Raw genomic sequence first — 72,089 nt, forward strand, 5'->3', positions numbered from 1 at the left:
TTAAGGCCGCCTTCGCCTCCGCCCCAGTCTTGACTAGGCCCGATCTCTGAAACCGTTCCTCCTTGAGGTAGACGCCTCTTCGGTAGGAGCCGGGGCGGTCCTCCTTCAAAAAAACGCTAAAGGAAAAAACGTCACTTGCGGTTTTTTCTCTAAAACTTTTTCTCCTCCTGAAAGGAACTACGCTATTGGTGACCGTGAATTGTTGGCCATTAAGTTGGCAATAGAGGAGTGGAGGCATCTCCTGGAAGGATCCCTTCACCCTATCACCATCTACACTGACCACAAAAATCTGTCCTACCTACAGTCCGCTCAGCGCTTAAATCCTCGCCAGGCCAAGTGGTCGTTGTTCTTTGCCCACTTAAATTTCCATATCCATTTTCGTCCTGCAGACAAGAATGTCAGGGCGGATGCCCTATCACACTCCACCGATGCCACAGAAGCTGAAGCCTCTCCTCAACACATCATCCCTCCTGAGTGTCTGATCTCTGCTGCTCCTGCTTCTCTGGTGACAGTTCCTCCAGGAAAAACTTATGTCCCTCCACGAGTTCACCTCTGGACTCTCAAATGGGGTCATTCCTCCCACCTGGCGGGTCACGCTGGAATCAAAAAATCCATTCAGTTTTTTGCCAGACACTATTGGAAGCCTTCCTTTGAAAAAGATGTGACTGAGTTCGTACGGTCCTGTACTGTCTGTGCACTTGACAAAACTCCTCGCCAGAGGCCTGTGGGTCTTCTCCTTCCTCTGCCGGTGCACGAACAGCCTTGGTCACACATAGCGATGGACTTCGTCACTGACCTCCAGAATCCCATGGCATCATTTGGGTGGTCGTTGATCGATTCTCCAAAATGGCTCATTTTGTCCCGCTTCTTGGTCTCCCTTCTGCGCCACAGTTGGCAAAGCAATTCTTTTTGCACATTTTTCGTCTCCACGGACGTCCCACGCATATCGTCTCTGATAGAGGCGTTCAATTCATCTCAAAATTCTGGAGAGCACTCTGCACCCAATTGAAGATTAAATTGAATTTTTCTTCCGCCTACCACCCGCAGTCCAATGGACAAGTGGAGAGAGTGAACCAGATCCTTGGCGACTACCTGCGACATTTTGTCTCCTCCCGCCAAGACGATTGGGTTAACCTGTTACCCTGGGCTGAATTCTCGTACAATTTCAAAAACTCTGTCATCCGCCAAGTCTCCATTCTTTGTGGTGTACGGCAGTCACCCGCTTCCCCCCCTCCCCATTCCCAATTCATCTGGAGTTCCTGCCGTAGATGAATTGACCCTGGACTTCTCCTCTATCTGGAAAGAGACTCAAAAGTCGCTCTCACTGGCCTCTTCTTGCATGAAGAAACATGCGGAAAAGAAGAAAAGAATTCCTCCTGTCTTTGTCCCTGGAGACAAAGTGTGGCTCTCTGCCAAATATAGGTTGCGTGTCCCTAGCTACAAGCTGGGTCCTCGTTACCTCGGGCCATTTATAGTCAAAAGTCAAATCAGCTCCATCTTCCTCCTCTTCATATTCCTAACTCCTTTCATGTATCCCTTCTCAAACCTCTCATTCTTAACCGTTTTTCCCCCAAGGTCACCGTTCCTGCTCCTGTCACTGGGTCCTCTGAAGTCTTCTCGGTAAAAGAAATCCTCGCCTCCAAGGTCATCAGAGGTAAAAAAAATGTTCTTGTTGACTGGGAGAATTGTGGCCCCGAAGAGAGGTCTTGGGAGCCCGAGGACAATATCCTCGACAAGGAGCTCATCCATAGGTTCCTGGGCTTCAAAAAGAGGGGGAGACCTAATGGGGGTACTGTAACGCCAAGCGCTCCGGGTCCCACGGCTTCCCCGGAGCGTTCGTGGCGTTCGGCTTGTAGCAGCGCTCCGGTCACTGTCCCTGACCGGGAGCGCTGTCCCGCTGCCTGCGGCGGGTATGCAATCCGCGCGGCGGGACGATCCCGCCCGCGGGTTGCATCCCAAGTCACTTACCAGTCGGGTCCTGCTGTGTCTTCCTCCCGGCATGCGCGGCCCCGCTTCCTAGGGCACGCCAGCTCACTGAAATTTAAAGGACCAGTGCACCACCAATTGGTGCCTGGCCCAACCTAGTTAAAATGCATAAATACTCACTTCCTCTTCCTCCCCTTGCCGGATCTTGTCGCCTTGTGCCCTGAGAAAGCGTTTTGTGTATTTGCCTAGCCTGTGTATCTGACCTTCTGTCGTTGCCCCTGACTACGAACCATTGCCACCTGCCCCGACCTTCTGCTACGTCTGACCTTGTCTTTGCCTTGTCTTTTGAACTACGCCTGTCTCAGCGGCCAGAGAGGTCGAGTCGCTGCCGGGGAACACGGCCTGGTAGTTACCGCCGCAGCAAATCCATCCCGCTCTGCGGCGGGCTCTGGTGAAGACCAGTAACTACTTAGAACCCATTCCCCAGTACGACCCACGCCCAGTGTCCTCACCAGCCGCTAGTCCGGATCCTGACACACATACTGTGTTTTACTGGTGTTCCTGCTGCTGCCCCTGGTTTTCCAAAGTACCCCAAAATCGTGGGTGGCACCAAATGTGTAAGTGGAATCGATGTATATGTTTACAGTCTGGCTTTCTGCCAGTTTGCATGCCATGATGCCTGAAGTTCAGCTTCTTGTGCCGACATAGTAGGAGGTAGAATCTCCGCCTTTAGGACTGTATCTTCTGTTGTGACAGCATATCCTGTATGGTATCTCCCATGTTCATCTGCAAATCTCGAGCCATCCACAAAAATGGTGAGGTCTGGGTTGGGCAGTGGAGTTTCACTTACAGATGGCAAGTGTGTGGTTTCTATCTTCATCAGCTCAAAGCAATCATGGGAGTAGTTACCCTGATCTTCTTCTCTTTGATCTTCTTCATCACCTTCATTTCCCCCCTCAGGAAGTGGAAGCAGGGTGGAGGGGTTGAGAACATTACATCTTAGAAGAGTGACATTGTCAGGCATCAAGAATGAGTACTGTAATCTAAGATGCCTTGCTGTGGAGAGATGTTTTGGCCGAGTCTGGTTAAGAATTGTAGAGATGTCATGAGGAGCCAGAAGAATGAGATCATGACCAAGAACTAGGTCAGATGTTTTGTCCAGGAGTGCTTGTGCAGCAAAGACAGCTCTGAGGCAGGAAGGGCCTCTTCTGGCTACGGCATCCAGTCTGCAAGAGTAATATCTTATCCTGCTGCCAGGGGCGTAGCTAGAAACGCCAGGGCCCCGGTGCGAAAAATTGCCTTGGGCCCCCCTACCACCTGACGACCCGCTTCCACAATCCCGGACGACCCCTTACTCAGCCGCACAAAGATATCAGTGACTACAGCACTGATGGGACACAGTCAGGAGAATACACAACTATATCAGGCAGGGCCAGACAGACAAAACAGACATTGAACAACAAGCAGCCCATTTTTCTGCAGGGGATCCAACTACTGGGACCCCCCACCAATCACCTTGGTTCCAGTTGCTCTCTAGCTGTTATAAAGCTATAACTCCCATCATGTCTGGAGAACCTCAGGCATAATAAGAGTTGTAGTTTTGCAACAGCTGGAGAGCCACAGATTAGGGTATAGCATCACCCATCATCACTGCAGAACAAACAAGTGACTACAGCTCTGATTGGACAGTCTGGAGAATACACAATGATATCAGTGACCTTAGTGATGTCTTCTCTGTTGTCTTTTCTTTTCTTCTTCATCTGGTTCAGGCGTCAGGACGTCTTCCAGCTCAGTCTGACACCCGGACTTCTCAGCAGTCTGACACCCGGACATCATAGGTTCTCACTTTGTCAGTAGATCCTCATCCTCTGTATGAAGACAATAATCATTATTATTCTGCTAAATACTGTACCCCCTGAATATAATACCACCACTCACTGTATCCCCTGAATATAAAACTATCATCCACTGTACCTACTGCATATGATACTGCCACCTACTGTACCCCCTGAATATAATACTGCCACACACTGTACCCCTTAATATAATACTGCCACACACTGTATCCCCTGAATATAAAACTATCATCCACTGTACCTCCTGCATATAATACTGCCATCTACTGTACCCCCTGAATATAATACTGCCACACACTGTATCCCTAAATATAATACTTCCACACACTGTACCCTCTGAATATAATACTGCCACACACTGTATTCCCTGAATATAATACTGCCACCTACTGTACACCCTGAATATAAAATTGCCACACACTGTAACCCCTGAATATAATTGTACCCCTGAATATAATACTTCCACACACTGTATCCCCTGCATATAATACTGCCACACACTGTACCCCTGAATATAATACTGCCTCCTACTGTACCCCCTGAATATTATATTGCCACCTACTGTACCCTGAATATAATACTTCCACACACTGTATCCCCTGCATATAATACTGCCACACACTGTACCCCTGAATATAATACTGCCTCCTACTGTACCCCCTGAATATTACATTGCCACCTACTGTACCCTCAATATAATACTTCCACACACTGTATCCCCTGCATAAAATACTGCCACCTACTGTACCCCCTGAATATAATACTTCCACCTACTGTACCCCCTGAATATAATACTGCCACCTACTGTACCACCTGAATATAATACTTCCACCTACTGTACCCCCTGAATATAATACTGCCACCTACTGAACCCCGTGAATATAATACTTCCACCTACTGTACCCCCTGAATATAATACTGCCTCCTACTGTACCCCCTCAATATAATACTGCCACCCACTGTACCCCCTGAATATAATACTGCCAACTACTGTACCCCCAAATATAATACTGCATACACACATACACACACATCATTCATACATACATTACATACACACATATATACACGCACATCGTACACACATATCATACATACACCCGCCGCCTCCAGATCCCCCCCCCACAGAATACATCTCCACACATCATAAATACATCTTGTTTACACACATCTATCATTCATACACACACATCATTCATACATCATACATACAGTACATACACACACATCAGGGGAGATTTATCAAAACATGTCCAGAGGAAAAGTTGCTGAGTTGCCCATAGCAACCAATCAGATCACTTATTTCTTTTCTAACAAGGTCTCTGCAAAATGAAAGAAGCGATTGGATTGGTTGCTATGGGCAACTGGGCAACTTTTTCTCTGGACAGGTTTTGAAAAATCTCCCCCATCATTCATACATCATACATGAAGTACATACACACACATCATTCATACATCATACATACAGTACATACACACATCATACATGCACACACATCAGCACCAAACATATGCACACGTGAACGCACCCTTAGGGTAGGGTCACATATAACAGATCAGTAGTGTATGTCACTCTGCTGATCCGTCAATGACTTGACCATATAGTGTGCCTCCAGCTGTTTTCCCCCGTGTCCTGCTTGCAGCAGCAATCTGCCGCTACAGAGTGTCTCAGAGTACACTGCATGTGCCCGCGGTGACTCGCAGGTCCCTGTGTGGCTGCTTGTTAGTGGCAGATTGCTGTTGTGAGCAGCACATAGGGGGGAAAACAGCAGGAGGCACTCTATAGAGCCAAGTCATGGGCGGATCCGCAGCGTAAAATACGCTGCGGATCTGTTACATGTGACCCTAACCTAATGTTAATCTGTACAGGATGATTTATGATAAGAGAGGTTTCCACAATATATAATTTTTTTCTGTAACTTAAAGGAGTACTCCAGGATGCAAAAATTTTCATTCAGACTGCCGGCAGTAAAATAATAAATATATATATACGCACCAGGGGAGCGGCCTCCGCCGTGATCCTTTTCCTGGTTGTCAGTGGTCGTGAGTCGCACTGCCGCTCAGCCTATCGCCGGCCGAGGCAGGACTTCGCTGCTGCTGGTGATTGTCAGTATGCCTCACCAACCACAGGCAACCAGGAAAAGGATCGCGGCGGAGGCACCAGGGGAGAGACAGCAGGTATGTATATTTATTATTTTACTGCCGGCAGTCTGAATGATAATTTTTGCATCCTGGAGTACTCCTTTAAGATATTTACTGTAAGCCAGTGTTTTCCAACCATGGCACCTCCAGCTGTTGCAAAACTACAACTCCCAGCATGCCCAGACAGCCTTTGGCTGTCCAGGCATGCAGAGAGTTGTAGTTTTACAACAGCTGGAGGCACCATGGTTGGAAAACACTGGCTTCTAAGGGCCGGGGGACCGGACTAAATGAGGCCCCCCTTCAGCACCACCAGAGAAGGGAGTCTCCAGGGGAGCAGAACTGCCAGGGAGGTTTTTATTTTTTGTAAATATAGCAAGGGGGGCCCGCATGGCGTAGGGGCCCGGTCGCCATGGCGACCGTTGCGACCTCTATAGCTACGCCACTGCCTGCTGCCATGAGACTGAGCTAGGACACCAGGGGCATGTCCCTGTCATTTTGAGACAAAGAGCTTAAAGGGTTTGTCATAGTCTAGTAAACCAAGTGCAGGTGCTGAGGAGATGGCACCCTTGAGTTTTATGAAGTTGGATATAGCCTTCTTAGAGAGGTCAAAGGGGTCCGTCTTCAAAGCATTGTAGAAAGGATGCATCAATAGAGAGGCTTCTGGGATCCATGACCTGTGTAAGTCCAAGAAAGGCATGTAGAGCCTTGGCTCTTGTTGGTACAGGGATTTCCTGTATTAACCCTGTCATGAGTAAGGTGACTGGTACCTTGTGAGATGCAGTGGCCAAGGAACACAACTGAGGTGGAACACCACTAAAGTTTCTGTTTTGTTTCTGTTCAGTCTAAGTGTACTGCTGTCCTTCATGGGTGAAGCTGAATAAAGGTGCATGGTGTGAGTGCCCCATTATTGACCAGTGTCTGGACTTGTTTAGAGATAGCCTCAGATTGAGAGTGACCATGACAGGTGGGACCTTAAGTTTGCCAATGTCTTCTGGATCAATTGACCAGAGACTTGCTGGTATGCGGGCAAGTACATCTGATGGGATTGTGGAGGTGAAAGTTTTGTGAAGAGCCAACATGATCAGGATGGCGCACAAGGCAGAGACATCCTTAATCTCCAGAGGGGAAGAGATGGATATGAGAAGAGATGGGGGAAGAGATGAGAGGGGAAGAGATGGATAAGTTCCATCCTTGATGAATTTAATGTAGGCTTGGAGTCTGGAGAGAACATCTGCTCCTTACAGGTTGAGTGGACAAGTATCTGAAACTACAAATCTGGCCAGTAGTTGGGGGATGTTGGCTATCCGGAGAGGCTTTGTAAGGGGATTAGTTTGGGGGACACTATCAACCCCTACACATGACACGTCTATATTTGAGAGGAAAGACTCAGTTGGCAGGTCTTGGGCCCTAATTACACTTCTGGCTGCACCTGTGCCTATAAGAAAGGTTTTAGGGTGCCCTTCAATGGGTAGTGTCCCTTTAGTCAGAGGGCCATCCATGTTGGTTGAGGATACTGCCATAGAAGGTGAGTGAGACACAGGCTTGCCCAAAGCCTATGGTAGCAGAACCTGGGTAGGTCTTTGCCCTTGGTTTTGGAAGTATTCATTCTTGAGTGCCTTGTGGGCTATTGACCTTGTGGGGGTCCAGATCTTCTTGAGTAGTGTTGAGCGGCATAGGCCATATTCAAATTCGCTATATTTTGCGAATATATGGACGAATATTCGTCATATATATTTGCTAAATTTGCATATTCGTAATATTTGTGTTTTATTTTCGCATATGCGAAAATTAGCATATGTGAAAATTAACTTATACAATATTTGCATATGCGAAAATTTGTATATGCGAAAATTTTCATATGCAAATTTTCACATATGCGAAAATTTGCACGCCAGTCTCACACAGTAGTATTAGAGCCTTCTTTAGACCACAGAAACTGGAAGCAGAGAGGGATGATCACTGTGATGTGTACAGTGAAAAAAACAAAACAAAAAAAATTAAATTAAATAAAAAAAGCAAATATTCGTAATTGCGAATATATAGTGCTATATTTGCAAATATTTGTGAATTCGCGAATATGCGATATTCGTGAATAAAATTTGCATTGCGAGTATTCATGAGCAACACTATTCTTGAGGATCTGCAGTCACGTTTATAGTGGCCGGGCTTGTGGCAGTTATAGCAGACTAAGGGTTGATACCGTCCTGGTGGCAGGCGGTTGGTGGGGAGATCCCTAGTCATCATAAGAGGAGCAGGTTTCTTGGTGAGAGCTTGGCTGGACCCTAGGCCTTTTGCCACTAGGAGTAGGGTGTCAAGTGGCTGCACTCTGTATTCTGGGCGTGATAGAACAAGGCCCTTCTTTACTGGGTCCTTTAGACAATTGACAAAGGCAGAGGACAACATCTGTGTATGAGATTTGTTGGATGAGTCAAATCCAGGATCATAAAAGAGTTGTTTGAGTCGACCCTAATATTTTTCAACAGATTCACCTTTATCTTGGCTAATATCATGTACACCAGTTGCTTGATTTGCTAATCTGTCTTGGGTCCATTTTAATAGGTGCTCACAGAAGTAGGTGCCTGACTGGTAGGTAGTTTCCTCAGGGTAAATTCCTTTCTGGAGATGCGGTTCCATAATTGACCAATAAGCATCACCAGCTTTAATCTGGCACAAACTCTGTAGATCCTTAAATGAAGCAGAGTAGGATTGTTGGATTTCCCTGATCCAATGGTAAAAGGGCATTGGTTGTTTCTCTGGGTCTGGGAGTTGAGAGACAAAGGTGGCTGCTTGAGATGGGTTAAAAGTAACATACATAGTAGTGGCATCAAGAGGGGCATTGCCCAGTGCATGTCCATCAAGCCGCCTCGGGGTATGATAGGCATTTCCAATAGGGGTCTCGGAAAGGCTGGCTGGATTAAAGGGTGACATGCAGAAGTGAGGTGTAATTAGGTTTACCTGCTGCTTGGGACAGCTCACGGGTGCTTGAGCATCTGCTATGAGGGCAACCCCCGGAGTGGAAGGGTAGCCGCCCACTAGGGGTGACTGCATTTGGGCTGGTTCTATCCCTCCGGTAGCTACATTGGTCTTGTTATCCTCTGAGAATTGCTCCCCCTCCTCCCCATGAACAGAGTGATGGAGGATGGGTGTAGGAGGAACATGGTAGGAGCCATCAGGATTAAGCACAGGATACATTGGAGTAGGCCTTATGGGTGTAGTAAGATGGCCACTAGGGGCAGAGCTTGAAGTAGGGATATTGGGTGTCCCAAGATGGCTGACAGGGGCAGAAGGGAGAGTACCTATACTTCTGGGTACCCTAAGATGGCCGCCAGTTGCAGGTGTGGAAGGGGCAGAATCTGAGGTAGTTTTGGGAGTAGCAGCATGGCCGCAACCAGAAGGGGTTGACACCATGGGTGGAACTGGGTTTGGTAGCATGGGACACATGGGGGCAGGTATTTTCATGTCATTACTGGGGGCAGAGACTGGGTGTGGCCTATGGGCACCACAACTATAACACGTATCTCGCCAGGGGGTGTTCTGGGCACCACAATTAAAACACACCCACCCTGGTTCGCCAATATATAGCATTGACTGGCTAAAAACATTGATGGGAGATGGAGGCATTTTATCAACATCAAGACATTTATGGTACACATATATCTTCTTATCTCCATATTCTATTTCTTGTTCTAACCAATTTTTCTTGTGCACAAATTTAGCTGTATTATACCATGCTTCTTCCACCTTGAGCAGTTTATTATCAACTAATAATCATTTCTTCTCTCTGAGAACTTTCCGCCACTCTTCTAACTGCAACCTTCCACCCATCCCATATTTTCCTCAATTTTCCCAAACTTTTTACATTTTCTTCACCCTCTCTTCCTGTCACCAAGTCACATGCTAAAATTCCCCTCTCTGGCTTCACCTGTTTCCGTCCCATCCTTACTTGGGACCTCCCAGTGGGAGCCCAAACAGATCTACTGCTCTATTCTGCTCTTCTGTCTCATAGTCCTTTGTCTGCTCTTGGTGACAGTGGCACCTAACTGTCTCAATCCCCCTCACTCTTGCTTTACTTTCTATTACCTTCAAAGACAGTCCCTGCTTCCAATCTTTTATTGGAAAATGCACATTCAATCTGAAAGTCACAAAATCTTCCCACCCTGGTCTAACTGGGTGACATCCCAACAATTCAATCGGATAACCAGGGCTAATAACTTTAAGCAACCTCCAACACCTCATCTGAAACTTCTAACATTAATCTACAAACACAATTATGACATGACATGACATACAGTACAGACCAAAAGTTTGGACACACCTTCTCATTCAAAGAGTTCTCTTTATTTTCATGACTATGAAAATTGTAGATTCACACTGAAGGCATCAAAACTTAACACATGTGGAATTATATACATAACAAAAAAGTGTGAAACAACTGCAAATATGTCATATTCTAGGTTCTTCAAAGTAGCCACCTTTTGCTTTGATTACTGCTTTGCACACTTGGCATTCTCTTGATGAGCTTCAAGAGGTAGTCACCTGAAATGGTCTTCAAACAGTCTTGAAGGAGTTCCCAGAGATGCTTAGCACTTGTTGGCCCTTTTGCCTTCATTGGGTTCAGGTCCGGTGACTGTGGAAGCCAGGTCATCTGGCGCAGCACCCCATCACTCTCCTTTTTGGTCAAATAGCTCTTACACAGCCTGGAGGTGTGTTTGGGGTCATTGTCCTGTTGAAAAATAAATGATGGTCCAACTAAACACAAACCGGATGGAATAGCATGCCGCTGCAAGATGCTGTGGTAGCCATGCTGGTTCAGTATGCCTTCATTTTTGAATAAATCCCCAACAGTGTCACCAGCAAAGCCCCCCCACACCATCACACCAGGCATGTAGAGTCCATCCGTTCACCTTTTCTGCGTCGCACAAAGACACGGTGGTTGGAACCAAAGATCTTAAATTTGGACTCATCAGACCAACAACAGATTTCCACTGGTCTAATGTCCAGTCCTTGTGTTCTTTAGCCCAAACAAGTCTCTTCTGCTTGTTGCCTGTCCTTAGCAGTGGTTTCCTAGCAGATATTCTACCATGAAGGCCTCACACAGTCTCCTCTTAACAGTTGTTCTAGAGATGTGTCTGCTGCTAGAACTCTGTGCGGCATTGACCTGGTCTCTAATCTGAGCTGCTGTTAACCTGCGATTTCTGAGGCTGGTGAACTTATCCTCCGCAGCAGAGGTGACTCTTGGTCTTCCTTTCCTGGGGCGGTCTACATGTGAGCCAGTTTCTTTGTAGCTTTTGATGGTTTTTGTGACTGCACTTGGGGACACTTTCCACCTAGCATATGACATATTTTCAGTTCTCTCACACTTTTTTGTTATGTCTATAATTCCACATGTGTTAATTCATAGTTTTGATGCCTTCAGTGTAAATCTACAATTTTCATAGTCATGAAAATAAAGAAAACTCTTTGAATGATAAGGTTCAAACTTTTTGTCTGTACTGTATATACAGAAAACATACAGTACACACTCTAAGACAGATCATAGAGATATCTTATTACCAGAGAAATCCCCATGCGCATGCACATATATGAGAAATCATTCACTGTGTCTCTATTAAACTCCTGGCATCTCGCCAAATTCACTAATCTTTCTCTCACAGACTTTCTGGAGGAATGGTTATTAGCTTTCCCTGGAATTCAACCTCTCAGAGACCCTGTCCATTCATACACATAGACAGTTATGAGGGAGGGTCACAGAAATGTCTTATAGGCAGAGGGACTCCCGTGTTATACTTCCTTGTATACACGTATGTTCAAGACGCGCCTTTACTGCAGTGGCTGTTTTGAACTACTGGCGTCCAGCACCTTTCCACTAATACCCTGACTAACAGAAATGTCTGTAGCAGTAGTTATTGGTGCCCTCGGCTATTCAGTCTCCCTGAGACCCAGCCCTCTATGTATTCCCGAGAGCACACACACTCAACACATATACCCGGGCAACAGATTTCACTTAATGACAGGTTCAGCTAATAGACTCCGAGCAAGAACTATAGCTGTCCCTTTGTGGCCCGTGAGGCAGTCGACTAAGTCATAAAGGCAAACCAAGCGGGGGATTACCTATGTTGATAGTCCTACCTTTTAGCCTTTTACTCTCATTGGTCAAACGCTGCCAGGCCCGACTTCTGCCTGTTAAAGAAGGTCTGTGGCCAACCCAAAAACATTGATTACATTATCATTAAATAACCTGATCACACGGCCTTTTACAGTTTCTTGATACACCCTTCCATTCCTGAGACTTTAGGGTTTATAGCTTGTCTGACAATTCAGGGAATTATTCAAATAGGCATGAACTTTTAATAATAGGAGTGAATATTAGGTGATAGGCAGGATTATACAGTCAGGGGTTGTGTACTAGGCAGACGGGGAAGGACTTTTTAAAGTTATTTTTTTTTCGGACAAACTGATGGAGTACTTGGTGGAGCAGACTTACACCTATGACCACTAATTCATTTGGAAACATCCCAACTCTGTCTATCTCAACTTTGTCTCTGCTCAGCTCAACAGGTGGACCCCTGTAAAATTGTCAAGAATGGCAAAATTCTGGAGCATTGTAAGCAAGGAGCTTATGAAAAAAACAACCATTAGGGCTTAGGGGAGTATAGATATATTGTACCACACCCCAACATTCCACATGGCCATGAGTAGGACCCGTTTTCTGAATAGAACCTCTCTCCTGAATTTTCCAAAGACAACAATAATAAATCACCCCCAAAATCTTTAGAATACCCCTCGATGTTTGAATATCTAGGCAAGATTGAGGACTTTTTAAAGATGAATCTTGGCCCTGCTTTAGAAAGACTTAAAAAGAAGATTGCAATCTAGTTAAGCATCCCGCAGTCAATGGCTGACTGGCTTGCATTAGTTAAAATGGTGGTGTTTGTTACCCCAATTAGTACAGTTTTTTGTATGCATCTCCAATTTATGTATATTATAGATGGTTTAAAGGGGTACTCCTCTGGAAAACATTTTTTTTTTAATCAACTGGTGCCAGAAAGTTAAACAGATTTGTAAATTACCGTATTTTTCGCCCTATAGGACGCACCGGCGTATAAGACGCACCCAATTTATAGGTGCAAAATCTTAAAAAAATAAAGATTTTGAACCCAATAGTGGTCCTCAACCTGCGGACCTCCAGATGTTGCAAAACAGGTCCTTAATCATGACCCCCGCAGCCCGCACCTAGCGTTTGAGACAACATTTTCCGAATGCTGTGGCAGGGCAGTACCCCTTTAAGAATGTTGTTGGAGTACAGGGTAGCACAAGTGTTACGCCGAGCGCTCCGGGTCCCTGCTCCTCCCCGGAGCGCTCGCGGCGTTCTCCTCTCTGCAGCGCCCCGGTCAGACCCGCTGACCGGGAGCGCTGCACTGACATTGACGACGGGGATGCGATTCGCATAGCAGGACGCGCCCGCTTGCGAATCGCATCCCAAGCCACTTACCCGTCCCGGTCCCCGGCTGTCACGTTCTGGCGCGCGGCTCCGCTCTCTAGGGCACGCACGCGCCAGCTCTCTTTAAAGGGAGATTTAAAGGGCCAGTGCACCAATGATTGAATGAACTAGCTTCCACCTGCTCCCTGTCTATATAACCTCACTTCCCCTTCCCTTCCTTGCCGGATCTTGTTGCCTTGTGCCAGAGAAAGCGTTTAGTGTTGTCCAAAGCCTGTGTTCCAGACCTTCTGCCATCTCCATTGACTACGAACCTTGCCGCCTGCCCCGACCTTCTGCTACGTCTGACCTTGCCTCTGCCTAGTCCTTCTGTCCCACGCCTTCTCAGCAGTCAGCGAGGTTAAGCCGTTGCCGGTGGATACGACCTGGTTGCTACCGCCGTAGCAAGGCCATCCCGCTTTGCGGCGGGCTCTGGTGAATACCAGTAGCAACCTAGAACCGGTCCACCGGCACTGTCCACGCCAATCCCTCGCTGACACAGAGGATCCACCTGAATGTTAATTTAGAAGAGTTTAATAAATCATTTTTTGGCACATAAAAGGGTTAGTGTATGTGAGGCACTTTTTTATAACACGATGAACTAATTGATTTTGAGTCCCTCCAAGTAAGATATAGGATTGAGTCAGATCACTTATTTAGGTATAGTGAGATTGTTCATGCCTAGAGATCCACAAAGAATAAGGAGGTTTCTGATATTTGTTTAGATCACATATTTGAGGGTTTTTTTTATACAGAAAAGTAAAAGTGTTTGTTATTTATATAAAAATTGGATTAGGGTGATAGAACCTAGGGCAAAGTTTTAGAGAAGGGGAAAGAAGGAGAAAGAAGTTGGAAACTTTACCCATAGATTGCACTATTCTCCTATGGACTTGAGTGGGTTTGGGAAATGTCAGGTTGTAAAATGTTCAAAGTGCCAGGAGGCAAATGTAAACCTATTTCATTTGTTTTGGTTATGTAATATAATAAAAGGTTTCTGGAATGAGGTGTGAGAAGAAACTGAGATCAGGATAGGGGTTACCCTCAAGTGGGAGGCCAAAACGATCTTATTGTGTATTCTTCAACAAATGAGAAAATTGTTAGTTAAAGAAGAGTTAAAAGAGTGAAAAAATGTAGATGCAGATATACACTTTTTATGAAAAATGGGGAAAAATGTAGACATTGATTGGATTGGTAGAGTCTTTTTTTTCTCTTACCACGTGCTACATTATGTTGTGTTTTTTTTTGTGCTATATTTTGTACATGTTGTTGTGTGGTCTTTGCTATTGTAATGTATAAAATAAATAAATAACTATAAAGAGAACTATAAGGGTATGTTCACACTACAGAGTGCAGACTGGCAGCTGGCGGGGTTGCTGTGCTCGCGGACTTCCGCGCATAGAATGAACATGTTCTTTCTTTCCGCTGAAATTCCGCAGTGTGAACGGGTCTCGCGAAGACCCATTCACACTAATGTAAAAGGCCCAGGAGGGTAACGTAGGGGCCACATGGGGTGGGCCCCCTCTCCCCTGCCCCCACCCCCTCTTTTCCATAAGGTTATCTAGAGCACATTAAGGTTTTACAGATTAACCGGTCAGTATACTAAGGGTTAATGATTATTTACCCATTTACGTTGGTGCTGAGCTTCTTTTGCAGGGCTGTTGCTGGGCAGATGTTAGCTGGCTGCGGATTGGCTGCGAGTCTAGAAGCGGGAATCTTGGAAGGTATATATGACCAGGCATCGCTGTTGCTCGGGTCAGTCCGGCGAACCTGCGAAGAAAGAAGATTCGAGCTCCGTGCCTGCCGTGGCCAAGTCATGTCCCAGCCCGAGGATCCAGCCCCTGCCGGCGCTGTCAGCTCCGCTGTAAAAGAGCTCTATTTGCGGTTGTTGGAGCGTGCGGCGGGGGCCGGAGGAGAAGAATGGCTTACCCGATGTCTTGAAGATGCGCCCGGACCTTCGGTGGAAGTAGATCCCCGTCCTACCCGAGACGCCTTCGCACCCGAGAACCAAGACCGGAGGATTCGTCGACCGGATATGGAGGAAGAGGAGGAGACACGTCACTTCGCCGCGCCGCAGACATCATCGGGGCCGGAAGTTCCGTTACCCAGAAGATCCTCCAGGAACTCAAGCCGCTCCAAAAGAAGAAGACCGTCGCCATCGGAAGCCAGCTCCAGCCGGGCAGCGCCGAAGAGAGCTCCCGCCCCACCCGCCCAAGCACCAGGAGCAGCGTCACCCGAGCGGATGGACAGGTCCGTTCCGGCCACAGTTCCGGGGGCGTCGGGCGGTGAGTATAATACTGCTATACCCCATATTGAACCCCAGAGGGTTGCCGGGGGGGAGGGCTCCACTCCTGGGCAGGATATTTTCGCGGGGTTGGCTGCGATTTTTAACATGTTCGCCGCTATACCCCAGAGAGAGGATGGTCCTCTGTCTCAGGCTGTTCCAGCCTGGGTCAGACAATCTACGAGCAATAGGTCGGTCTGTGGTGCTGTCCGGGAGGCAGCGGCGCCGCCTGGAGTGCAGGATAATCGGTTGTCTGCAGCTCGCGCTCCCCGCCCGGACAGCGCCGCCGACAAGGAACAATCATCAAGCGATAACAGTGTTAATGCAGTTTCCTCTAATGTGGTCCCTGGGATTTGTATGAAAGAAGCCCTCATATGTGAGGTTACACCTCTTGGCTTTCACCTTCAGCCAGCGGTGAAAGAAAAGATATGGCGGGGGGAGTACATAGATATGTTCTCCCTCCTGCCATCTGCAAAAGAGCAAGTTTTTCATTCCACTGATAAGAAAAATGAGGAGGATAGAAAGCGCCCGGTACCTTTTAAAACATTTCACAACTGGGTCCAAGCATTCTGCATTTTTGCTGCAGTGATGGGGGAAAAGCAATCTCATCAGTGTACCGCCTTGTTTCAACATCTGGATATAGTTCTGGAGGCTTATAGAAATTTTGGCGGGTCTGCTTGGATTTCCTATGACGAAATGTTTAGGCAGAAGTTATCAGTACACCCTCAGGTAAAGTGGGGACAAAAAGACGTAGGCTTATGGCTCAATCTAATGCTTCCCCAGAGGAATCGCAACTTGCCTGCCACGGTGCAAGGTAATTTTCGTAAGGGAGTGTGTTACGCATTCAATGAGGGACAGTGCAAGTGGCAGGCCAGCTGCAGATATAAGCATGAATGCTCGCACTGCACCGGTAATCATCCGGTCAGCAAATGTTTCAAAAAAATTAATTCATCCACCCAACACATGCCGTTCAGCAGGGAGACGCTTTCCCGTAGCATCGACTCCAGTGAAGCTAATAAGCATGCTTCCATATCTAAACAAGTACCCAAACACTCAGATGGCTAACTTACTTATTGAAGGTTTTTCCAAGGGGTTCTTTGTCCCGGGGTTTTCCGGTCAAGGTTGTGTATGGGTGGAGAACCTAAAATCCGTTGCACAATTTTCAGAGGTAGTGAGAGAGAAAATATACAAAGAAGTCGCTGAGGGCAGAGTGGAGGGTCCTTTTGATTCCCCCCCCTTCAGAGACTTCAGGTTATCTCCACTAGGCTTGGTCCCCAAAAAAGAGCCAGGGTCTTTTAGATTGATTCACCATTTATCATACCCAGACAAGGGTTCATTGAATGATGAGGTTAATGGTAAGGACTTTACAGTAGAATACGCATCTTTTGATTCTGCTTTGGCCAAGTTGAAGGAAGCGGGCAATGGAGCTTGGTTGGCTAAGGCAGATATCAAATCTGCTTTTAGACTGTTACCAGTGAGGGAGTCAGGTTACAACTCATTGGGTTTTCAGTTTGAAAATCAGTTTTATTTTGATAAGTCTCTGCCCATGGGGTTTTCTCTTTCTTGCTTCTATTTTGAAGCTTTTGCTTCATTCCTGGAATGGGTAGTTAGGGAAGAATGCCCAGTAGGTCACATGGTACACTACTTGGATGATTTTTTATTTTTGGGTTCTCAGTTTAGTTCTGATGTATTTAGGTTGTTTGATACATTTATTGATATGTGTGGCAAGTTTGGCATCCCTTTAGCTCACGAGAAAACAGTTTTACCAGTTAAGGAATTGGTTTTCCTAGGTATTAAGATAAATAGTCTACTAATGAATTTTAGTTTACCACAGGATAAGGTTCAAGCAATGTTATTAAGTATTAGTAAGTTAATGGTTAGGAAAAAAGTTATGCTGAGAGAGCTCCAAAAAGTTTTAGGTATGTTTGTGTTTGCATCCAGAGTAATTCCGATGGGTAGGGTTTTCTCCAAAAGACTATATATAGCGACTAGAGGTATCAAATCCCCTAAACATTACATTAGGCTGGATAGATCTCTCAAGGATGATTTGTCCCTATGGGCTGAGTTTCTGGCTGATTTTAACGGGTCATCGGTGTGGCAGGCTGATTTTAAGGACCTAGAACAGCTAGGGGTTTATACGGATGCAGCTGGAGCCTTTGGGTTTGGGGCCTATTTTCAGGGACATTGGTGTGCTGAGCCCTGGCCAGCTCAATGGGTGGCGGCAGGGCTAAACACTAATATTGTATTGTTGGAACTGTTTCCAGTGGTAGTTGCATTAGTGATTTGGGGTACGATGTTTAGAAATAGACGTATCATCATAAATACGGATAATAAAGGTGTAGCTTTTGCAATCAATTGTCTTTCATCAAGGTCAGACCCGGTCATTAAGGTTCTCGGGCATTTAGTGTTACTGTGTCTTAAATTAAATGTGTGGGTTAAAGCTACTTATATAAGGGGCGAATCAAACATTATAGCTGATGCGCTGTCACGGGGTCAGTTTTTCAGGTTCCACCAGATTTGCCCAGATGCGGATATGGAGGGAGTACCTTGTCCACCACACCTTTGGAACCTGGTATGGGACTGATCCAGCATTTTGCACTAAAATCTATTTCTGCAAAAACCCATGCTGATTATAGTAAGTCATGGGACAAATGGTGTTCTTTCTGTGTTGCCAAGGGTTTATCCGTATCTCAGTCTGATGTTAATGGGTCATTGTTATTCCTATCTGGGTTGTTATCAAAGAAGTTTTCTTATAGTCATCTATGTGGCATTTTAGCAGGCATAGCTTTCTTTCAGAAATGGCTGGGGATCCGCCCTATCAATTCCTTCTATCAGGTTAAACAGGTACTGAAAGGGTACCGTTTGGCGTTTAATAGCAAGGATCAGCGGAGGCCTATTAATTTCGTCTTACTGGAGCAGTTGGTCAATGCTTGTAGTTTGGTCTGCATGGATGAGTATGAAACATTATTGTTTCAGACCGCTTTTGTTTTGGCCTTCTTTGGTGCATTGAGATTAAATGAAATTACAGCTAAGAACAAATGGTCAGCATCACCGCTGGACATTTCAGACATTAGTGTTACTGCAGTCAGTCTGATTATACACATTAAGAGGTCCAAAACGGATATATTAGGTCGGGGTAAACAGTTACAAATCACACGTTTGCCCAATAATCGTATGTGTCCAGTGGGTATGACGGAAAGGTTTTTATTGGCCCGCCCCCAAGGTTATACACCTTTTCTGATACATAGAGACGGCTCTGCCATGACTTGTTTTCAGTTCAGGTTTATTTTTAAAAAATGCTTAACACGCTTAGGTCTCCACAGGTTTAAGATATGCGCGCATTCATTTAGGATTGGCGCTGCAACCGAGGCTTCCATGGCCGGCCTTTCGGTTGACAATATTAAGTCCATCGGTAGGTGGAAATCTGATAGGTACAAGATTTACATCCGGCCAGAGCTGTTAATTAACTAATCTTTTCATTGCAGAGGAGCCTGTCAGAATAATTTGGATAATGGGGCACTCCTTCATTTATTGGGCGGAAAAACGTGCAGCAGTTAGACCCTACAGCCTGAATCTGGGTTTCCCTAGTGATAAGGTTTGTGTATTCTGGGATGGTGTTAGAGGTTTAAGATTGGACGACCTATTTGACTGCTGCACCAAGAAAGCTGGCTTTTGGCCGCCCCCTGATGTAATTATAATTCATGCCGGTGGCAATGACATTGGCAAATGTAACACCTCCTTGTTGTTCCAAAAACTTAAACAGGTTAGCTTTGCAATCCACGATTTGTTCCCAGCCGCAGTGTTAGTATTTTCAGAAATAATTCCCCGGCTATCCTGGTCTACCAGGAGGGCAAAGTTTTTAGACCGCATACGGAAACGCCTGAACAGAGGTATGGAAAAGTTTTTAAAGACGGTAGGCGGTTTTTCCTACAGGCACAGGGAACTGGAAGGGTTTGTAGTGGGCCTTTTTAGGGATGATGGAGTTCATCTCTCTGAGATCGGGGTGGACATTTTTAATGTCGGTTTGCAGAACATGATAGACTTGGCCACGGCTGTGGGTGATGCAAGCCTGTGATCAGGCTTGCCTGTGGGGGTCACCCAGAATGTTCTGGGTGGACAGCTGGTGGTTATTTAAAATTGGTGAGTTCATTACAGTCTATGGAGTTTATTAGTTTATATACATTTATGGTTTAATGGAATTTTATTTAATCAATTATTTAATAAATTATTTATTTATTTAATATTTATTCCATTCAATAAACGGCCGTGGCCTTTTTTCCCAAATGGTTGTTGTCGTTATTTAGGGAAGGTGTTCGGTTGGGTGGGGGCGGTGTGAGGGGTCCCTATCCCATGTAAAAGGCCCAGGAGGGTAACGTAGGGGCCACATGGGGTGGGCCCCCTCTCCCCTGCCCCCACCCCCTCTTTTCCATAAGGTTATCTAGAGCACATTAAGGTTTTACAGATTAACCGGTCAGTATACTAAGGGTTAATGATTATTTACCCATTTACGTTGGTGCTGAGCTTCTTTTGCAGGGCTGTTGCTGGGCAGATGTTAGCTGGCTGCGGATTGGCTGCGAGTCTAGAAGCGGGAATCTTGGAAGGTATATATGACCAGGCATCGCTGTTGCTCGGGTCAGTCCGGCGAACCTGCGAAGAAAGAAGATTCGAGCTCCCCCACCCCCCCTCCCCTTGTCACGGCCGTTGTTGATGGATGCCACCGGTTCCGGTGGGCAGCTGTATTGGTTGGTTATCAAAAGGGGGTCACCCAGAATGTTCTGGGTGGACAGCTGGTGGTTATTTAAAATTGGTGAGTTCATTACAGTCTATGGAGTTTATTAGTTTATATACATTTATGGTTTAATGGAATTTTATTTAATCAATTATTTAATAAATTATTTATTTATTTAATATTTATTCCATTCAATAAACGGCCGTGGCCTTTTTTCCCAAATGGTTGTTGTCGTTATTTAGGGAAGGTGTTCGGTTGGGTGGGGGCGGTGTGAGGGGTCCCTATCCCATGTTAAGTTCACACCGCGGAATTCCGCTCACGAAATTCCGCCCGCGGAACATACCCTAAGTGTGAACATACCCTAAGTCTAGAAAAATTTTTTTTTTCTTTCACAACATTTTGGAGTTTTTCCCCAAAACAGCTGCATGTTTCAACTAACATAGAAACACAGAATCATAGAATGTGTCTGCAGATTAAAAAAAACATTTGGCCCATCTAGTCTGCCCAATAATCTGAATCCTATCAATAGTCCCTGGCCCTATCTTATATGAAGCATAGCCTTATGCCTATCCCTTTCTTATATGAAGCATAGCCTTATGCCTGTCCCTATCTTATATGAAGGATAGTCTTATGCCTATCCCTATCTTATATGTAGGATAGCCTTATGCCTGTCCCTATCTTATATGAAGGATAGTCTTATGCCTATACCTATCTTATATGAAGGATAGCCCTATGCCTATCCCTATCTTATATAAAGCATAGCCTTATGCCTGTCCCTATCTTATATGAAGGATAGTCTTATGCCTATCTCTATCTTATATAAAGGATAACCTTATGCCTATCCCTATCTTATATAAAGCATAGCCTTATGCCTATCCCTATCTTATATGAAGGATAACCTTATGCCTATCCCTATCTTATATAAAGCATAGCCTTATGCCTATCCCTATCTTATATGAAGTATAGTCTTATCCCTATCTCTATCTTATATGAAGGATAGCCTTATGCCTATCTCTATTTTATATGAAGGATAGCCTTATGCCTGTCCCTATCTTATATAAAGGATAGACTTATGCCTATCCCTATCTTATATGAAGGATAGCCTTATGCTTATCCCTGTCTTATATGAATGATAGCCTTATACCTATCTCTATCTTATATGAAGGATAGCCTTATGCCTATCCCTATCTTCTATGAAGGATAGCCTTATGCTTATCTCATGCATGTTTAAACTCCTTCACTGTATTTGAGCGACCACTTCCACAGGAAGGCTATTCCATGCATCCACTACTGTTACGCCGAGCGCTCCGGGTCCCCGTTCCTCCCCGGAGCGCTCGCCTCATCCCCGTTGCTGCAGCGCCCCGGTCAGATCCACTGACCGGGTGCGCTGCGGTCCCGCCTCCTGCCGGGGTGCGATTCGCGATGCGGGTGGCGCCCGCTCGCGATGCGCACCCCGGTCCCCGTACCTGACTCGCTCTCCGTCGGTCCTGTCCCGGCGCGCGCGGCCCCGCTCCCTAGGGCGCGCGCGCGCCGGGTCTCTGCTATTTAAAGGGCCAGTGCACCAATGTTGGTGCCTGGCCCAATCTTCCAATTACCTATTAGTGTGATCACCTGTGCACTTCCCTATATTACCTCACTTCCCCTGCACTCCCTTGCCGGATCTTGTTGCCTTAGTGCCTAGTGAAAGCGTTCCCTTGTCTGTTCCTAGCCCGTGTTCCTGACCTCCTGCCGTTGCCCCTGACTACGATCCTTGCTGCCTGCCTCGACCTTCTGCTACGTCCGACCTTGCTTCTGCCTACTCCCTTGTACCGCGCCTATATTCAGCATCTTCAGCAGCCAGAGAGGTAAGCCGTTGCTAGTGGATACGACCTGGTCACTACCGCCGCAGCAAGACCATCCCGCTTTGCGGCGGGCTCTGGTGAAAACCTGTAGTGGCTTAGAACCGGTCCACTAGCGCGGTCCTCTCCATCCCTCTCTGGCACAGAGGATCCACTACCTGCCAGCCGGCATCGTGACAGTAGATCCGGCCATGGATCCCGCTGAAGTTCCTCTGCCAGTTGTCGCTGACCTCCCTACGCTGGTCGCCCAGCAAGCTCGTCAGATCGCCCAGCAGTCGCAACAGATAGCGCAACGAGATCAACAGCTGGCATACTTGACCTCCGAGGCACTGCGTATTCAGTCACAGATACAGCAGCTGCAGCCGCAGATACAGCAACAGCTACAGCTGCAACTACCTTCTCCGCCGCCGGCTCCTGCAACTCCTCCGCAGCAACCGGCCGTTCCTAACCCCTGCTTGTCCCTGCCGGACAAATTTGGCGGAAAGATCGCCCAACGAGATCAACAGCTGGCATACTTGATCTCCGAGACACAGCGTCTTCACTCACAGTTACAGCAGCTGCTGCCGCAGATACAGCAACTTCAGTCACAGCAGCTGCTGCCGCAGATACAGCAACTTCAGTCACAGCTACAGGTGCAACAACCATCTCCTCCGCCGGCTCCTGCAACTCCTCCGCAGCAACCGGCCGTTCCTAACCCCTGCTTATCCCTGCCGGACAAGTTTGATGGGGACCGCAATGATTCTGCCACAGCCACAGTCCAGTCCTTCTTCGCTGAGGTCCGTGGTGTCTTCGAGGAGCCTGCCCGAGCTTCTTCTGCCGAGATTGCCCTGCTGAACCTGGAACAGGGTGTTTCTTCCATTGGCGAGTACGCCATTCAGTTCCGTGCTCTTGCTTACGAGTTGTCCTGGAATAGTGAGGTTCTCTGCGCGACCTTTAAAAAAGGCCTATCCAGCAACATTAAAAATGTTCTGGCCGCACGAGAGACTCCTGCTGACCTACATGAACTCATTCATCTTGCCACTCGCATTGACATGCGTTCTTCCGGATGGCGTCTGGAGCTCCGCCTGGATATGGACTTTGTTCGCACGAGGCGTTTTTTCTCCCCGGCTCCTCTCTCCTCTGGTCCTCTGCAATCCGTTCCTGTGCTTCCCGCCGCGGAGGCTATGCAAGTTGACCGGTCTCGCTTGACACCTCAAGAGAGGACACGACGCCGCATGGAGAATCTTTGCCTGTACTATGCCAGTACCGAACACTTCCTGAAGGATTGTCCTATCCGTCCTCCCCGCCTGGAAAGACGTACGCTGACTCCGCACAAAGGTGACACAGTTCTTGATGTCAACTCTGCTTCTCCACGCCTTACTGTGTCTGTGCGGATATCTGCCTCTACCTTCTCCTTCTCTACTATGGTCCCCTTGGATTCCGGATCTGCAGGAAAATTTTTTTTGGCCTCTCTTATCAACAGGTTCTACGTCCCTGTGACCAGTCTCGCCAGACCCCTCTACATCTATTGTATTAACAATAAAAGATTGGACTGTCTCATGCGTTTCCGCACAGAACCCCTCCTAATGTGCATCGGACCTCTTCACGGAAAAATTGACTTTTTTTTTCCTCAGGTTCTTTGGCCCCAAGAAGAGGGGGAGACCCAAGGGGGGGGGTACTGTTACGCCGAGCGCTCCGGGTCCCCGTTCCTCCCCGGAGCGCTCGCCTCATCCCCGTTGCTGCAGCGCCCCGGTCAGATCCACTGACCGGGTGCGCTGCGGTCCCGCCTCCTGCCGGGGTGCGATTCGCGATGCGGGTGGCGCCCGCTCGCGATGCGCACCCCGGTCCCCGTACCTGACTCGCTCTCCGTCGGTCCTGTCCCGGCGCGCGCGGCCCCGCTCCCTAGGGCGCGCGCGCGCCGGGTCTCTGCTATTTAAAGGGCCAGTGCACCAATGTTGGTGCCTGGCCCAATCTTCCAATTACCTATTAGTGTGATCACCTGTGCACTTCCCTATATTACCTCACTTCCCCTGCACTCCCTTGCCGGATCTTGTTGCCTTAGTGCCTAGTGAAAGCGTTCCCTTGTCTGTTCCTAGCCCGTGTTCCTGACCTCCTGCCGTTGCCCCTGACTACGATCCTTGCTGCCTGCCTCGACCTTCTGCTACGTCCGACCTTGCTTCTGCCTACTCCCTTGTACCGCGCCTATATTCAGCATCTTCAGCAGCCAGAGAGGTAAGCCGTTGCTAGTGGATACGACCTGGTCACTACCGCCGCAGCAAGACCATCCCGCTTTGCGGCGGGCTCTGGTGAAAACCTGTAGTGGCTTAGAACCGGTCCACTAGCGCGGTCCTCTCCATCCCTCTCTGGCACAGAGGATCCACTACCTGCCAGCCGGCATCGTGACAACTACTCTCTCAGTAAAGTAATACTTCCTGATATTACTGCAGAAACCTTTGCCCCTCTAATTTAAAACTATGTTCTCTTGTGGTAGTTTTTCTTCTTTTAAATATGCTCTCCTCCTTTACCGTGTTGATTTCCTCTGTCTCTTCTTTCTTCTGTACATGTTAAGGTCCTTTAACCTTTCCTGGTAAGTTTTATCCTGCAATCCATGTACTAGTTAAGTATCTTCTCTGAACTCTCTCTAGAGTATCTATATCCTTCCGGAGATACAGGCTCCAGTACTGCGCACAATACTCCAAGTGAGATCTCACCAGTGTTCTGTACAGCGGCATGAGCACTTCCCTCTTTCTACTGCTTATTAGTGTTGAGCGGCATAGGCCATATTCGAATTTGCGAATATTCGCGAATATATGGACGAATATTCGTCATATATTCGCTAAATTTGCATATTCGCAATATTCTCGTTTTATTTTCGCATATGCTAACATTCGCGTATGCGAAAATTAACATATACAAAAATTAGCATAAGTGAACGCCGGTCTCACACAGTAGTATTAGAGCCTTCTTTACACCACACAAGCTGGAAGCAGAGAGGGATGATCACTGTGATGTGTACTGTGAAAAAAAAAAAAAAAAAAACGAATATTCGTAATTACGAATATATAGTGCTATATTCACGAATATTCGCGAATATGCAATATTCACGAATAAAATTTGCATTGCGAATATTCGCGAGCAACACTACCGCTTATACCTCTCCCTATACATCCAAGCATTCTGCTAGCGTTTCCTGCTGCTCTATTACATTGTCTTCCTACCTTTAAGTCTTCTGAAATTATTACTCCTAAATCCCTCTCCTCAGATACTGAGGTCAGGACTGTGCCAAATATTCTATATTCTGCCCGAGGGTTTTTACGCCCCAGGTGCATTATCCACATTACATTTCAGTTGCCAGAGTTCTGACCATTCTTCTAGTTTGCCAGATCCCTCCAGGAACATCAACCCTGTTACATATCTTTGTGTCATCAGCAAAAGGACATACCTTACCATCGAGACCTCACTACTAATGAAAAGCACAATATGTAACAAAAAACTGTCTCAGAATTGCTTTGATTAGTAAAAGCATTCCATAGTTTTTACCTCATAAAGAAACACATTAAAGCATATTTGTTATATCACAGAAAAAATAATGCTTCTTTATGTTCCTCACTAGGTCATGCAGATGTTTTACATGTCTTTTTTTTATGTGTCTAGCTTCTGTATTTGGATCATAAATCCCTCTGTTCTTTTGCTCACTCATTCTGACACCTACTGCTCAGTTAGGGAAATGTCCCAGGCTAGCACTGAGCCCCCCCTCACTTACCATGCATTCACTTCCTCCATGAGTCTGCTGTGCTGGGTTTCTACATTCATTCATTGCAGGCTGCTCTGTAACCCCCTCCTCTCGGTTTTTATGCTGAAGTCTGAATTTCAGGACAGGAGTGGGCATAGAGGAGTACCAATCCCACGTCCACTTACATGACTTTGTCCTAGCCTGTGCTTCAGCTGGGACAAAGATGACACTGCAGCCGGACAGGATTATATTCTGAATCGTATGTGGGAACCCTAGTGGTCTTTTTTTTATAAGCCATGATTTCTATATAAAAGATAAAAATGAAAATATTGAATTCAGGTCAAACTATTTCTCCATGAACTGGCAATGAGATAAGTCTCAAAACATGTGTATAACACTGCCTAAGAGTTTTAAGGCCTTGTATAATACAGCTAAAGTCACCTAGGAATGTATGCAAGTTTTTCTAAGGATAGGTTAATGTCAAAGTTATCTCAGCAGGGAGCGAAGAAGTCTGCCTCATACATTTCAAAAACACGTTTTGACAATAAATTTTGAGAAAAAAATTACATTTTTAATAAATTTACATCAGTTGAGTTTTACACACCAGAGAAGGATTTAATCATGAAGTCAGGCCCGAGGAGAGTCTGGGCCGGAAGCTTGAAAACAATTTAAAAACATTTTTTTCATAATCAATTTTTGTTTGCTGACCCAACTGCTACTTCTACCACCAGACACCTGGCTGCTGCTGCTACCTGTACTGGTGCTGGTATTGCCACCAACATTCTTACTGGCAGAGGACGTGGCAGGGTTGTTTTATCCTCTACTTTGTCCAACAATTCCTATACCAGGCATATTTTTTGTTTACTGTGAAAGATTTTGAGGTTATTTTTTTTAATCTTTTTTGGGGTGATTTGTCACTCACCTACTTAATTTCACTCTCAAAGCTTTTAATTGCATTGTTAGGTTACACCCAGGTAGAAATACTTTGCGAGCGGTTAAGCCCAGAAGATGCAAGTAACTGACACTTAGATGGTGATTCTGCAATCAATTCCAACACCTTTAACTCTGTTATTATGTTAAGCCCAGATAAATGAACATGGTTTGATTAAACCCAGAAAATAACTGCGCTTTAGTCAGCTATGCTGTGTTGACAAAGCTTTTAATATGCATTGATAAAATACAGGTCAGCCCAGTTTGCTAGATATTTGTGACCATTTTTGTGGGCTGGATCACCGCTGGCTGGAATTTTTTAGTGCATCAACAGACTTCTGCAGGTAGGGGTTGTGACTGGAGCTGGAGGTTCCTGTCTGAGGTGAGTCTACTGTACAATGCTTTTCTCGGGTAGATATGAAATGGGTCACTGTTTGCTCAGATTTATAGTGCAACAGACTTCTCCACTTTCTGACAGGACAAAAGGTCCCTGCTGATATCAGCCCACAGATTCATGCTTTGCTAAGCTTGCTGTGGAATTGTATAGATTAAAATTTGAGAAGGCATTCTGATTAGAGCAGTGTTAGCTCCCTCTGTCTCTCCAAAATGATTACTGCACACAGTATTCTTCATCTGGGTCTAAAACATACCACAGTCATGTGTTCTATTGGCCTGGGTAGCGGATTGACACAAAAACCAGTGGATCATTGTATTAACCTGGGGTCATGTGATAGCTGCAAGGCATGCTGGGTGTACCCTGTCGTCACCTCACTGCCCCAGTGCTTCCTCCTCTGGGTTCCAAAACTCCATATATTTCTCATCGCTTGTGTTGGCATTGCACACATTGCCCAGCTTTGTGTGAGCCAAACCAGGCAATGTTCGAAAGTTTTGCCAAATTTGGGTCGAATCCGGGTTCATGGGGCTCTGCATGCTCAACTCTAATCACCAAGCACCATGCCAAGTGTTGGGTGGAGCGGTGTGAAGCCATTGCCACTGGACTGGATCACCCTTTTGTACATGGTGTCTAATGAGTCTTGGTTTGGCGATTGCCAGGGAAACATTACCTGCCTAACTACATTGTGTAGCACTGGGCGGCGACCACCAACGCCGCCACACCAGTGCCCACAGGGGGAACGACCCACTGGCAGAGCGGCCCCAACGCCACTCAAACCAGTCCATGGGTCGCACCTCCCCGAAGATACGGCGCCACGGCAGCAACGGACGCCGCACAGCACCACACCAGTGTGAACAGGATGCTATAGCACACTTACCATGCTCTCCCAGCCAAACCGGGAGGCTGCCAGGAAAGAAAAGGCCCATGTGTAGCTAACTACTACTTATATAGGGTTGGGCTGAGGGGGTGGGGAAGAGTGCAGACAAAATGTAAAAAAAAAAAAAGAGGGGATAGAAAACACAATGTGTACTCAAGTAGAAAACAGACATGGTGCACATCTGCAATCTTGCACAATGATCCAATTGTTTCTCAGCATAATTTCAAAAACTAACAGATTGTTGGTATATACGTTTTGATCAAAAAGTACAAAGCCCACTCGCCACGTCAAGGCCACCTATTTAGAGTGGAACCCTAACGTCCCTAGCATAAAATGGCGTAGCACTGGGCGGCGACCACCTGGGCCGCGACACCAGTGCCCACAGGGGGAACGACCCACTGGCAGAGCGGCCCCAACGCCACTCAAACAAGTCCATGGGTCGCACCTCCCCGCAGACACAGCGCCACGGCAGCAACGGACTCATAGAATGTATTCCACACGTAGCTTCACACGATACATACGCTCATGGCTTCACACCACACGCAACACGTATACGGTGCATACACTCTTAACATTTACTGCTCTTACGTTATGTCAGTACTATACCGCTCACCACTTTATACTGCACATACGCTCAAGCATTTACACCGCGTATAAACATTCATAATATTATCCTGCATAACAGGTGCTCTTAGTGGCACATGCAGGGCACACAGTTACAGTGTTGTATAGAGCACACACATCATAGTGTTTTATGCAGTGGGTGCAGCACGTCGTTTACAGTACACACATGTTCAGGGTCACATGCAGCAAGTACAGTTACGTCATGGTATAGAATACACGCTCACAGTGTCACATACAGTGGGTACAGCTGTGGTACCGTATACAGTACGTGCGCTCTTGGTGTCACTTACAGTGGGTACAGTTTGCTGTTGCATTCAATACACACGCTCAGTGTTGCACACAGTGGGTATAGTTATAGTACCACACACAGTACACACGCTCATACTGTTACATACAGGGAGTACAGTCACATTGTCGTATACGGCGCATACGCTCATAATGTTATATGCAGTGAGTACAGCTATAGTATTGTGTACAGTTCATATGATAATAGTTTTCCATGCAGTGGGTACAGTCCATCGTTGCACACAGTACATATGCTCATCACGCCACATCACGCCACACACTGTACAGTCATAGTGCCGAACGCTCATACCATTAGCACCGCATTGTGCCCGCCATGGTCATACTGCACTCAGGTATGCCGCTGCATCCACACATGTGAGCATACGGGTTACACTGAACGTACGCTCATAACTGTTGTTGTATCTAGCTCCTCGCTGTGTTACTGCACACATGCTCATAGTTAGTACTGTTCATACGCATAATCTTACTCTGCATACCATACACAGGTTCGCAGCTTCTTACTATATAGGCGTGCCCTCATACGTGGTTATGGGCACAACTCAACCGCTTTGTCAGTCATTCTTATTTATATAGGTACATAGGTTTGTATGTAGGTGCAATCTCAAGTACGGAACAACTCAAACCTCTTGGTAAGTCAATCTATGGTTTGCATAGTTGTGTATTCAGCGCTTGCTACCACAAGCTCGAATGTAAGCCCTGAGCACAAGTAGGAAGCCTTTTGAGCTGAATTTGTGCGAGGGGGCGTGAATTCCCACGCTCCCCCCCCCCCCCCGTACCTACAGGCGGGGTCATACAGGAGGCACCACTATAAAATGCCCCCGCAACATACAGGCGGGGCATACGTGGTTTCCAGGTACCCTCCCAACCCTCCCTTATTCTTATCAATTTACCATAGGGTATGCCCTCTATAGGCGTGCCCTCATACGCGGTTATGGGCACTACTCAACCGCTTCGTCAGTCATTCTTATTTATATAGGTACATAGGTTTGTATGTAGGTGCAATATCAAGTACGCAACAATTTAAACCGCTTGGTAAGTGAATGTATGGTTTGCATAGTTGTGTATTCAGCGCTTGCTACCACAAGCTCGAATGTAAGCCCTGAGCACAAATATATATATATATATATATATATATATATATATATTTATTTATTTATATAGGTTTTATAAGCCATACTATCCTTTCAAATTACAGACTGAACTCTGCTACATCTGTATCCATTGAAAGGTTCTGTATAGGAATTTGTATTATTCCAAAACAATTGCCCCTTGTTCCTTTTGTAAAAAAAAAATGGATAGATTTTGATGCATTTTAGTTTCTCAGCTCTACAATTTAGATTTTTTTTTTTAAATGAATGTTTAAGGTTAGGAGCCAAAGAGGACTTTAGCAGAGGCTTTGATCCATGACATCCAGTTAGCACAATGTCAGTCCGGAGACACCTCTGGTGTAGTCTTCAGAGATCTATTATATCCTTGTCTTCTTCTCATCAACGTGATCTCCTGCATAAGAGGAAAGTAAAAGCGGCAGAAATATGTGCGCTCGTCACTACACGTGAGGATTAACTAATTAGGGCTGAGTGGAATTCTACAGTCAACGTTAGAAAAATTGGATTATTTATTATTTAATCCATTATAATGTATTTCTCTGCAAGTGTTTGACTTTGATGCATTCCTAAACCCCACCATTCTAACTTTATAAATGTAATGTAGTTTCTATTACATAGCAATGCATGTAGCATAGCATAGCAATAGATAGTATATCAATATAGTATGTTCACACTACTCCTCACAGACCCATTTTTGTGTATGTATAAACCAAGAATTGTGAGCCTTGTTGTCTAGAAACAAACTATTCCGGTCCTGTTACTACTCCATGCAATAATGGGGGTCACAGGAGTTTGGTACATGACATTTGTAGTATGTGAACAATTTATTTCTGTTTCTGTATGTTATGAGCTTAGTTCTGGTACTGTATTGATGTTATGAGCTCGGTCTTGGTACTATATTTATGTTATAAGCTTGGCTCTGATACTGTATATATGTTATAAGCTTGGTTCTGGGTTTGTATTTATGTTTAGTGTTTTATTCTGGGTCTGTATTTATGTTAAGAGCTTGGTTCTGGTACTGTATTTATATTATGGGCTTGGTTCTGGTACTGTATTTATGTTATAAGCCTTATTCTGGGTTCATATTTATGTTTTGCGTTTTACTCTGGGTCTGTATTTATGCTATGAGCTTGTTTCTGGTGCTGTATTCATGTTATGAGCTTGTTCTGGTACTGTATGTTATAAGCTTGGGTCTAATACTGCATATATGTTATAATCCTTGTTCTGGGTTCATATTTATGTTTTGCATTTTACTCTGGGTCTATATTTATGCTATGATCTTGTTTCTGGTGCTGTATGTATGTTATGAGCTTGGCTCTGGATTTCAATACATTTTTTGCACTTTACTCTTGTTTTGTATTTATTTTATGAGCCTAGTTCTGGGGTTCTTTTTATGTTATGAGCTTGGTTGTGGGGCTGTATTAAAGGAGCTATCTCATGGATATAAAATGTATCTCCTATCCTGTGGATAGAGGATAGGTCTTAGATTACAGGGGTCTGAGTGCAGCCCCCCCCCCCCCCACAATCTCCCTGTATCTCTACCGGAGAGTGGTGCGCCACGACCCCAGCCCAAAGCGGGGGCCGCAACACCCCCACCATAGATCTATATGGGAGAGTCGTTCGGCTCTCCTATAAAAATATATGAAGGGGGCATGGCAACCCCTCCTTTAATGTTAAGAGCTTAGTACTAGTGCTAATTCATATACTTAGATTACTTCTAGAAAAAAAAAATTTGGTATGAGTTTGGTTCTGTTGCTATATTTATGTTATCAGCTTTGATCTGATACCTTCCACACTTCTTGGGCTGGTACGGTGAACAGGGGGGTTTCACAAGGATGGTAGCAATCCCCCAAGGTACTCCCATGTGTGTGTCTCCTGGCTGATGTAAGTTGGAGTCCCCTTGGTGGTAACATGCAAATGCAATATATATGTATTGCTAAATAAATAACTGTCAAATAGATAAACATTTCCTCTTTCAAGATGGAAGCACAATATTCAACAGAGGTCACAGGCAGTCTTTGCTGATGATGGAGCGTGTTTCCAATACATGTGTTTCTTTTTCTATTTGTTACTTTGTTTCTCTTTTTTAGCCTTTCAGTAGTCAGTTTTTTTAATGCATTAATATAACTGCTTGGCTCATAGTTTCTTGTCTTTTGTGATTTAGTCCTTTTTAGTGGTGCAATTTACAGATGCTGGATGCAAAGACTTTTGTTCTGCATTTCCCAAATGCCAGGTGCAGTTCCAGGGATATATTTGATATGCGAGCCACATGTGTGCTAGGTCAGGCAAGAAGCCGCTGGCCTTGTCTGGGGCTGTGATGTCCTTGCACAACTTATCCTCACTACTCTCTCACCTGCACTTAACGGGGTACTCTGCCCCTAGACATCTTATCCCCTATCCAAAGATGTCTGATCACAGGGGGTCCGGCCTGCGATCTTCGCACAGCACCACGGCCATCATCATGACAACTGCCGCCTGCACCAGGCGTTTTGAACATAATGTTCAGCACGTCGGGTGCTGCATGGAGATTGGGTAGGGGGGTGGGGGTGGGGGGGAATAAGGGGATGGGGGATGCCAGAGGCCATACCGCTGCAATCAGACATCTTATTCCCTATCCTTTGGATAGGGGATAAGATGTCTAGGGACGGAGTACCCCTTTAAGGTTTGTTCTTCTAAGTATTTTAATTTTAATGTTGAGGAGTACATGACATCAGCTTGATTATGGTGCTGTGTGCATTGTATGAGCATGGTTCTAGTGTATTTTTGAGCTTAGTTATGTTACTATTTATAAAAAAGTAGTTAACCCAGCACTCAAAAAAAAATAAAAAATCGACATATCCTAGAGGACATTACATCAAAGTTGGATCAGCCTATAGTGTGGTTTCCACTTTGATTTTGAGTGTGACTCCATATCCAGACCTCCATTGGTTGATAAATTTGATTTCCATTGATCATTTTTGTGTGATTTTGTTGTCAGCACATTCAACTATATAAAGACGAAAGTATTTCATACGATTAGTTCATTCATTCAGATCTATTATGTGTTATCTTAGTGTTCCCTTTATTTTTTTGAGCAGTGTATAAAGGTATGTATGTATAAAGGTGAGGTGTATAAATACTATACTGTATATCCTGATGCCATAGAGATAGCAGCAACAGTATACAGATAGAGCTGGAGGGGAGGTGTATAACTACATTATATCCTGATCACATAGAGATAGCAGCAGCAGTATACAGATAGAGCTGGAGGGGAGGGGTCTGTGAACTGCTAGGAGTGATCTGATAGGTGATAACATCACCCTGTAGTTTCAGGTCAGCTGACCCAGGACTTCCTCTGAAATATGAAATAGTGATTTTTCGTGGGTCAGACCGGCAATCATATGACCCATTTACATTAATGAAACGCATTGATGCAGCTGTGCTGGAATGAAACAGATGGCACTGTAGGGCAAGTGATTATGAGTGTGCAGCATCCACAACTCAGGTGTGACTTTCAGGTAGCCACACTTTTAGACTTTTACTGGTAGGTTTTGACTCCCAGAGGAAGCGTAATTAGCGAAACGGCATTGGGGTGACTCCAGGTTCAGTGGGTAAGGCTATTGGTGTTGGTGACTATAATGGAAATTGGGTGACAGTCTCTTATTTTTTCCTACTTACGCAGTGGAGAGGGGTTCAGTGGGAACACAGTGTGTGGGTTTTTTTCTCCCTCCTTTTGTGTTTGGCACTCTGTCCCCCCCTCCAATTTTTTTTACAATTTTTTGTCACCTTACCTCCATTTCATTTAGTCCCCTATACCACTTGTCCTCTCCTTTTCCCCTTTTTCACAGTATAGATATTAGTTATTGGCAATTTTCTTCATTCTATTATCTCTGGAGAGCACTATGATCACACTGTTTTGTTCACATATGCTATGTTGTGTAGCTTGATGGATACAGATGTGTAATATTCTGCCCACATGTGTTATATTTCTTTTACTTATACTATATATCTAATACTATGGTACTGCTCCTGTGAGTCTATTTGTGCAGTCTGACTGGTTGCTGATATTTTAAATGATCTTATGTGTATGTATTATCACTATTACCGTATTTTTCGCCATATAAGACGCTCCGGCATATAAGAGGAACCCAATTTTAAAGGATGAAAATCTAGAAAAAAAAGATTCTGAACCTTCAACCTGCGGACCTCCAGATGTTGCAAAACTACAACTCCCAGCATGCCCGGACAGCCTTTGGCTGTCCGGGCATGCCAGGAGTTGTAGTTTTGCAACATCTGGAGGTCCGCAGATTGAAGACCACTGGTATAGGAGGTAATACTTACATGTCCCCGCCGCTCCACACCCGTCACCGCTGCCCTGTATGTCGCCCTCCATCGCTGTCGCTGCGTCCCCGGGGTGTCCCCGTCGCTCCGGAACGTCTCTACTGCCCGGTATCCTCGCTCTCCGCCGCCGCCATCACGTTGCTACGCTACGCACGCCACTCCTATTGGAAGACGGGACGGCGTGCGTGAAGACGACGAAGGAGAGCGCCGGCCATTAAGGGAAACCCGGCACGGAGCAGACACCGAGGAGGCAGGTAAGGTCCCACCCGGTGTCCTGTAAGCTGTTCGGGACGCCGCGATTTCACCGCGGCGGTCCCGAACAGCCCGACTGAGCAGCCGGGTTAGTGTCAATTTCGCTTCAGACGCGGCGGTCAGCTTAGATCAGCTTTGGTCAGCGTCAGAAGGGTTAATACAGGGCATCACCGTGATCGGTGATGTCCTGTATTAGCCGCGGGTCCCGGCCGTTGATGGCCGCAGGGACCGCCGCGATAGGACAGATTTTAATGTGTATTTGCCGTATAAGATGCACCAACTTCCCCCCCCCCCCCCCCAGTTTTGGGGAAGAAAAAGTGCATCTTATACGGCGAAAAATACGTTAAGTGGCCTATTGGTGTTATTTTGTAGGTTGACTAGTAGGTTTTTTCAGCAAAGCCGCTGTATTTTCCATCTGGAAACACTCACAGCCTTATATATTCGTAGTCCAATAAAACAGATAACTGGTTTCCGTGCCTCACATTTGGAAGGGGCTTCTCCTGTATACTATTGGCAGCGCCTGCTGTATATTCATGACAAGTTTATTATGCGTTCACAACATCAAATTATTTGAAATGGTAAAATCTATTGATCTTACCTGCGAGAAACATCACAGCGCAGCTCGTACAGGTTTTCGGCAGAGGAAAATGGTAGATTGCTATATGTATCCTTTGATGTTACAGTGCGATAAGTAATCACTCAGACAATTCGATGGCTGTAAACACTGTAATTTGCTGCTTGGCAAATGTATGAAGATGTTACCCAGCGCAGGTGTTCATTTTGTTTCAGAATTCACGGGGAAGACTAAAGAGAGTGGTGCGCGCTGAGTAACAAATAACACACAGACTGACAATATCATTGTACTGAGAACTGTACGGAACTATATTTATCCTGGTGTTATGTCTCAGTTTACCAGAAGTTGCGTCAAAACGTTAAAAAGCAAGTTGTAGTTTTACATTGAAATCCGATGCAATACATTTCTTATATTTAGTCTCGGGTACCATATCCTTGGGCACAAATAAAATGAGATGTCAGCGATACTATTTGGGTATCAGTCACAGCAGTGGAGGAGCAACATTATGTTAAGATTAGAAAAACATAGCGGTTTTATTACAGAAACAGCGCCACTCTTGCCTACAGTTTGAGGACAGTATTGTACCTCAATTCCATTAAAGTAACAAGAGCCGGGTTGTAATTCCTCCCACAACCTGAGGACAGGTGGAAGAAATTTGCTCAGGTGGATAAAGAGGTTATTTAGGTTTACAAAAACACAGTTGCTATTTTCTTTAAATGGACGCTGTCAGATTAAAAAAAAACAAAAAAAAAAACTTTTTGTAGTGGCCCAGTATGGGAGACGTTGCCCTGTACCCTTGCTGTCCTGTCAGGCAGCCTCCTTCAGTGTTCCCAGGGCCCCTTGCACCTGTTTCCTCCCTGTACATATGTTCTGCAGTGTATTGTTTTATAAAATGTCTTGTAGCTTTAAGAGTAATGTCATGTGATTGTTACCAAGGTGGTACCAGTGATCAGGTGATCGCAAGAGTGACCTATGGGCTTCCTGCTAGTCTCCTCCATATAAGCCCTGGGTGGAGCTTCTCTCTCTTCTCTCTCTTGGAGCTTAGAGCTCTTGCTTCCTGCTGAAGTCCAGTGCAGTCGTGCCTCATGTCTGTGTCCAGAGTGTTGGAGACCTCAAAGTCCAGTCCTGCAGCCACCATCAATTCAAGTTAGCTAAAGTCACAGCTTTATGAGTCAAGTCAAGTCAGTCCCTGTCATCTGTCAAGTCCGCGTGGTCTGCATTCAATTGTCCAGTCCAACTACAAGTCCCAGCAAGCCCTTAAGGTCTCTGAGTCACTGGTCACCTCCTTGGGCCTTCGCTGAACTGTATAGACTTTACCATCTGTCTACCCTCAGTAAAGCTACCGTTGTCCATAACTTGGCATCAGAGTCTTATTGTCCCCGTGCCTAGCTCAGGATGCAGCGGTTTACCTTCGGGTGGTTATAGGCTAAAACACGCCCTGGAGTCACAAATACAAGGGGTTAATGCCATCTTCCTTTAGGGTAAGAACATCTGCCCTCATCACATGCTGCTACCACATTTTTAAATGTTGTACATCTTGGCAAAACATTAACCTTTCTAATATACTTCATGAGAAATGTTATTTCTTTTTTTATAGAAATCATGGCTTGGTCCAAGCTGAAGCACAGGAACAAGTCCAGTAAGTGAGGGTCGGATAGCACTCCTCTGTGCTCTCTCTTGTTTGATAGTACTCCTCTGTGCTCTCTCCTGTCTGATACCACACCTCTGTGCTCTCTCCTGTCTGATAGGACTCCTCTGTGCTCTCTCCTGTCTGATAGCACTCCTCTGTGCTCTCTCCTGTCTGATAGTACTCCTCTGTGCTCTCTCCTGTCTGATTGTACTCCTCTGTGCTCTCTCTTGCCTGATAGGACTCCTCTGTGCTCTCTGCTGTCTGATAGTACTCTTCTTTGCTCTCTCATGTCTGATAGCACTCCTCTGTGCTCTCTCCTGTCTGATTGTACTCCTCTCTGCTCTCTCTTGCCTGATAGGACTACTCTGTGCTCTCTCCTGTCTGATAGTACTCCTCTCTGCTCTCTCCTGTCTGATAGGACTCCTCTGTGCTCTCTCCTGTCTGATAATACTCCTCTGTGCTCTCTCCTGTCTGATAGGACTCCTCTGTGCTCTCTCCTGTCTGATAGGACTCCTCTGTGCTCTCTCCTGTCTGATAGGACTCCTCTGTGCTATCAGACAGGAGAGAGACAGAGGAGTACTATCAGACAGGAGAGACCACAGAGGAGTGCTATTAGACAGGAGAGAGCACATAGGAGTCCTTCGTCATAAAATTCTTGGTACAAGGTAAAATTGGTCTCACATAAAACAAGCACTCATATGGCTCTGTTGGTGGAAAATTAAGAGTTATGGCTATTAAAAGGCTACGAGGAAAAAAATTAAGATGCAAAAGTAAGAAATTGCTGTGATCAAAGGCTAACATATAACCAAAATATTGCATGTTGTAAAACAAACAACAGCTTTTGATTTTATCCGAAGCCTCCATATGGTGCTGTGAACTTGCATTTTTTGCTTTGATTGTCTGAATTGGCAATTTGGATGGTCAGCTGCAATCTAGCGCTGTTCTGTTTTGATACATGCAACATATCCCCAGATAGCTTAGGTCTGAGCGCACATTATCAAATAGTGCTCAGACCACACAATTATAGTTCAATTGCCATGGAGCTAAAGTCTTTCCCATAGTCTTTCATTATATGAATGGGATCCATGGCATAGCTATCTGGGGTATCACCGCTCACACAGAGCAAGTACCGAATGACCCCACTGTATTTAAAGGGCCAGAATGAGTGACATACACTCTGGTATGGCTGAATACTGTTTTTAAAGGGCCCAATCTCCCAGGGCCATAGTCCAAAGGCAGCAGGCGGGCAACCAGGCTTCTCCAATGCAATGTGGCAAGATTGGTCTCGTCACATCTCTCCCCTTTTCCAAACAGACTAACAGGGTATCTGACCTCCTGCCGGTCAGTGCCCTTGTTAGTCCAGCAACCCACCCACAATAACTGGTTACTACACCTGGGTAGAGGAGAATCTTGTCCAGGTTCCTCACCATGGCTGTGTGGGGAACTGGTAAGCTGCCTTGGTGGGTTGCTGAGGGGGCAGAGACCAGCGGTACTCTGCCCTGATGCCAGCACTGCCACGGGAGTAGTCTGGTTGAAGCCTGGTTGCTGGAGACCGACTGTATCCCCTTTAGCTGCACCGCTATGCTGCTGAAGACCGACTGAACGCCTGTCTTACCTTTGGCTAAACAGCCCTGTTGTGGGGGGGGGGGGGGGGGGGTAAGTGCAGAGACCACGGTCCCATCTGCACAGCTTTGGGGCTTACAGTCTCCCCCTGGTACATTAAGCTGCCACTGGGGAGAGGTGGTAACAAGCTTCTCTCCCATACATACTTCCAGTCTCTGTGGAGGGAGACCGACTGTCTCTCCTCCCAACACAGAGTCCAGCTGTTGGGGAAAGTAGACTGGGCTCTCTATTCCCTGCTGGATACTTTGCTGCTGGGGAATGGAGACTGGGCTCCCAATTCCCTGCTTTATCTCCTGCTGGGGAATGGAGACTGGGCTCCCAATTCCCTGCTTTATCTCCTGCTGGGGAATGGAGACTGGGCTCCCAATTCCCAACAAATAATACTGCCACTGGAGAATGGAGACTGGGCTCCCAATTCCCGACACATCACACTGTCACTGGGGAATGGAGACTGGGCTCCCAATTCCGCTGGGGAGGGAGAATGCTGCTCTCCTCTCCCTGCACTTCACACTGCCTTCCCGGGATATCACTCTGCTGCTGGGGGGCAGGAACAACTACCTCTGCCCCCTGTGACTCAGCCTGCCGCTGGGGAGGGAGGAAACTGCTCTCCTCTCCCTGCACTTCACACGGTCGCTGGGGAATGGAGACTGGGCTCCCAATTCCCTGCAGGACCGGTGGAGAGACCTCGGTCCCATCTCCACCGGCCACCTGGGGTTCTTCCCAGTAAAACTTTCCCATCTTGTCCCCTCTGAATGGGTCTGGCTCTGGGTCTGTCCTGCTTCTCTCCTGCTGATCCTTCTCACTATATTGGAACAGCTGCTGGTAGCCCTGTTCTAGCTCCAAAGAAGACTATTTAACCATGGCTAAAACTAAGATATGTCACAGGATAAATACAAGGTGCATGCTCAAACAGACTTGGAAGTGTATTGTACAAACAGACATTATAGTAGCATTATTGCACAAAATAACCAGCAGCTAGAATGCAGGAGAACTCTGGTTAAAATAGACCCACCCAAGTTTTCATTCGTTCAGAGCATTAACTATTCCCTATCCAGGGAGAATAGCAAGCTGCTCAGAACAAACTAGTGTGTGAATACACACCCAAAAAGAAAAATACAAAAATAAACGGACATTACATCTATGGGTGTCGTGGTGATTTTTAGTCATGGTCCTCAAAGAAAGGACCCTTTAAATTTAAACCCTGTAAGCTAACGTTCATTCCAAGAAAGAGAAACTCAACTCTTTCTTGTGTGGGAGAATTTTCATCTGAGACCCCATAGCTCTTTAATCACATAGTAACAAACAAACACACCAGGATATTCCCCCATACATTGCAATGTTGCATTTCATCCAATGGAGGGACATCATAAGGGTCACAATATAACAGGCTTACATAGTAAAATAGTTTGTAAAGTTAAAAAATAGACAAGAGTTCATCAAGTTCAACCTAGAACTGTACTGTGTTGATCGAGGGGAAGGCAAAAAAAACCAATGTGGCTGATGCCAATTGCCTGGATCAAAGTCCTATCCCCATAAATCTAGTATATATATAACCTGTAATAGTATATTTTTTCCAGAAAAACATTCAGGCTCCCCTTGAACTTGTTTATTGAGTCAGACGTCACAACATGGAGCAAGAGAGTTCCATAGTCTCATTGCTCTTGCAGAAAATAATCTATGTGAGGAATGTGACACCTTCTTAGACATAGAGGATGCCCTCTCTTCTTCTACAAGAAACATGTGAAACTCATTAGAAGTTAGAAGCACAATAGACTGACAGTCTTTTTTTTTTGACAGGTATACTTTAAGGTAAATGAGTATTGGCATAAAAAGGGGAAAGAAGGGTCTATAACAAGAAAGGTTTGCCAAGGTTTTTGCCCTCCAATACCCTTTTTTGACCTACCAATATGGTTCCAATATGAGTCCTTGCAGCATACCACCACTCAATGGCTGAAAAGATAGAACAGACAAGGTTGGGCCCCTGCCTCCCTCCAAGGCCCTATACAGCTGCATAGTGTAAGACACATTTTTAAAGGGCTCATAAGAAGAATTTAAATTTTTCATTCATTTTCTAAGGCATCTGGAATAATTCCACCACAGGCTTTTTCTGCTCTCTCCCTCGACACTATAAGACTGTCAGCTCCAGACATTGATTGTAATGTCCTCATACACTGGGTCTCTACTGTGCATTTAATAGCACGATCAGGCAATTTAATAAACTCGCTTCATATTCCATATAATGATACAATCTTGCTTATTTCTCCAAGTGCCCTTCAAATCTCTGACATTCACTGTTTGATGGAGAAGCCTTTTCTTATTCAACCTCCTACCAAGATGAATGCCACCTTTTGACTTTCTGAAACCTAAAAAGATTCCATTCTTTTTGGATTGATGTTTCTTTACAAACAGGGATATAATGCATATCAAAAATCAACTCAGTGCAACTCTCACTTCCCTTTCATATGATAATACAAGGGGGCATTAGCGGAGAAATTCTGCACATTAGGAGGGTGTACTTTCTTGCAAATTCAAAATGCATGGGATAAAAATGGTTAATATGAATGACACAAAAATTTAGCATATACATGAAAAGTACAAATAACAAAATATATTCTCTTTGCCATGGAAACCTCTGGTCTGCATTCAATACTTCTTTGGTAATGTTTCAATATTCAGTCATAATATCCAACGGAGAACCAACCGGTTTAGTGGCATGCCGTAGGGGTCGTAGTGGCGGAAAGACCCTTTAAATTAGGTTGTTATTGATCTGTCGACTTGACCAATTATCTGTTTTGGCTTCCTTAAAGGGGTAGTATAGGAATAAAAAACAGGCATTTTTTCGTTCAAAAACAGAATGGAAAACTCAATAAAGAGTTTGAAAAAAAAAAAAGGTTAATGGATCTGTGCATAAAACTACTTAAAGCTACATAGGTTATTAGAAGAGCACAAGTACGGGGAAGATGAAAGGCTTTTTTGATACTGAAGAGGAAAATCACTTAACGTGGAAATAACCCAGGAACAAACAGCAATAGAAATTATTATTTGTATGGTATAGAATCCTGTTTTTTTTTTTTTTTTGGCTTTCTATCACGTCAACCCACACTTGCAGACTTAGCTTAGCTGAGGTTGTCTGAACATTAGAGCCTTTGTATGGTATTAATGGGTCCTGGCGTGACCCGCCCAAATAATTTATTCTTAGGATGGTCACAAAAACAATCCATAGCAAATTCTTTGAAACTGAGGTCAAGTGTAATATATTGCCCAAATAATGCATCCAAGTGTTGTTTGGGTGAAGAACCCATAGAAAAATGTTGTACATTGCCCAGACATTGTCACACTGCGCCCTGGTAGTGCCAACATAAATAATGCATATAAAACATGAATAATGTCACCAGTGCTAACACATAGAATACATGCTTTAATAATTCCCAACCTTATTACCAGATGGAAATCCCTAAAAGTGTTTCCATCTCAATCCCTAATGTCATGCCTGAAGCTCGGTGCAGTGGTCTGTGATGTATTCTTTATTTTTGTCCAGAGCTAGAATTTAGCTTTTATGTTTACTGCTTTGCACGATATCTCAAAACTGGCCGAATCCATAAATCATCTTCGTTTCCCTATTGTGAAAGTCTGGATGTTGCTGTGTTCTGGAGAACCCAACTTGGAAACTCAGATGTTCCTTTGATCCCTAGTTGGAAAACACTGGCTGATATAACGCCAACAGTAAATAGTAATCATAATAGTAACAATTATTTATTTTATAATAATAATACATTAATTGACCTGATATCAGTGCCTTGGATAATGCCAAAGATTTCCCAGATAAATGGGGTATACAGTGCCCAAATAGTGTTGCACAGTGCCAGATAGTTTCATAGATTTCTCTGGCAAATAGTACACACAGTACCAAAATAATACTGCCACACAGTGCCATAAAACTCCCAGATGAGTAGTGCATACAGTGCCCAAATAGTGTCATTCACTGTCTACATACTGAAGAGCTGGAGGTTTCCCAAATAAATAGTACACATAGGGGGACATTTACTAATCTAGTCTATTCTGGGTATGCTTATAGACCAGCGTATGTGGTCTCACAGCCCTTGATAAATTCTGTGCTCAGACTTCAGGGTCTACAGCTTTAACTGCATTTAGACCTGCTCCAACATGGTCTGACATTTCAGCGTATTTTGGGCAGATGCGACCACGTTTCAAAGGTTCATCCTTCTTCAGGTCCTGAAGAAGTAGGATGAACCTTTGAAACACGTTGTCCCATTTCCGCTGCAAGTTATACAACTTAATAAAGTCTGCTATTGGCCACTACTCTCGGGTGTGTGCCTTCTAGCCGAAATCGGATTTTTCTCCCGGAATACTACGGTAGCCTCACCAGGTTATCCCAGAACCAGCTGTTTCCTCCTGTATCTTCACCGCTGGCACAGTGGGACCGACGGCCGGCAGCCTCCCGATACTGCAACCTGTTACATGAGCAATTTTCCATTTTTGAACAACTGTCCTACCCCAAAAATTGAGATTAACTGCACTATATAGCGCCATCTCTGCTTTTTTCCCCCTCTCCTCCTCTAAAAAATTAAAGAAACAATCTGAATGGTTGCTATGGGCAACTGGTCAACTTTTCCTCTGCAAAGGTTTTGATAAATCTTTTTTTCACAGTACACATGACAGTGATTATCCCTCTCTGCTTCCAACTTGTGTGGTATAAAGAAGGCTCTAATACTACAGTGAGAGACCGCCGGGTGAATTTTCGCATATGCAAAAATTTGCACATGCTAATTTTCGCATATGCGAAGTTTCACTTATGCTAATTTTTGCATATGTTAATTTTTGCATATACAAATTTTCGCATATGCGAAAATAAAACGCGGTTATTACGAATATGCGAATTTAGCAAATATATGACGAATATTCGTCCATATATTCGCAAAATATCGCAAATTTGAATATGGCCTGTGCCGCTCAACACTAATTGCCATTGGTGTCCCAGGTAAAAAGTGCCTACAAAGCTCAGATAAATAGATTGAGTAGATATCTAGATTGTGCTATCGATAACCAGCACATACAAAACATAGTTCCACACAGAATTTAGAAAATGCCATATATTTTTTTGCATGCAACGTTCAAATAAAGAATAGCATACAGTGCAGAACACCTTATGACAGAAGCGCTCTACCTTGGTTGCACTGCTAAATATTTCACCCTATTTTCACTGGCTGCTGTATAGCTATAGGCAGATGATGTCCAGGTCTTATTGTTACAGCAGGTTGGGTTTGTTATTATGCAGAATTCAGTATGCTATGCCATTGTGTGATGGCACATTGCAGTGAGGGTAATAATGTATTATGCATGAAAAAGAGGCACCTTCCGGTTGGTCCTGAAAGTTTTCTCACTGCACAGAGTAGAAGGAGTTCCCTGTCCTGCTATCCAATTTAGCTTCTAGTGCTCCTCACTAAGTGCCCCCCACTTACAAAATACACTGGATCATTAGATTTCTCTATTCAATAGTAAGGTAGTCCAAAAAGTGGTATCCAGCTTCCCAAAACAGTTAAAACAATACATTTTAAGAGATCATCTAAAATTGAGTGGAAAAAAAAAATTATCTTAAAAAACAAAAAAAGTCAAGGCGTTTCAAGCTTTAAAAGTCTTAAGGACATCTGCGGCCTTATAACACTTATCCCCTACTCACAGGATAAGGGATATGTGTTTGACCGCAGGGGGGGGGGGGGGGGGGCAGAGAGAGGGCTAGTACTCATAGCGTTGACCTAGAGAGGTCAACGGTATGCCCCCTCCCCATACAGTTCGATGGAAGAGGCAGGGAAGCACAAACGCTACCTCCCCGCCTCTTCCATAGAACTACATGGAGGAGGCGTGTCGGCCGCAACGTCATGCTGCGGCCAGCACGCCTCCTACATGGGAGAGCAGTGGCAGAGCCGTTGCCCCGTGACGGAGATCGCGGAGGTCCCAGCGGTCGGACCCCCCCACGATCAAACACTTATCCCCTATCCTTTGGATAGGGGATAAGTCGTTTTTGGCCACAGATGGCCTTTAAGGCTTGAAACATTACTTTTTTGTTTTTTCTTTTAAAGGGGTACTCCGGCATAAAGACATTTCATAAGATGCCTGATCGCAGGGGTCCCGCCGCTGGGGATCCCTGCAATCTTTCACGCAGTACCCCAATATCATCAGCCTCTGGAGCGAACATCGCTCTAGGTCGGATGAATCACGGGGCTGGAGTATTTTGACGCCACGGCTCTGCCCCGTGCGACATCACGATCTGCACCCTCAATGCAAGCCTATGGGAGGGGGCATGATGGCTGTCACGCCCCCTCCCATAGGCTTGCATTGAGGGTGCGCAGCGTGACCTTACGCGGGGCGGAGCCGTGACATCACGATACTCCGGCCTGTGATCGTGATTCATCAGACCGCTCCACATGCTGATGATAGCAGGGTGCTGCATGAAAGATTGAGGGGGTCCCCATAAGTGCAACCCCCGCAATCAGGCATCTTATCCCCTATCCTTTGGATAGGGGATAAGATGTCTTAGGGCCGGAGTACCCCTTTAATTTTACATGATCTAATAAAATGTATTCTTTTCACTGCCTTGGGGAGGTGGATACCACTATCTGGATTACCTTTCTACAATTTTTTGGGATCAGGCCCATTGCTCTCTGCTGATACCTTGTGTTTTACATAGGACTCTGTTCACATGGTGGTAAGCTGATCTGCACCTTTCTTCCATTTTCTATTCAATAGACCCGCTTCTGAACATGTACATTTCATAGAATTATCATATTGGTTCCAAATGGAAGGAATGAACTGGCACTCCTACGTAAAAGGCAATAGTATACTGTGTATGGCCCCTATAGGAGGCGGCGGCACTAACGTTAGCAATATATGGTGGTGCAAAGAGCCTCAGCAACAAGATTTCAAATAATGCACAATGGGAGAAGAATGAAAGGCTGCACTCACCATGCTTTTCTTCAGTGCTTTATTTGCGAGTCCATAACAAGGGGATGCACATAGATCGGGTGCTTTCTAATGGGAGCAGAGAGGGTGCTTTCTAATTGGAGCACATCCTCTGGCTCCACGAAACACGTGTCGCTCCCATTAGAAAGCACCCGCTCTTCTCCCATTAGAAAGCACCCGCTCTATGTGCATACCCTTGTTATTGACTCGCAAATAAAGCACTGAAGAAAAGCATGGTGAGTGCTGCAGCCTTTCATTCTTCTACCATTGTGAATTATCATATTGTGTTACAGAACTCCAGAAACAGTTAAATGATAACTTTGGCTCCCCGACATCTGTGCTTTAGTTGAGCAGTAAGAAGAATTTCTGAAAAAAATGCACATTTCCGGTCAAAACTCAAAGTGCGTTTTTTAATGACTAAGTTATTTATTAGCCACAAATAAGCCACATCCTGCTTATCATAAAAGTCAACATCAAGGTTTCTTGCCTCTATTTAAGAAAAAGAAAAACTCTTAGCATAATCTTTTGGTTGTTGATCTCGACCCTTGAAGGCTGAGAGCCGGTAATGGGAACTGGTTGTAGTAGATAGTCCTAATGGATGGGTCAGTGGTTTAGATGCTTAGACAACCATTAACAGTAGCAAAGCTCCATCTATAGATAGTTCTTCGGGGATGCATTGCTTGTGCACTGTATTATCTGTCTGAATTAAAGGGGTACTCCGGACCAAATACATGAGGGGATATTATAGCTGCTATGTCCCTACACCCACCTATACCAACCCATTTATACCCTACTTTACTTCACCATAAAAAACCCTCCTTTATAATAAGACAAGACAAGGTGTTGGTGCAAAAAAGGCCACAGCAGTCCACTTTATTAAATAAACCAATTGAAACATTGTAATCATGAAAAATCGTATGAACATCATATGTAAACCAGAGCAAAACAACTATTTAAGTATCCCTAGCGCAGGAGAAGAGCCTGAAGGCACTGTTATCGAACAAAAGGGGGCCTTCGCTTGCTCCTAGCCGTAGCTCACCTGCCCAGGAGCACCATTTGTGAAGCCCACAAACCTTCCTGGGGCCCATGTCCACATGGACTTCACAACCTGGCTGGGAATCACTCCCAGCCTACCTCCACACTCTATTCAAGAAGACCGTCATACAGTCCACTGGTGCCTCCAGATGCCGCTCCTGACACAATGGCAACAAGTGACCCCTTACTTATCGCCATTCCTCCACAACCGAACAGCTTGATTTACCGCCTCCTTCAACTCCAGGATCCAGAGATCCATCCCCAGCTCATTCAGGTGCACCCCGTCAGCCACCAAAAACTCAGGCGCCCCTTCCTCCAAATCCCTATGTCTCACTACCAGACCACCATTCCTCTCCACAAAATTACTCACCACCTTATTAACTTTGATCCTCGTCTTATTCAAAGCCACCACTGAACAAGCCTGCCATCACTTCCCCCAAGCCACCATCTCCGACCAAATCATCATCAAACCCGGAAAAAAGGACCACAATCGGAGCAGATCAAGTTAAATATCCCTCATTAAATCACTGGACCTCCAGACTCCCAGATCATTGCCCCCAAATGAATGACAAGCCCATCAGGGGACCTGTCCAACTGTACAAAAAACTGGACCCTCGCTACCAGCTACAACCATCTCATCCCACGTTTTCCTAGCCAATGCACCTGCACTGCCGAACTATCCAAACCCAACTGTCAGCCCTCACCCCATCCCGTGTGACATAGAAGTGTCTGACGATCCAGACTAATTCGGGGCTGGCACCTGAAATGACAAAGAAAACCGCAAACAATACAGGCAAATACCCCCACAGAAAGACAACAAAGACCATTACAACAAATGAGGACTAACATAAACCCGAAGCCTCTCCGACTCCCACCGCCCAATCCGCTTAATCACATCCGGCCCCAGGCCCCACCAAGACACCTCGGTAGCTGCACCAATGCGGAAGAAATGGGAGCTGTATTCTTCCGCAACACACAGAGCCTCCCGCAAACATTTTCTAAACACCCCAGAAACTGTAAACAGGACAAAAATCACCCATCCATATGAACCAATAGGGGGCCCACAACCCCCACCCCAACTTCCACCAATGCAGTATAACAGGCCTCGGGGCACAAAGCAGAGCCCCTCAGTGGCGCCAAAACCCCCCCTCCGGCAGACCACCAGCCATTGTCCAACACACCACTGACCCTGCAAGTACGCCCCAAAGCCGCAACCCCCGGCCGCATCGGTGTACAGCTCCAAGTCCCTACTAGACACCGGCCGCTCAATCACCACAGAGAATCTGTTGTGCCATCCCAAAAATTCCTGCCAAACCCCCAAACCCGCATGCAAGCCCACCGACAACCTCACAGAAAGAGTAGGTCTGGTGACACCCGTAATAGCCGCAGCGAGGCAAGGGCAAAAAACCCTGCCCATGGGCATGATCCGGCAGGCAAAATGGACATGGACCAGTAAAGACTGAACCTCCCGCAACCGCAATTTGGGAACCCGAAAAATGTAACCGCCGTGGATGGCCCCTCAATTTTCTCAGGCGCCGACGGGATGCCAAACCAGCTCGCCACCTGCTCCATCACCTGCAGCTAAACAGCACAAACCCACGACCCTGCCGGGCCCAGGAAGAGGAAATCATCAAAGTTGTGCAACACAGAGTCCAACTGAGACTCACGCCGCACCACCCACTCCGAAAAAGTACTGAATTGTTCAAAATACGCACAGGAGATGGAGCACCCCATAGGCATACAGAGGTCCACAAAAAACTGATCACCCAAACAACAACCTAACAACGCAAAACTGTCCGGATGAACAAGCAATAAATGGAAAGCCAATCCCAACAGCCAGACGTGCAACTCCACCAACGGAGGAGACTCAAACGGCCCAGCCATTTTGCCCAGAGACACCTCTTTAAGCAGGTTCTCCTCCACTTACTCCGGGCGAGCCAAAGCTGAGACCAGATTTCGCCCCCCCCCCCCCCGCGCTGGTGCCGGCACCACAAAGGGGATGCGAAACCCATCCTCAAAACCACTCTGCAACAGCTCTGCAGCCCTATTTGGATAAAGGACGAGGAAGGGCTCCATCCTTGCCACCTGGACTGGCGTCACTCCTCTTCTGGTCAGCCTCTCCAGGCTTACCCTTTCCCCGATGGAAACAGCGGAACAGCCCGTGCCTGCCCCTGGGACAGCCTGTGCCCAGAGCACTCATGCTTGAAACAGCAATCGGCCCCAAGCTTGCATCTCACTTCATTAAATTGCCAGCACATTCCCCACCCCATCCAGCCCACCACCCAGCTTTGGACCCTGAGCACTAAAGGACTGCAGCACTCCTCTCCCTCGCTGAGCAGCCATAAGCCGCATCCACAAACCGATATCCTTATGGTCCCACCGCAAGTCGGGACACACTGCCACCAGCTGCCGAAATTGTTCGTCGTACCGCAGCCACGCCGTTCTCCCGTGAACCCGGTACTCCTCCCCCACTGCGTCCATATAGCAAAAGAGACCGGAGCAATGCTCCGGGGACTTCACCCCCACTACACTGGCTAGAATCACAAAGGCCTAAGGCCAATTAGAGAAAGTCTGCTATATCAGATACCCCTGACGCTCCTCCTCCTCCATCCATTTGGACTCACCCGGCTGGACCCTATTCAGATTAAATTTTTCAAGCAGCAGCAGTGAAAATATATCAACCTTCGAAATATTTTCCCGCACCTCTCCCTTAAGGTGAGCCCCTAAGGGGCCCTCGAAGCACACATATACCTCACCCCTAGCAGCATCCACCAGGCGCATGCCACACCACAGACCTGAGGCTGCCCCACCCCAACCCCACCAAGGGGGGCCGCCCCCACTGACACACCCGCCGCATGCCGCCCCTCTACTGCACCCACAGCACCCCACACAGGAAACGGGGACCCCCCTCCCACAGCCCACCAACCCGCAACAGGGCCTGCAACCATTAAAAAAAAAACACCCGGATCCACCCTCGTGCCCTCAAAACAGGTGGACTTACCTGACCTCACCGGCACCGAACCAGCGGCCGTCACGGGGAGGGGCCAGGGGAACCCCGCCCATATGTGTGGCAGCAACTGCAGCCAAGGTCCCACCAGAAGAGGAGCAATCCACGGAGGACAGCCGAACCCTGTTACCATCCGCACCCGCATCAACCCCCAGGGGGAGCAGGGGATCGGCCAGCGGGTCCAGGAGCACAGCAGGATCTTCATCCAGCAGCAGATCATTGTATCTCCCATCGCTAGGGGCGGAGCTGATCCTATCACCTCCAATGGCAACAGCCCCCCCCCCCAAGCATCAGCCATATTTACAGTCCTCTGGGCCTGCCGGTCCCCCCAGAGGAGGAGGACGCAGGCGCAGCGTGAACAATGGGCTGGGTCACCACCAGGCCTGCAGGAGCCCGCCCCTCAGCTGCCAGAGCGCGAGCAGGCCGTACTAGATCCACGCTCCACCTGATGGCCCTGGGGCGTGCCGGCTGCACGTCCCGCAGTCTTAACAGCAGCAGAGTCACCGGCTGGAGCCCCCCCGGACCGCCCACCACTAGACTCACCGGCCCTGCGACTAGTGGCGGATAGAGAGGGACTTACTCGCCGGCACCGAGAAGAAGGGTAGACATCAGGAGACAGGCGCTCCTGGACTGGAGCCGTGATGGAAGGAAACTGCTCCTCTAGCCACTGTGGCCCAAGCAGGAGGGCCTCCTCCCTCACCCTCCGCAATAATTCCTCCAAAGCAGACATCACAGGTAGGGAGCTCTTCACCAACGTTCTGCTGGCCACGCCCAACTGAAGCCCCTCCTCCTAACTACGGACTTTTAACCCTAACCAAACTCCTCCTTACTGAAAACCCCCAGCATGACGACCACGGGGCCGGAGCATTGTGACATCATGATATCTATATATATTGTGACGTCTGCCCCCGTGTGACATCAGACCCTTCCCCCTCAATGCCAGTCTATGGGAGGAGGCATGACGGGAGAGAGAGAGACACTGTCTAGCAACAGTGAGGAGCCAGCTTTTGGCAGAGAATGTGGCTTCAGCTTCTGCGGACCACTTTGACCATAAGCAGGGTGCCTCCTGACACAATATATGACAAACATTTATAAACTTAGTTAGATGGCCACTTAGAGTCAGAGCTGGAGGTGAGGACAGGATCATATTGGGGTCAGTGCTCTTCATAAATGCAGCACCAGAATCAAGTACCGAACATGATTGGATCTCCTGAATCAAGTTCATACAACATCAGAACCAAACACTTAAATACAGCACTAGAACTAAGCTCAAGTCATAACATAAATACATCACCAAAACTGAGCTCATACCCTCAATACAGCACCAGAACCAAGCTTGAACCCAAATATTATAGTGAGGTCTCCTTTTGCCCTTTAGCTCTCATCAGGCTAATGAAAATAAGATAAATTCTAATTAACTCCTCATTCCCACACTGAGCAGTAGGTCCTCTCTTTTAGTCATTGTGATGGATTGATATTGCATTGCCTGTGCAGAACTCCTTTGTTGTCCTAATATCTTAAAGGCCACAAGGACAGAGAGCCTACAGACACGCAGTTAAAACAGCATGCAGTCAGGCATCTAAATGTATCCCCTCCCCTGGCTGGCTTGTTCGTGGTTGCACACTGTGGCACCGATAATTATGTTCCTAGTCAAGGTGTAGACTATAAGTCCTTGAAAAAAATTGAAGAAAGGTGAGTTATGGCATATCACTAGACTCCTCTCCTCTTCATCCTGGGTTGCATAGCAGTAGTGAGGCCTGTCACCTTGGTAGTTTTAGCATAAAATGCTAACAATATTGGTTCAAAGGCTTGTTTTTGAAGTGATTCCCATTCCCATTGATGTCCCCATGACTCTTCCTGACACACTGTTGTCCCCTTGTACACACCATGAAAACGATGTCCTATAATTACTTTCACTAGGCCCATTCCGCTGTCTTATTACTAAATTGAACTCTGCTGATTGATACACCTGTACATTCCAAACTAGTTATTACTTGTGGCAGAAAGCTTTTACTTTCCAATTGCCTTCGTATTTACAGCAATCTTTACAAAGTTGACTTTAAAAGGCCGTTCTCTCCATGAATCATATGCCAAAGTCTCGCTTGCCTTCCATGCGGTTAAACATCTGTTCTCTGCATTGTACACCCTAATTATGGATTCTTCTTCCGGTAAAGGAATTTGTTCAGTCGAAGACAATAAAACTTAACACCTTAGTGCCCAAGTGGCTTCTAGACTAAAATCACTTAACCATATTTAACCCCTTAAGGACTCAGGGTTTTTCCGTTTTTGCACTTTCGTTTTTTCCTCCTTACCTTTTAAAAATCATAACCCTTTCAATTTTCCACCTAAAAATCCATATTATGGCTTATGTTTTGTGTGGCCAATTCTACTTTGCAGTGACATTAGTCATTTTACCCAAAAATGCACGGCGAAACGGAAAAAAAAATCATTGTGCGACAAAATCGAAGAAAAAACGCCATTTTGTAACTTTTGGGGGCTTCCGTTTCTACGCAGTGCATATTTCGATAAAAATTACACCTTATCATTATTCTGAAGGTCCATACGGTTAAAATGATATCCTACTTATATAGGTTTGATTTTGTCGCACTTCTGGAAAAAATCATAATTACATGCAGGAAAATTTATACGTTTAAAAATGTCATCTTCTGACCCCTATAACTTTTTTATTTTTCCACGTACATGGCGGTATGAGGACTCATTTTTTGCGCCGTGATCGGTATGATTTTTGTTTTGATCGGACTTTTTGATCACTTTTTATTCATTTTTTAATGGTATAAAAAGTGACCAAAAATGCGCTCTTTTGAACTTTGGAATTTTTTTGCGCATACGCCATTGACCGTGCGGTTTAATTAATGATATATTTTTATAGTTCGGACATTTACGCACGCGGCAATACCACATATGTTTATTTATTTTTTTATTTTACACTGTTTTATTTTTTTATGGGAAAAGGGGGGTGATTCAAACTTTTATTAGGGAAAGGGTTAAATGACCTTTATTAACACTTTTTTTTTTACTTTTTTTTTGCAGTGTTATAGGTCCCATAGGGACCTATAACACTGCACAAACTGATCGCTCATCCTGATCACAGGCGTGTATTAACACGCCTGTGATCAGTGTTATCGGTGCTTGACTGCTCCTGCCTGGATCTCAGGCACGGAGCAGTCATTCGCCGATCGGACACCAAGGAGGCAGGTAAGGGCCCTCCCGGTGTTCTGCAAGCTGTTCGGGACGCGCGATTTCACCGCGGCGGTCCCGAACAGCCCGACTGAGCAGCCGGGTCACTTTCACTTTCACTTTAGAAGCGGCCGCTTCTAAAGGGTTAATACCGCACATCGCCGCGATCGGAGATGTGTGGTATTAGCCGCGGGTCCCGGCCGTTGATGAGCGCCAGGACCGACGCGATATGATGCGGGATCACGGCGCGATCCCGCTTCATATCGCGGGAGCCGGCGCAGGACGTAAATATAAGTCCTGCGTCGTTAAGGGGTTAAAAGGGGTACTCTAGTGGGAAACATTTTTTTTTTTTTAAATCAACTGGTGCCAGAAAATCAAACAGATTTGTAAATGACTTCTATTTAAAAATATGAATCCTTCCAGTACTTATCAGTTTCTGTATGCTCCACAGGAAGTTCTTTTCTTTTTTAATTTCTTTTCTGTCTGACCATAGTGCTCTCTGTTGACATCTCTGTCCATATCAGTAACTGTTCGGAGCAGGATAGGTTTGCTATGGGGATTTGCTTCTATCCTGGAATGTTTCTGACACGGACAGAGGTGTCAACAGAGAGCACTGTGGTCAGACTGAAAAGAAATTCAAAAAGAAAAGAACTTCCTGTGGAGCATACAGCAGCTGATATGTACTGGAAGGATTAAGATTTTTAAATAGAAGTCATTTACAAACGTTCTGGCACCAGTTGTTTTAAAAAAAAAATAGTTTTCCACTGAAATACGCCCTGCACCCGTGTCTAATGCCGGACATCACCCGTCTCGGTGATTTCCGGCATTAACCCCTTAGACGCGGGGATCAAAGTTGATCGCTGCATCTAAAGTGAAAGTAAAATCGTTCCCGGCAGCTCAATGGGTTGTTTGGGACCGTTGCGGTAACATTGCGGTGTCCTGAACAGCTGAGAGGACGGGGGAGGGTCCCTACCTGCCTCCTCAAAGTCTGATTGTTGCTAGGTTATTCCACCCAGCCTTAGCAGGCTGGAGCAATCAAGCACAGATTACACTGATCAATGCTATGCTATGGCATGTTGTGAATTAACCCCTTCCAAACTAAAAGTTTGTCACCCCCTTTTCCCAAATTCCATATAAAAATATGTAAACATAATAAAAATAAACATATGTGGTATCGCGGGGTGCTTAAATGTCCAAACTATAAAAATATAACTTCAATTAAACCACACAGTCAATGGTGTATACGTTAAAAAAAAATCCAAAGTCCGAAATTGCGTCATTTTTGGTCATTTTGTATACCCTAAAAAATGTATATAAAGCGATCAAAAAGTCCCATCAAAACTACAGACCAATGGTACAAATAAAAACTACAGACGATGGTGCAAAATATGAGGCCTCATATAGCCCCATATGCGGAAAAATAAAAAATAAACATACTAATTTTGGTGCAAGTAGTTATAATTTTTTTTAAGTAGTATAATAAAATAAAACCTACATAAATGGGGTATCCTTGTAACCGTATGGACTTCCAGAATAAATATAAGTTCTTAATTTTACCGAAAAGTGCACTGTGTAGGAACAAAGGTCGCTAAATTACAAAATTACATTTTTGTTTTCAATTTTGTCCCACAAATATTTCACATTCCACTACGTCCACCTTGAACATTGAAGAGGTACTCTGGTGCTCCAGCATTCTGAAAATTTTGTTCAGAAAGCTCGGAGCTGGAGACCATGATCGTGATGTCATGGCCACACCCCCATTACACGTCACACCCCCAGTGATGTTGGCCGACACGCCCCTCCCATAGACATGAATGGAGGAGGCATGGTATGATGTCACGAGAGAGTGTGGCCATGACATCACTACCGTAGGAACCGGCATTTGTTTAGAACGCCGGGTGCTGCAGGAGATCGCGGGGGGGCCCCAGCAACAGGACCCCCCCAATCAGACATCTTATCCCCTATCCAAAGGATAAGACGTCTTACAGCAGAGTACTCCTTTAAGTTCACAACATGCAAAGCTTATGATCACTTTCTTCTCCTTAAAGGGTACCTCTCATCAAATAAACTTTTGATATATTTTAGATTAATGAATGTTGAATAACTTTCCAATAGCATGTTAATGAAAAATATGCTTCTTTATATTGTATTTTTCCCGATCAGTCCTGTCAGCAAGCATTTCTGACTTGTGCTGGAGTCCTAAACACTCAGAGCTACCAGCCTGCTTTGTTCACAGCCAAACAGGCTGTGAACAAAGCAGGCTGGCAGCTCTGAGTGTTCTCCTTTGTGAACAAAGCAGACTGGCAGCTCGTAGTGTTTAGGACTCCAGCATGAGTCTGAAATGCTTGCTGCCAGGACTGGTAGGGAGACCCCTAGTGGTCATTTCTTCAAAGTGGAAAATTAAATAGAAAGAAGCATATTTTTTTTAATAACATGCAATTGTAAAGTTATTCTGCATACATTAATCTATAATATATCAAAGGTTTTTTTGATGAGAGGTACCCTTTAAAGCACTGCAATAATGTGCAGTGCATGGATAATATACAGAGATGTCACAATACTTGGATAATACACATAATGTTGTCACAGTATAATAGTAATGCACATAGTGATGTCACAGTACAGGAATGATGAACATAGTGTTAGGAGTGATGTCACAGTATAGGAATAATAGGCTCAATAATGTCACAGAGATATAATGCACACAGTCAAGGTTTAGGGCAATGTTTGCTAGCCTAGTAGTTAAGCATGCCGTGGTAATATTTAATTATAAACTAAATTTTTCTAATGCCGCAAATCTTACTGTGGCATTAGAAAAAGTGGAAGTTCCTATGAAAAGAAAAAAAATTAACATCAAACTCTTTTAACAAAAGAATCCAGGTGGATTTAAAGATTGAATGCTATGGGCCCTTTAGGGTTAAATGACAAAACCGAACTTGGGGCATTGTTATAATGTTTAGATGTATATATTTTTTCAGTTTTCTATACAATTTAGCTTTCACACGTGATTGTTCTTTTCCTGTTTTTAACCCATTACTAGTGGTGGAAGAAAAGAAAAGGGTTAACATTTTTTTCTCTTTTTCTGTTCCTCACCTGTTTATCACACAGCAAAAAAGAGGGGTTAAATACGTGGAGAGAACGTAATGACGCATATACGGCCTGACGAAGCGCCAGTGGGCATGATACTGTCCGTGGCCGGCGTCTGAGACTCCCTCCCTACCATCTACCGCCTCCCTGCCATGGAAGATCGCGACTGAAACCGACCTTCCAGCCTTGATACATGTCATCGTGTGAGTGCTCCGTTATTTACTTTCTTCTCGTTATGTTCATACCTGTATTGGTTTCAACATGAGCACCTGCAGACAGTTTGGTTTCCTCCAGTACACACCTCGCAGTTGTTGCAGGTTTTGAAGTAACTGCCTCTCTTAAAGGGGTAGTCCAATGGTGAAAAACTTATCCCCTATCCTAAGGATAGGGGCTAAGTTTGAGATCACGGGGGGTCCGACCGCTGGGGCCCCCCGCGATCTCTCTGTACGGGGCCCCGGCTCTCCGCCGAGATAGCGGGTGTCGACCCCCGCACGAGGCGGCGGCCGACACGCCCCCTCAATACATCTCAATGGCAGAGCCGGAGATTGCCGAAGGGAGTGCTTCGGCTCTGCCATAGAGTTGTATTGAGGGGGCGTGTCGGCCGCTGCTTCGTGCGGAGGTCGACACGCTCCCTTCCCGCGGGCTGTCGGGGCTCCGTACAGGAGATCGCGGGGGCCCCAGGGGTCGGACCCCCCGCGATCTGCAACTTATCCCCTATCCTTAAGATAGGGGATAAGTTGTAAACCACTGAGTCACCACTGGACTACTACTTTAAGGTCGCAGTCTTATATCCACATTATACATGCGTTAAAAGTACTAGTGCCGATTCACATCTTTTCTTCTGCTGAATTAAGTTAATATTTAATTATAATTTCTAAAACCAGGAATCTCACCTTATTGCCTGTGATCTTCCAATTGTTATTATCCTTCAAAACGGGAAGGAAAATGAATTCTGGCTAGGAAGACAACACACAGCTCTTTGGCATGTGTTATGTCCTCTCTAAGGAACATCTCAGCATGTCTTTTTTTATATAGTAAAACACAGGAAAGTCCCCATTAATTCCAAGGTTACATTTCACCTAGTGGAAAGATACCTTTAGGGCACTGCTTTCATTGAGGATTGTCAATACTATATGATGAATGCATGAATTCAAGGAGAAGTCTCAGGGTGAAAAACTTGAAGATCGCGGGGGTCCGACCGATGGCCCCACCCAGGCCTCACCCAGGCCCCACCGTTGCCTAAGGACAGGCAAACCAAACAATTGCTTGGGGCTCCGAGCTGGCCTGGGGCCCCAAGCTATAAGGCTGCAGCCACCCAAGCACTCTATAGAGAGCCTCAGGTGGCTGCAGCACTCCCGCTCATCTCCCGAGTTCCTCCCCTTCCCTGTAGCGTGGCCAAGCTCCTCTTCCTCCTGGCTCCTGACGTTTGCCCGGTGGGCTGGGCCTTCCTCATGCCCCATCTCGGTTGGGCAGCTTGCCCTGTTGGCCGGCCGAGCCAGCAGTGCGAGAGCCTGGAACGGTAGACAGAGACTAAAGCCGCTCGGCCTATGGCTCCTATTTTTGTGCCCTGTTCACCTGTAGTTGCCTCACTCAGGATGTCCCCGCCCCCAGTTAAGTGCTGTACTGCTACGCCTGCCAGCCTCGTATTGACGTTCGCTCACATCATGCTCCCAAAATTCAAGGGCCGGCGTTACTACATCCTGATGCTGGCCTTAGGTATTCTGAGAGCGCGACGTGAGCGAACATCATACCGCGCGTAGCTGTGCAAGCCCTTATCTGGGGAAGCCTCTACCCTGAATTCCCGGCGACTGCAGAGGTACCAGCCGGGGGTCTGATCTAGCGGTACTACCTGCCTACTGGGGGGAGGGGGTTAATCTGGGGATACTACCTGCCTACTGGGGGAGGGGGTTATTCTGGTGATACTACCTGCCTACTAGGAGGAGGGGGTAAATCTGGGGATACTACCTGCCAACTGGGGGGAGGGGGTAAATCTGTGGATACTACCTGCCTACTGGGGGAGGGGGTTAATCTGGGGATACTACCTGCCTACTGGGGGAGGGGGTTAATCTGGGGGTACTACTTGCCTACTGGGGAAGGGGGTTAATCTGGGGGTACTACCTGCCTACTGGGGGGAGGCAGTTAATCTGGGGGTACTACCTAGATGGGGGAGGGGGTGGAGGGGGGCCTCCATGTCTATTTTGCTTGGGGCCCCCAAATTCCTTCAAACGGCCCTGGCCCCATCTCTCCCCCAGCTATCTCCAGTATGGAGCCCCGACTATCCCCGGAAGCAGCATGTCACAACCCCCGCACATAGTTATTTTCTCTTACAAGTTAAATGTTTTGCATTGCCCAAAAATTAGTCGTCTAAGGATTTGACAGAGACCTAGAGAGGCCTACAAACCACAGTGTCCAGCAACCACTGTGAAATTTGGTAGTGATGATCTGGCTGAAGTAGGGCAGATTTGTCTTTTTTAAGGACGTATAGATAAAGATGAGAACAAGGTGAACCTGGAAAAACATCTGATTCCTTCTGCTCTGACAATGTTTCCCAACTCTGAGAACTGTTTTTTCCAGCAGGACAAAGCTCAATGCCACACAACCAGTCAATCAAGGAATAGATGGACCAGGTCAAAATCTGTCATGGCCAGCCCAATCTCCTTACCTGAATCCCATTGAAAACCTCTGCAATTTAATTAATGTTAAAATGGTATTCCGGGTTTATACATCTTATCCCCTATCCTAAGATGTATGATCGCAAGGGTCCCGCCGCTGGGAACCTCCACAATCTCGGTGCAGCCCCCCGCATTCTGTGCCAGGCGCTGCCTCTGAGATGAGGAAGTGATGTCATGGCCACACCCCCTAGTGACATCATGCCATGCCCCCTCCATTCATGTCTATGGGAGGGGGCATGGCCGTGAAGTCACGTCCCCATCTCGGAGGCAGCGCCCGGCACAGAATGCTGGGGGCTGCACCTAGATCGTGGAGGTCCCAATCGGCGGGACCCTTGCGATCATACATCTTATCCCCTATCCTTTGGATAGAGGATAAGATATGTAAACCTGGAATACCCCTTTAAGATGGGTGGTCACAACTTTACAAGCTATGAAACAAAGCAAGCTACATGAGTTTGACATAAAGTCATCAAACACTAATGTGACTGACTGGTGGAGAACATGCAAAGACACAGGAAAGCTGTGATCAAAAATCAGGCTTATTCCACCAAATATTTATTTCTGAACATTATTATTTGTTGAAAATGAAACAAATTATTTTATTCTTTGAATTATTTGAGGTCTGGAAACAATGTATCTTTTTGGTTATTTTGACCTTTTGCTATTTTTTTTGCTAAAAAAAAGGGGTACTCCAATGGAATTTTTTTTTTTCCAAATTAACTGGGGCCATAAAGTTATATAGATTTTTAAATTACTTTTATGTTAAAATCTTAATCCTTCAAGTACTTATCGGCTGCTGTATGCTCTAGAAGAAGTTGTGTAGTTATTTCCAGTCTGACTACAGTGCTCTCTGCTGCCACCTCTGTCCATGTCAGGAACTGTCCAGAGCAGGAGAGGTTTGCTATGGGGAGTTGCTTCTGCTCTGGACAATTCCTGACATGGACAGAAGTGTCAGCAGAGAGCACTGTGGTCAGACTGGAAAGAACTACATAACTTCCTCTGGAGCATACAGCAGCTGATAAGATGTTTAAATAGAAGTCATTTACAAATCTGTAGAACTTTTTGACACCTGTTGATTTGAAAACCATATTTTTCACTGGAATTAACCCTTTATTGTTTACCCACTACATTCCAAATAAATGGCCGAAGGTCACAGACACGGATTTTGCATGGTGTCCAGGAGCTTCAGTTTATGCCTCCAGCCTTCTTTGCACTCTGTTGGGCTATGAAGGTCTCTGTTTATTCCATAATCCAGACATACGCCGCTCCTAATGAAGCTGTCAGTGATCTGACTGGTCCTCTCTAAATGGGGCTCATAGTAATTTTAGACTTACTGAGTGACAATAACGAAAGAAAAATTAACTTCACGCTAGGAGACAACTGAGAAGAAAATCTATTTTTCTGCCCTGTCATTGTTTATGCGGAGTTACGGGGAATAATAACGTTTCTGTGATGCGAAAACCACCCTTTGGGTGACAAAGATAAATCACAATATTAATTATAAAGCATGATAGACTTCTCCAAAGAGAAGCTCAAACTGAGGCAAAAATAATGCAACTTTCAGAAGTAATTAATCCGAAGATGTCACCGACAGGTAGCGATGAATGGATCCTTTATATACAACGGGACGTTCTAAAAATTCTTCATCTATTTTTTATTATTTTTTATATTGACAACGTATTCCGCAGAGGGGCTCACACACTAATTTCCCTAAGGCACGAATACTAAGACCAATTACTTAGGAAGCCAATTAAAGACGAACTTCACACATAACTTCACCAACACTTAAAGTTTAATTAGTATTATACAACTTTATGGGATCCATGGTTACTACATTTTCTATTTCCACATAAGTATATTTCGCCAATTACGTAGGTCCAGGTTACCTACAGATATAGCTGCTGCCAATTCTATTGCCGACACGGCACTCTTTTCACATAACAAGGTATGGTATCGGCATAGGGCACCATAGAAAGTACATAGATGAGAAGATAGTTTCTACTCCTTTACGTTGAATGGACGCACACATTCAGTGGGGCGATGCATTCAGGCTTAAAGTGGTACTCCACCCCTAGCATCTTATCCCCTATCCAAAAGCATAGGGGATAAGATGTCTGATCGCGGGGGTCTCGCAATCTCGGCTGCTGCACCCCAGACATCCAGTGCACAGAGCGAACTTTGCTCCATGCTGGATGACTGGCGATGGGGGGGTGGGGGCGGAGGGGCCGTCATGCCCCCTTCCTCCAGCACTGCACCTGACGCTCTTAATGAATGCAGGGTGCAGCAGGGAGACTGCGGGGGTCCCCATCAGACATCTTATCCCCTAACCTTTGGAAAGGGGATAAGATGTCTAGGGGTGGGGTACCGCTTTAATTGCCAAAATATCTCTGAGATCCTCCGTTTGTACCTGTACTGATGCATATTTAATATAAAGAAGAACCAGTTGTTCCCCTCATCACGATGTGCTGGACTTCCCTTTCCCTGTTATCTGTGGGCTGAAGCTTCTAGCCATCCGTGTACCCAGTGAGGTTATAAAGTCTTGTTTTTGGAGCTGACAATTTATATTCTGGAGTATTCGTTGGGCCAGGTGCGCAATAAAAAAAAAAAAAAAAAAATGTAAACATGCCAGTCATTGTTGTTGTCATTTTTTGCAGAAGAGTAGCCATATTTTTGAGCACCAGTGTCTGGATCGATAAATTATAAGAGAGGGTCTGATCCTAAATGTTCGCCTTACACCAAAAACAAGAATCCAAAATTGGATAGCAATGTCTATCGCTACGACTGTGACTTCACCAAAGCTGTTGGCACAGACTTGGGTACAAAAACCAAAGGTGGGAGCCCTATTTTAAATAGCCCTTTTCTCATCACCATAGGAGCCCAGTAAGGTAACTGCATTGCAGATAGATAGATAGATGATAGATATGATATTAGATAGATAGATGTGAGATAGATAGATAGATATGAGATAGAGAGATATGAGATAGATAGATATGAGATAGATAGATAGATAGATAGATAGATAGATATGGGATAGATAGATATAGATAGATAGATAGATAGATAGATAGATAGATTGATATAAAATAGATAGATATGAGATAGATAGATAGATAGATAGATAGATGATAGATAGATAGAGATAGATAGATACATAGATAGATAGATAGATACAGATAGATATCTTTGTGCTGGCAGTGTGCTGCTGCATTCTTCTGTTGCTAGATAGATAGATAGATAGATAGATAGATAGATAGATAGATAGATCGATATGAGATAAACATATGGATAGAGATGAGATAGATATGAGATAGATAGATATATAGATAGATATGAGATAGATATATGGATAGATATGAGATAGATAGATATGAGATAAACATATGGATAGAGATGAGATAGATATGAGATAGATAGATAGATATATAGATAGATATGAGATAGATATATGGATAGATATGAGATAGATATATAGATAGATATGAGATAGATAGATAGATATGAGATAAATAGATAGATATGAGATAGATAGATAGATATGAGATAGATAGATGTGAGATAGATAGATAGATAGATATGAGATAGAGAGATATGAGATAGATAGATAGATAGATAGATAGTTAGATAGATAGAAATAAAATATATAGAAGATAGATATATAGATAGATAGAACTCCAAAAGCTGTGCAGCACTTATAGAGTTATTATTCACAGTGGTGCAGGCTGTAGATAGACTCTGATCACAGAAAGTCCCAAACAGATCCATACAAAAGAGAACAGCAGCACTCCAATGAATTCACGTGAAAAATGTGTATGGCTTTATTCACCAAACAACAGAGCGACGTTTCGGCTGTCTCAAGCCTTGACAATGACCACGTGAGACTGACGAAATGTCGCTCAGATGTTTGGTAAATGCCATACACATTTTCCACTTGAATTGGAGTGCTGCTGTTCTCTTCTGTACAGATAGACAGACAAAGAGATGGAGTAAAACCTCTCCAAAAGACCACCTCTTTGGGAAGACCAAATCCTTATCCAGACCAGATACATCTTCTATTACAACCAACCCATTAAAGACCTGGCGGATTGTAGGTCATCTGAATTTAGAAGAGACAAAGCTTTTATTCATGAAATACCAACTTTCGTCGAAATCCTTACAAGTGGAGCTCGATGTGAAATGTAACCAGCTTTAATTACCTGCAACACAAAGCGTTTCATTTTTCATTTAACATTTATCAGATGTACAGAAAAAAGGTAATTTTCCACCCCAACAATTACATTATCATCCGTAGATGAGTGCTTGAAACAATGTAACAAAGTATATCCATTGCCTGATTCAATAAACTGGGAGACACCGCCAGCATGCCGAACCCACACAAAATTATACTGCAGCTTATACGTAAATGAAGGTCGAAATTCGATCAATATTAATTGGATGTTCTAATATATTTGCCAAGCTGGTAACTTCACTTTTTAATAGTAAATTGTTTGCTGTAGTCACTTGGGCATTTATGCATTTTATATTGTAATTTATTAATATTATACAGGCCATGTAGAATTTACATAAAGATAATATGTATTCACAACATTTACTAATACTTTGAATAATTTCCAAGTAACTTTTAGCCCCTTTTATTCCCTTTGGTTTTTTTGCAGCACTTCTTTCTTGCTGCACCTACCTATGCGGTGGGACTCGATGCCCTGAACTATTAAACTTGATCTTAAAGTGGTACTCTGGTGCCCCAGCGTTCTGAACATTTTGTTTAGAACCTTTGGAGCTGGAGGTCGTGCTCATGTAGTTATGGCCACGCCCCCTAATGATGTCATGTCATGCCCCCCTCCATTCGTGTCTATGGGAGGGGGCGTGTCGACAGACACGCCCCCTCCAATAGACATGAATGGAGAGGGCATGGCGTGACATCACGAGGGGACGTGGCCATGACATCAGTATCACTGCCATTTGTTTAGAACAATGGGTACAGCAGAAGATCACAGGGGGCCCCATCAGTGGGACCCCAGTGATCAGACATCTTATCCACTATCCTTTGTATAGGGGATAAGATGTCTAGCAGCGGAGTACCTTATTTTTAAATTTTAAAGAAACCTTAAAAACTCATCTATTCAAGGAGGCCTAGTGAGACAACCATAGTCCAAGTCTTGTACCCAATCTGACATGGTCACTGCCAGGATCCCTCCACTCCACCACGTTCTCAATTCTTTCTTGGTTGAGATATTGGTTGGATGACGCTTCATCTATATACCAGGATCTAGTATCACAAACAAAACAATCACCATGTAGAGTGTGTGGGATGGAGAAACAGTGGGGTGGCTTAGTGATGGGAGTTGTAGTTCTTCAGATGTCAAGGTCTGGACAAAATTGGGTTCACAGTGGACACAGTGGTTGGGGTCTTCACAGCCTCCCACGTACCCTTGGCTGCAATGGAATTCCCTCTGGGTAGAGGTTGAACATAGGATTGTAGAGTGGCGCTCACCCTATATAGATAAGAGAATACTTAGTCAAAGTAACCGATGCCGGACAACAAAAATAATAAACCAAATGGCAACTCTCTCCTGTATAGTGTAATCTCTTATGTACAGGGTCCTCTCTCCTGTATAGTGTAATCTCTTATGTACAGGGTCCTCTCTCCTGTAGAGTGTAATCTCTTATGTACAGGGTCCTCTCTGCTGTAGAGTGTAATCTCTTATGTACAGGGTCCTCTCTCCTGTAGAGTGTAATCTCTTATGTACAGGGTCCTCTCTTCTGTATAGTGTAAGCTCTTATGTACAGGGTCCTCTCTCCTGTATAGTGTAATCTCTTATGTACAGGGTCCTCTCTCCTGTAGAGTGTAATCTCTTATGTACAGGGTCCTCTCTCCTGTATAGTGTAATCTCTTATGTACAGGGTCCTCTCTCCTGTAGAGTGTAATCTCTTATGTACAGGGTCCTCTCTCCTGTAGAGTGTAATCTCTTATGTACAGGGTCCTCTCTCCTGTAGAGTGTAATCTCTTATGTACAGGGTCCTCTCTTCTGTATAGTGTAAGCTCTTATGTACAGGGTCCTCTCTCCTGTATAGTGTAATCTCTTATGTACAGGATCCTCTCTCCTGTAGAGTGTAATCTCTTATGTACAGGGTCCTCTCTCCTGTAGAGTGTAAACTCTTATGTACAGGGTCCTCTCTCCTGTATAATGTAATCTCTTATGTACAGGGTCCTCTCTCCTGTATAGTGTAATCTCTTATGTACAGGGTCCTCTCTTCTGTATAGTGTAAGCTCTTATGTACAGGGTCCTCTCTCCTGTATAGTGTAATCTCTTATGTACAGGGTCCTCTCTCCTGTAGAGTGTAATCTCTTATGTACAGGGTCCTCTCTCCTGTATAGTGTAATCTCTTATGTACAGGGTCCTCTCTCCTGTATAGTGTAATCTCTTATGTACAGGGTCCTCTCTCCTGTATAGTGTAATCTCTTATGTACAGGGTCCTCTCTCCTGTATAGTGTAATCTCTTATGTACAGGGTCCTCTCTCCTGTAGAGTGTAATCTCTTATGTACAGGGTCCTCTCTCATGTATAGTGTAATCTCTTATGTACAGGGTTCTCTCTACTGTATAGTGTAATCTCTTATGTACAGGGTCCTCTCTACTGTATAGTGTAATCTCTTATGTACAGGGTCCTCTCTCCTGTATAGTGTAATCTCTTATGTACAGGGTCCTCTCTCCTGTAGAGTGTAATCTCTTATATACAGGGTCCTCTCTCCTGTATAGTGTAATCTCTTATGTACAGGGTCCTCTCTCCTGTAGAGTGTAATCTCTTATGTACAGGGTCCTCTCTCCTGTATAGTGTAATCTCTTATGTACAGGGTCCTCTCTCCTGTATAGTGTAATCTCTTATGTACAGGGTCCTCTCTCCTGTATAGTGTAATCTCTTATGTACAGGGTCCTCTCTCCTGTATAGTGTAATCTCTTATGTACAGGGTCCTCTCTCCTGTAGAGTGTAATCTCTTATGTACAGGGTCCTCTCTCCTGTATAGTGTAATCTCTTATGTACAGGGTCCTCTCTCCTGTATAGTGTAATCTCTTATGTACAGGGTCCTCTCTCCTGTATAGTGTAATCTCTTATGTACAGGGTCCTCTCTCCTGTATAGTGTAATCTCTTATGTACAGGGTCCTCTCTCCTGTAGAGTGTAATCTCTTATGTACAGGGTCCTCTCTCATGTATAGTGTAATCTCTTATGTACAGGGTTCTCTCTACTGTATAGTGTAATCTCTTATGTACAGGGTCCTCTCTACTGTATAGTGTAATCTCTTATGTACAGGGTCCTCTCTCCTGTATAGTGTAATCTCTTATGTACAGGGTCCTCTCTCCTGTATAGTGTAATCTCTTATGTACAGGGTCCTCTCTCCTGTATAGTGTAATCTCTTATGTACAGGGTCCTCTCTCCTGTATAGTGTAATCTCTTATGTACAGGGTCCTCTCTCCTGTAGAGTGTAATCTCTTATGTACAGGGTCCTCTCTCATGTATAGTGTAATCTCTTATGTACAGGGTTCTCTCTACTGTATAGTGTAATCTCTTATGTACAGGGTCCTCTCTACTGTATAGTGTAATCTCTTATGTACAGGGTCCTCTCTCCTGTATAGTGTAATCTCTTATGTACAGGGTCCTCTCTCCTGTAGAGTGTAATCTCTTATATACAGGGTCCTCTCTCCTGTATAGTGTAATCTCTTATGTAGAGGGTCCTCTCTTCTGTATAGTGTAAGCTCTTATGTACAGGGTCCTCTCTCCTGTATAGTGTAATCTCTTATATACAGGGTCCTGTCTCCTGTAGAATGTAATCTCTTATGTACAGGGTCCTCTCTCCTGTATAGTGTAATCTCTTATGTGCATGGTCCTCTCTCCAGTAGAGTATAAGCTCATATGTATAAATTCTGCCAAATAAAAAATGGTGCATTGGAAATATAAATTTTCCACAATTTCTAAGACACATTAGACCTTTTGCTACCTTTTGGTTCTTTTGCTTTACTCTAATATCAGCAGTGTATTAATTGTGACTGTAAGGTGAAGCCACAATCTGTGCTGTAAGTGTTCAGTGTTAATCAACACCTTCTGCACCCTTTGGTTCTCCTGCCAACCTGACTGCTGAGCTCCACACTTTTCTAAGTGTCACTTCCCGGGGTGTACAGAGATTCAGCACTCTGAGAAACCCCCGAGAAAATTACAAATCTACAAGTAAAGAGGCAACATTTTAACAAAACATAACTTCTTTAGTAAAAGAACGACTTTTTCCTTCCAAGGGCCATTTGGATATTTGTTAAAGGAGTACTCCGGCGCGCACTTTTTTCCTTTTATCCCGTCCGGGCTGCAAAATAAAAGAAAACCAACTTTCTCTTACCTGCCAACGAGCCCCCGGAGCTCCGGTACACTCCGGTACAGGTGTTCGGTCCCCGGGCTGTATTCTTCTTACTTCCTGTTAGCCCGGAACGTCACTCGGAGCTTCAGCCTATCACCGGCTGAGGCGGGACATCGCTGCGGCCGGTGATAGGCTGAAGCTCTGTGTGACGTGCCGGGCTAACAGGAAGCAAGAAGAATACAGCCCGGGGACCGAACACCTGTACCGGAGTGTACCGGAGCTCCGGGGGCTCGTTGGCAGGTAAGAGAAATTGTGATTTCTTTTATTTTGCAGCCCGGACGGTATAAAATGAGAAAAGTGCGCGCCGGAGTACTCCTTTAAGCTGCTGTACTTTAGAAAAAAAAAGCTAAATTATTATTTTACTCTTAAACACAAGTTGTCATGCGTAAGACTGGTTGCCCCCATACATATAACTGTTAAAGGGGTACTCCGGCGAAAAAATTTTTTTTTTTTTTTAAATCAACAGGAGCCAGAAAGTTAAACAGATATGCAATTGACTCCTATTAAAAAATCTTAATCCTTCCAGTACTTATTAGTTGCTGAATACTACAGAGGAAATTATTTTCTTTTTGGAACACAGTGCTCTCTGCTGACATCTCTGTCCATTTTAGGAACTGTCCAGAGCAGCATATGCCTTCTATGGGGATTTTCTCCTACTCTGGACAGTTCTTAAAATGGACAGAGATGTCAGCCGAGAGCACTGTGGTCATGATGTCAGCAGAGAGCATGGTGTTCCAAAAAGAAAAGAATTTCCTCTGTAGTATTCAGCAGCTAATAAGTATTGGAAGGATTACAATTTTTTAATAGAAGTAATTTACAAATCTGTTTAACTTTCTGGCACCAGTTGATTGAAAAATGTTTTCCATCGGAGTACTCCTTTAATGTTACTGACAGTTACTTAAAGGAGTACTCCGCCAAACGGTTTCATCCATCCATTGTGCCTGGGCAGCAAAAAGTAAAACAACATACTTCCGCTCCCCTGGTGCCCCGATATCACTCTTCAGTCTTCTCGGCCCGGTCTACTTCCGCATCCCACTGCGATCAGCTTATCGCCTCGGCCGGTGATAGGCTGAGCGCAGTGTCATGTAAAAGACTGGTGTACAACAAATTATGCCCAGAATGCAAAAAAAAAAACAAACCTTTTCTTCCCCCCCCCCTCCTAAAACTTAAAGGGGTACTCTGGCTGCTTCGCTCATACACAGTGCAGGGGCTTTGTCATATACTTGCAGTGCATGCATGGCTGCGTTATGAAAGTTTGTGATATATATGTTCTCTTTACAGGTATAATAATAATAATATAAAGTTAAAGGGGGGGGTTTCTTCTAGCTATCAGATGATCGAGCACATCATATACGTACTTAATTATTCATGTCAGGATGTTAGGTAGGTTCAGCTACATAAAAAAAAAAGAAAAAATTATACTGTACTCGCGCTCGCAGGATTTATACCGTATACACGTTCATAGGTTTTTACAGTATACATGCTCGTAGGATTTATGATGTGCATACGCTCAGAGGGTTCATACGGTACACTCGCTGCTAGTGTTCATACTTTACTATGCTCGTAGGATTCATTGTACATACACTGGTAGGATTCATACAGTACACACGCTCGTATGATTCATACAGTATACTTGCTAGTAGGATTTTTGCAGTGTACTCGCTCGTGGGGTTCATGCGGTATATACGCTCGCAGGTTTATGCTGTACGTGCGCTTGCGGGTTTATACTGTGCGTTCGCTCAGAGGGTTTATGCTGTACACTCACTGGTAGTGTTTATACTGTACACACGCTAGTAGGTTTCATGTCATACATACGCTCGTAGGAAGTATGCTGTACATAACACTCACATACATACGCTCATAGATTGATGTTGTACATAAAAAATTTTTTTAAAAAAATGAATAAAAATAACCGATCCTCTGTGACAAACACTTCGTCAGCTAGGTTGGTCCATGGTATTGAAGGGTCACTCAAGGGTACGTGTATATTGTCCTCACGCTCACAGAATACCTACTGTACACACGTTTGTAGGGTTTATACTGTATTCACGCCCGCAGGGTTTATACTGTACTCATGCTTGTTGGATTTGTACTGTACTCACGCATGCAGGATTTATACTGTTCACACGTTCATAAGTTTTACAGTATACACGCTCATAAAGGTTACATTGCACGTATGCTCAGAGGGTTTATACCGTACTCTCGCTGGTAGTAGTTATGCTGTACACATGCTCGTAGGATTTATATTGCACATACGCTCAGGGTTCTTACCGTACAATCGCTGGTAGTATTCATATTTCACACATGCTCATAAGGGTTATACAGTATACTCGCTCGTAGGATTGATGCGGTATACACACCCGCAGGTTTATACTGTGCATTTGCTGTACATACTGCACACACGCTTGTAGGTTTCATGTCATTCATACGCTCGTAGGAAACATACTGTACGTAACACTCTCACATACGAACGCTCACAGATCCGCTGGTGCTGTCACATGTTATATTCGCTTGTTACTTCGATACTATGGACAGGTGTTTATTGACATGGTAGCATTTACAGTGGGCATTTGTTCATATAGTTCGTTTGTATATACGCACACACAGTTTATTCGGGCTATATGCTCAGGGTTTCATGCTAATGATTACTTCATGTAGTTCACACATTATAGTGTTTATCGATGCACTTTTGTAGGCGCATTGTAGTGTCTTCAGTGCATATAGTTGCATAGCATTGGGGCACATGCGTTCCACACTTTAGTGTTATACAGCTGTTGCGGTCGGGGCCTCATAGCTACCATGTCAGCAGGGCAATGGGACTCAGTAGTTGTTACTGACACGTTTCCTCAGCAACAGCCTCACGACACATAGGCGGTGTATACCCATTATACCTGCCACGTCTGCAGGGGGGGTACATTGCGTAATTGTTGTTACTGACACGTCTTCAGAACAACGATAACTTCACACATAGGCGGTGCATAGCCATTATACCTGCCACGTCTGCAGGGGCATATATATTGCATTATTGTTGTTACTGACACATTTTCAGAACAATTATAACACAACACATAGATGTAGTTATTGTACAGGGCGTCAGACATCGGATATTTAAATTCATGTGTTGTATTATATATTAGTGCTTAATGCAATTATTTACTCATACGGGCCATGTGTGTACAAGTTTGTCTGTGTATCTGCTTATATAGTTGATTCAGTGCATATTCGTTCATTCTAGCCTTACGTTCATAAGTTGTTCAGTGCACACGCTCAGTTTTGAACATACAACCATATAGTTTGTCTGGGCATATGGTCGTAGATTGCTGAGCATGCAGTCGTGGTGTTAGTAAGGGGCATATGGCCTTGTTGGTCATGCTGGACCTACGTTCATATGGTCATGGTCTGCATAGGGGTCATGCTAGGCTTACATTTATAGTATTCATATTCGGTATACATTTATAGGTTCATTAGGTACATATGTTTTCATGATATTTTGTTATGTTATGGTGTTTAGTCCATACATCCATGTCTTTGACTCTGCGCAGGTTTCATGGCGTTGGGCAAACCTGTGCATGGATAATTCGGTGGGTCATCCTTAGCTGCGCATACATATATATCGCACACGTATATATCTGGGGTTCGGTTGGTTATTTGCCTAGTCGACAGGCTAAGTATGGTCACGTCTTATCTTGGCTTCAGGTTAGTCACATACTTTGGTTCAGGCTTTAAGTTCGGCTGGACCAGTCACGTCTACAGGTCAGTATGGATACAACCTGACACGACTTCAGGTTGGCGACAGTGTCGTTATATACGTCATGTTATTCACCCGTTGGGTTATGCACAGGAATATAGCTTTATTTTTCGTTGTTGATTGCCATTTACTTTCAGGTCGGTCCAGTTGCAACCTGACACGACTTCAGGTTGGCAGAAACGTCATTATGGATCCATAGGCCTACTCAGCATTTGGTTTGGGCATACAGGGACTTGGCTCTGTGTGGTTGGTTTTGTTGTATCGGCTTCAAGTTGACGTTAGTAATCACGTGTTGGTTGAGTTTCATCGTCATGTTTGCTGCGTTAGTGGTTTCGTTGCCGGTCACATCCACAGGTTGGTCACAGTGGTAACCTGACACAGGTTTAGGTTAGTGACTTGGTGGTCATTTGCGTATGCACGTTGTTAGCACTTGGAGTTGTGCATACGGGAATAGGGTTGTTCCCTGTTGAGACTTTTTTCACGTCCACAGCCACAGAGATCTTCTAACACGCAGTCTGGAATACCTACACTATGTTTAAGACAGACACTCAGAGGATGTCTCAAGTGCATTTTGTACTTACTTGCATTTGAGTTTTGCCACTCTTCTTTGAATCCAGCCCCTCTAGCCGTCAGCCCTGGCAGCTGGCTTAGTTAGTTGGCTAGCTGACGTTTAGGTAATTCTCCATTGGGACATCAGGACGGCTTAACGCGCTGTCCTTCAGTTGCCATGGTTTCCTAAGGTGAGAAGAATTACATGCAGGTGCATGGCTGTAGTTACAAGAACTTTACAGGGATGTAAATAATTACTTATTGAAATTGTATAGCAGATGAATGTTAGTGTCAGGTTATCATCATACAGCATTTTCGCAAGTCCCACGAATGATGCTCAGCTGAGTATTGCAATCTTCGCTTCCGCATGTCAAGGGTCCAATGGGGTCAGCGGATGCCATTGTTTTGGGGGCGGCACTCACTGCAAATTGATTGTCAAGCATGTTCGCATTCTTGTTAATTCTTTAGCAATCCGTCCATTATATCAAGTCATTCCCTTAGCATTAGGCCTGCTGCACCGGCGTCACATCATGGTGTGCCAGCATACGTGGTTAGGTAATAGGGGTGCTGGGGAGCCAGTACCTACATGCGCTATACCCCCATTCCATAGTCGGTAACGCACGATGCATTTCAGTCATTGGTCATGGGGTTGTTGCACAAGTTAATAGCGCTGTGTTCTCATTATGAGTTTTGCCCTCTATTTTTCAGGTGTACTCCTACGCGGCAGTATATGGCACAACTCAGACTGCCTAGATAGGTCACAGGATAGTAGGGAACAGGAGTTTAGTAAGAGGTTCAGTTAGGTAGGCTCGCTATACGAT

The sequence above is a fragment of the Hyla sarda genome, chromosome 1 (genome assembly GCF_029499605.1).
Source record: "Hyla sarda isolate aHylSar1 chromosome 1, aHylSar1.hap1, whole genome shotgun sequence".
In the NCBI taxonomy this organism is placed as follows: domain Eukaryota; kingdom Metazoa; phylum Chordata; class Amphibia; order Anura; family Hylidae; genus Hyla; species Hyla sarda.